The sequence below is a fragment of the Ambystoma mexicanum genome, chromosome 2q, assembly GCF_040938575.1.
Source record: "Ambystoma mexicanum isolate Mex_15411 chromosome 2q, UKY_AmexF1_1, whole genome shotgun sequence".
NCBI classification, from domain to species: Eukaryota; Metazoa; Chordata; class Amphibia; order Caudata; family Ambystomatidae; genus Ambystoma; species Ambystoma mexicanum.
The window spans coordinates 741,982,483-742,054,571 of NC_090924.1; the positions used below are offsets into that span (position 1 = coordinate 741,982,483).

Sequence of the window (72,089 nt, forward strand, 5' to 3'; positions counted from 1 at the left end):
AACAGATGTTTATTGCATCAAAATATTTATACTAGTGTGAATCCGGATATGATTTTGGAAATAAGTTTTAATATTACAGAGGTTAAATCCACTCAAGTGAAACAGTGTATTCAGATATGTAGGGAAGGAGCTCAAACGGTGGTAAAAGAGATATTGGCACAGTTGGAGAAGACTTTTATAAGTACATCAAATACTAAGAGAAAAATGGAACGTAGAATGGCAGGATTTCTGATAGCGCCAATTGTCACAAAAATCAGGGCTATTGTTGGGACAACTGTGTCTGTGGCAAACACAGTATCAGAGAACACGTTGGATGACAAGGCCCGGGAGTTAGGCCAAGATTTAAAGATCATACAACAATGACTAAACAAGGTTAGAGAGTGGAACAGAAGGAGCTGGTGTAGTATGTGAATCAAACTATTGTACCTCTGAATGATCAGTCAATACTATTAGAGTATAGTATAAATGTAATTGTCAGGCAGGATGTGCTATTGTAGGATATGATGAATTTTGTGAATCCAATGGAACTGCTTTAACCAAATTTGTACACAAGGTTCAAGACAGAGTATCTAAGTTGATACAGGGTCGCATTGCATTGTATTTTGTGTCATCTGATATCATCTGGCAAGTGATGGCATGGATAACATGAAGGGAGATAGAAACAATTCAAGAAAAATAACCTTTTAGATGGGAAGTGCGATTCCCCTGTACATAGATATAGAGTGATTGGAGATTGGGTTTCTATTGAGCATTCCATATATCACCCCAGAATTGATATATGAAACCAAAATGGTACATAATGTAGGGTTTTATCAGAATGATGAATACATAAAAATTGTGACTCCTGAAATGGTGATATTTCAAGCATGGGAGATGGGTTTGTACCTCATTCCAAAATGAGATGCTTGCATAAAGTTCAAAAAGCAACATTTCATATGCCCACGGAAACCATTCATACCTGATGCAACACATGCTTTATGCGGTTAGCAGGCAGATCAGAGGGTTACAGAAGGCTGTGATGTGTCAATAAGTCATCTTAAACCTGAGATGTTAGCGCATGCCAAATTAATTAAGCACAGGTGGTTGGTCAGTACATGTGCTGTGAATTACACAGTCACACACCTGAGTCATAGGTCATTCTGTTGTCCGGCCTTTGCTGCACAGTGTGTTTTTTTATAACAGTACCTAAGGATACTATGGCAACAGTTTTAGGTCTAACATTGTTCTATGTAGATGGTGATTTATGGAAAGGAAGAGTAAAAAACAGAGTTATTCCAAAGAAACACATTTGCTATGGATCCTAATATAGAGTATCTTCTGAAAGATAAGGTAGCTCACACCATCAAGTTGAATATACAAAAGGATAATATCACAGTGAGTGACCTGAGTTTGGCAGATCATGATATATGTGCATGGAAGACGTATAAGTGGATGGAGAAAGGCTTGAAAATTGTAGGTGTACCTAGAGTGGTTATTGTAATGTGGTTAACAGCACTTACAGTAAAGATATATGACAATGCAGCTAGACTGACGGCCATGGGAAAAAAAATACTTGTGAATGTGGCACATGATTTCTAGCTTTAGAGGTTAGTTGTTCTACAGGGTCCCCATGTTTGGACTAGTGTCCTCCGCAGAAAAGGGGGGAAATGTTAGAGAGGGTATGAGCTAAAGAACATGGGACAGTCTGTGCTTCAACATTTCAACTTAACACTTCGAATGTGGGGGTGAGTAGAGTGTGTTAGTTTCACTTAGGCTGGGCAAATAGTAGCATAACTGCAGGCGCACAAACATAGTTAGGTTCAGAAAATCACGCAAAATTAAAAGCTGATCAAAAGTGCTGCGTAAAGGAAAGATTTGGACCGCACAGAGCATTGCAACAGAAGCAAGATGGGCATTGAAAGGAACACTCATTGTTCGTGTATAAACAGGAGGGAAGGAAGGAAAAGGGCGAAAGTTAAGTGCCACATTATTAGGAGATTGTGCTAAACGGAATGCTGCTCAAAGGCCGTAAGGGGGTGAGGTAGGTGCTCGAAGGTTCTGGCATGTGATGTGGGCAGAGGTGAAATCATGAAGAAGGATGTGAAATGTTAAAGAAAACCTACAGAAGCATATCGAGTGGGCAGAGATTAATTAAAAGGTTTGAAATAGGGGTCAAAAAGGGGAAAAAGAAGAAAGGAAAGAGCAATCTCTGTCTCGAGGTGATCGTGGTGGAAGTGCTCTCGATGTCATCCTGACTGAAGGGCCTTCTGGTTTGGATGCGCTCGAGACTGGTAGCTGCATGAGAGTTGGTGTTGGCTGGAAGTTGTGCAAGGAGTTTGGTAGAGACAGTGACTGGGGTAGATTGTGTACAAATCAGGGGCGTTGAGGCAGGCCTAGCTACAGGAAAAGTTATTTGGATGGTGAGTATAAATAGATAAATTAATAGGTAGAATAACTCTAGCAGGATAATTGGAAGGGTGTCAGATTGGACACAAAGCAATACTTTCTTAACTTTTACAGTGCCAAAAAGGTTAATGAAGTAAGCTGAATAAAAATGTTCTAGTGGGAGTTTGTCCCTTTGATGCAGGTTCTTTTTTGGTATAATAATGGTATAATGATGCAAACTGGATGTGTCTGAATAGCAAAAAAACAGAGCTAATGGTATTTGGTTCACATCAAGCTAGAGCTAAACTACCACTTGCTTATGGCACGTTCCAGATAAAGGACACCCATATCCAGGTTTTGAGTAAAGCTAAAACCTTAGGAATTATGCTTGAAGCATCTCTGGGAACCGGAGCCCAAGCACAATATGTTAAAAAAAACTGTTCCTTTTACCTTAGATTGCTGAAAGCCATTAAACCCTACCTGTCGGATGACAACTGTGCCATCATAGCAAGGGCAACTATACTCTCACGCCTAGACTACGGCAATGCACTTATCCTAGGTGCTACCAAACAATGCCTCAGTAGCTACCAGCATCTCCAGATCAACGCAGACCAAGCAAAAGTCAAGATTTGATCATATCAGCGAGGCCAGAAGAGAGCTTCATTGGCTGAAAATTGAAGATAGGGTGCAGTTTAAGGCCCTGACTTTGGTGCACAGATGTATTTATGGGAAAGCCCCAGCATACCTGAAATCTAAAATCAACCTCTATGTACCAAATCGAGCTTTAAGGTCTGCAGACTTGGGTAAGATTACTGTAGCCTCACACAAACGCACATTTGGTTTGGGAAAATCATTCCCAACGGTGGTAGCGGGAAAGTGGAACAATCTTCCTGCCAACATGAGATTGGAAGCGAACTACGTGTGCTTTTGAAAACACCTCTTCAAATAAACCTTGTACACTAGTATCCCCAGTTAAATGACAGCTTGAATATGTGTGTCCTGTAAATTGTCCTCGTCCACAATATGTGTGTCCATCGTGTTCATGTCTCTGCGCCCGATGCTTGCGAGCTACCGGCACATTACAAATAAACAAATAAAAATGAGCCATCCAATGATAAATGAGGAAAGGAGGATCAAAGAAAGCTGAAATCCAAATGTTTTTATATCGCTGTGGAAACAAATGGATGCAGGTGAGGGTCGCTTAGGGTTCTAACAAATCATATGTGCTGTGAATACTGTTCCAAAATAAAGGCTGATTTGCACGTGTGCTTTATATTTGCTGCTTCCATCTGTCAATGCCTATGTACAAGAAGTGATGTAACAAGATTGCCTGATACAAGCTGATGATTACCTATAAGTGCGTAACTGAAAGGTGTATATCGTTTTTTTATTGTGTCTAGAGACTGTCCCTTTTGCATTCAGGAGTAAATGCTGTACTAAGTTTGATTGTGAGTAGCTGAAGTCCTGAGATGGAATAATAAAGTGGTATTAGGTAACATTATCCCAACCAATAATATTGCCATACGGTCGTTGTGAACGGCTATAGGTGATATTAGTGAGGATAATTTATGGGGTAAATGGGAGCGGGGGTCACGAGGGTGTCCCCCATTCCCTTTAAAAAATATGGGGGTTTGGGCGTATCCCCTGCAGGTTCCATGGGTTAATATCGCCTAAAAAAAAAAATGCGCCATTCTTGTATGGCGATATTTTTGCTGCGATATTAACACATGGAGCCAATAAAGTTAGCAAAAAGGAAGAGAAAAAAGACTTCTTCCTACAGCACTCAAGGCTCCCATCACTTCAGTGGCCGATGACCTGCGGCAAAACATGAGTAGGGCTCATTGGTGTTTTGTCTAGTCAGCAGAGTCAATGGTGGAGGATCATGAGAGTTGTAGAATGGTGCATCGGCGGGTGCTGCGGCTTGCCCACAACTGTTCTGTGCCCTCGACACAGTTCACCTAGGAACAGACCGGCACACAGAAGAAGGGTTCTTACAAACTGCACCCATCAATACAGTGGAAAAGCTAGGTTTCCTTTTCTCTTTCTCTCCACTGATATACGCCCCCCCCCCTTTCTTTTTCAGATCCGCCAGAGTACCTAGAGTTCATTCAAGTGTCATGCCTCGCAGTAACATACCATTATTGGACCAATCTTCTGGGCCGTGTCCATCACAGCTTTGCCACCGCGTCCTCCAGTCTCGAGAGGTGGGCCGACTTGCTTTACTTGTAACTGGGCCTTGCAGTATATAGGGGTCTGTCTTCATTTCTGGTGCCTAGCAAGATGGTCAGTGATTTTCGGTATACCTCAAGAAGTAAGAACAGGGAGGGGAAAGAGAAGACGTACTGGTAATGCTTTGAATCTTTACTGGTAACCCTCCATTGCACCTAGGGCTGCTCTTCCTCGTCACAGTCCTGACACCCACTTCGCCCTCTCCTGGTGTATGATCGCCGCGACTGCTTTGGCATAGGAGCAGGAGTATTGTGGGTGTGTCGATCCCTTATGTATGGGGTATAGAAGGTGGGCAGTGTTTTGGTGAGGGGGTGCTCGGTAAAAAAGGGATCTTTCTAAAGGAGAGACTGCTGATTATGGACTGTGACGAGTAAGAGATGGACCAAGTACATTGAAGATTAACAGCAAGTGTTCAGAACATTTTTTTCTCATGTATCTTTATATTCTCCGTTGTGAGCAGTGGTTTAAAGGTGAAGAAAAGAATCCAGGCCCAGGCACTAAGGGCATGATTTACAAATACACGTCAATGGGACTTTGCCATGTTAAAGCATGTTTGCAAATCAGGCCATGGGTGTTTCACGGATTCCTTTGGGCCGCAAATGATCCATGAGTCCATGAGTTCATATTCCTCGCATCCGCCGCGGCTCCCGTAATTATTTCACATTTAGTGTTGCAATGCTCGAGGCGATGCAGATATAGTATACTGGGAAGCGCCGCTGAAGGATGACCAGGAAATAAAAAGAGATCAGGCCCGTGCGGCAATTAATTAGCGAAATGAATTGTTCCGTGTGGCCTCGAGTTGCAGGGGATGAGCCAGTGATTATATTTAAATTTGCTATAATTGATTTTGGGAAGAGCCGCAGTGACAAGTATGAATTGATCATTAAATTTATTGGCAAGATAAATTCTGCTGCTACTGGTGCTGCTGCTGCTGCTGAGGTGCCCGCTTGAGGACACTGTGCGGGCCGCGCGTGCACTGGGGTCCTCAGCACAACGGGGTTCAATATGGAGCATCCTGATTCCGGCTACTGTCGCGAGAAAAACAACCATTTTGGATGCGGTTTTGGGCTGGAAATCGTGTTACAGAGCCCCGAAGCTGCCCCTTCTCGTGCGCAGAAGCCTGTACGGGAATGTTTTTTTTTTCTCTGCTAGCTGTTTCCTTTCCCGTTAGAACTGCACGACCAGAAACCCCGAATTGCAGCAAAACATTCTCAAGACGGGGTGGGGGATGGGGGACGGTGGGGGCACTCGCGCCGGACCTTGGCTACGTCGCTGGCTTTGTATTCTTCAATAAAGCAAAGTCCGGATTTAATAGCTGTTAAAAGATAGAGGTGTCAGACGGCCGAGCTGCATTATTATCTCTGCATGTGTGGGTGTCACAATGCAGTAAGTGAAGTCATGAAGCACACTGTACATGGGTGTGGGCGGGGTGCGACGCATCGAATTTGGGAGTGAGGTGTGCAAAACGTAAACAGTGCTCATTGTGGTAATACATAGACGGACATAAAACAATGTATCGATATATATGAACAGTGATCGGGGAAAGATATTGAAAAACAATATTGTATATTTTTGGGAGAACTTGGTTTGACTTGAATCGGCCTGCGTTCCTCTGCGTGCATGTTTGATGGAAACCCCTGGATGCATCACATTTCACTGCATTCCACGGGGGGTGGCGGTGGGGGGCGGCGGGTACAGGGAGAGACCCGATAACAGTTACAGTGGTGTCCAATTGACATGCCCCCCCCCCCCCCTCTCCCCATCCCGTTTTTTGTAATTATGCGCATTTCAATAATTCGTTTTCCCACATCAGAATAGCAAGCCCTTTTGGAAACCGAACAAGGCGCCCATGCAGGCATCTCTTAGGTTGTAGCTCTATGTTTAAAGGTGTTTCTTGTTAAGGAAATATATGTCCACGCATTCCGAGATTAGATAGCTGTGTAACGTATTCCGGGTTTCATTAAAATATAGAAATATGCCCTGGTGCTCATTATTCTTATGTATGGATCTAATCTTATTTCGAGGAATAGCGGTACGTTCTTTACCTACATGTGGTCAGAAACCTAATGACTCGGGAACTCCCAGTAGTTGTGGGTGCCGCTAGGTGGCAGCACTCCAATAGTTATAGAAAAGAGAGGAACGGAGAGTTTCTGAGCAGGTTTAAAGTGAAGTATCTGGGCCTGATTTACAAAAGCGTTTTCATGAGGAAAAAAAATTCCCAGTGAAAATGCTTAGCCATTTTATATAGCGCCATCTAGGCGGGCTCTTGGCCCTAAATTCTGTATGAGAGAGAATGGTCGCAGTTAGAGAGGAAAAAGAGGTGAGCAAATTGCGAAACGTGTCCTGGAAGCATCGGTTCTGTGGGCCAGGGATGCTTCTGTGTACTCCCTTGAATCAACTGCCACACACAGGTTTTACAGATGAGTCCTTAATTGTATTATTCATTATCAGATGTGGACAACGATTGAAAAAAAATACAATAGCAAAATGAAATAATGAATATAAAAGACCAGGTGCGTTATAAAACAAATCGGCAATTGCAACATCTTAAAAACTAAATAAAATCAGAAATTGCTACATAATAAAAATATATAAAGCACATGCATGCTATGTGACTGGGTAACAATATGCAGCTGCTTGGAGGGGCTGAGAATTAGAAGTGGTGTTAGAGCCATTCAAACGAAACAGACCTGCTCTACATTATTATTCAATGCATCACTGCGTCATTTATTATGTGCAAATAAGTCATGTTGGCCTCTAATGTGGCACCTTTGCAACGTCAAATACACCCAGAGTTAAAAGGACGCTATGATGACGAGAGTTTGCAAGATGTTCCGGGTACAGGACGAGCGCGCCTCGAGTCACGCGACACCTCTGGAAAGTATCATGCAGAAACACGCAGACATTGAGCGCGGATTGCAATTGAAAAGCATACAGAATGAGCCTAAAATGGCGAACAAAACTGGTAAAGGGCCCTTTTGCTCGAATTTAGACTCCTTGGGAGTAGCACTTGTGTTTTACAAATACAACACTGTTTCATATGTGCACTATATTAACTTGCTGCATATTACTTTGAGAGCTGTTTAATGCTGGCATACAACATCGAATTATAAAATAAAAATGGTTTATTGACTAAAAGCAGGTGGCCAAAAGGTGTGCATGCGTTCACGTTTTATTGTGCATTCATACACACTCATGTCACACGTTGGTTGGCTCAGGGCCAGGGCGTTGCGGTTATCAGTTTCGTTGAAACATCGAAACCGTTTAACTGGGCGCCATTTTGAAATGGAGTGGTGTCTGAAAAGGCCGAACCGGACTCTGTGAGCGTAGGCCCGCATCGCATGCTGCAAGAGCACGTTTCTGTTGTAAGGCCAAGAGAGGAGACGAAGATGGCAGCTTTATTGTAGATGTATCACTTCATAAAATGGCAACGGCTTGCATTAGCAATGCTAACTTAAATATGAATTAGAAATAAATCAGAAGCCCGATACTAATATCCGTGTGTGGCGGGGATTGCATTTTGATGTTCAATTCATAATGTAGTTACTGAGTGACAGCTGGGAAGAGGGAATTATGGCACACATATATTACACAATAGTAGCAGCTGTTGGCCAGCAGACAGTGACTCAGAAAGGACCTTTTCAATTAATAGAAATAATATGTTTGATAAATCAGCTAAGGTTTCGATGATTTATCAAACAAGACGAATATGTTCTACACATGCGATAGCAGCGTGGCCATCAGCGTAGGCCCAATGCGAAACGTTTAAAACAACCGAGTCAAACTTGACACTTTAACCCGTTATTTTCTAATTTCCAAATAAGGGCCTGATTCACAGAAGTTTTAAAATGGCGCAATCCCATAGGAACACCCTGTGTGAATCAGGCCCTACGCCTTTTCTGAAGTAACGTCTTTTAGCAGACGTTTATATAACATCGGGGTTTCAGTAATGTGCAACGCCTGTGACTATATATCTGTGAAAGTAAATTAACCTTCTGTGTTTGTGTGTAAAGTGCTTCTGTATTTGTAATATGATTTCAGTAAACTGGCAGTATGGTGATAATATCACCCCTGCCCCCCCCCCCCCGAAATGCTATTTCAACGGCACACGGAAGGTTGTGGGGGCCAGGCCAGTTATCAGTTCCCAGAGGGGCCCATGTGCAGAACACATGCCCCTTGTCTGTGGGCATCTCTGTGATTGATGAAGCAGTTCACGTGGGCTTCTGAATCCACAGTCATTCTAGCACGAACGTGAAATGTTTCTACAGTGTGACTCCATTCCCCGGCTTGTTTGGCTGCACATTTGCACGTACCCGGTGGAGCCATTACCAGTGATTCTCAGGGCCAGGCCAAGCTGACCCTGGGAGTGGGAACCAGGGGTGTTAGCTCCGCTCACTAAACGGCAGTGACGGGAAAAGAAACGGGTGAAAATGAAGCACGTCGGATATATCTGTGATGGCCTACTGTACGCCCTATGTAAACGCAGAAGAAGCCATTTAAAAATAAAATGTGGACTTTCAAAAAAGACATGTTATGGACAATCATCTTACATTAAATATAAAGCAGTGCATATCGTGTTTGCTTACTGTGCTTTAGCTATTGTGGATGCAGTGGGGCATATGGATCTCTCTTTCTATTATGGTGCTAATGTATAATGTGTAAAAACATTTTTTTATGCAATTACTTATTTGCTTAATGAATTATATCTTTGGAATCCAATGCACATGGCTGTATCCCTGAAGACGACCTGGCAGTTAAGGTCTAACACTTGTTGGCAGCAATCAATTAAAGAGAATTATCTTGAAAACATTTCGGAACATTGCGTCTGGCTTGTATATAATTGATTGATAAGTGTAGTGTATACAGTACCTGGTCACCTTTTTCATTTGACTTGCACACTTGTGATTCAGGGCTAGTGTCATGTTGGTTGACTAGTGCGGCTTGCTTTCCCACCTTTGAACTGTATGAACCTTTTTAAACTTTATGATTCGTTTTTGGAATTAGCTCGATGAGGTAGTAGCCCATATATACCTACCCAACCCCAAACATATGCAGTAATTAGAGGCTCTGACGCAGATGATAATTTTACAACCTTCATTTTAGGCCTGTGGGCCTGATTTCATGGCGGTCTGCTAAGCCTCAGTCTCCCGTCCTCTTTTACTGTTTACTCTCCTCCACATCTTACATTATCGCCCCAATGCTCTGCACACTCGACTTCATATTTGTGTCACGCACGTTTTGCAGGCACAAACATTACACAGCCATGATTGATGGCGCCGATTACATTTGTTGTGTACATAATAACTTAATTCACCAGCCAGTAACCTCTAAAAAACGTAATTTTTACTGAACACGGCAGATTGTATTTGCATACGAGTATGTCGCCTGCTTGCATGAATGACCCCTTTCCCGAAAATGTCATTAAATACAACATATTACTAACAAGGGTAATGCATTTCTGGGAGGAGATGATATGAACTGGAGGATGGGGGTTATATTGGCCTCCTGCTGGGTTTTCATCCCTAGGACTCGGCCCCCGCAACCGCATCACCCGGCCCCCACCAATTCCTTCTTCACCTCTGCCAGTAACCGGTTTCTGAGAACATGTTCCTAGGCCTTCTACAATCCCCAACACACTCGTGTTTTATGCACGCCAGTTCATTGGTCTGTGTTATGAAAGTATGCAGTGTAAAGTTTGCAGATGAACTCAACTAAACGGTGAAATTAAATAGGACCTGCACGTGTCACTAGACCCATCCTTGCCCAGACACCTATATTTGGTTGGCACACCAAATGCCCTCATCCACTAAATGAGAGAAGTAAACCAACAATCTAATATAAAATCGATTTATTTTACATACCATCATTGATGATGGGAGAAGCTAAATAATAATTTAGCATGCATAAGTAGAGGTATCTCTTTTATAAATACAATATACAAAAATAAAGATAGTATACAGTCTCATAACATTTTCAGCAGCTGTACCTTTCATGATGACTTAAAGAACATAATATGTATATATCTATATATATGTCACAAAACAATGTCTGTAATCCGCAAAGGAGCGGTTCTCTGTGGAAATCCGAGTCTATTAACACTGATTGAATGCGTGGTCGTCTGGGCTCACTCTTCGACGCTGCCTCCACAGAGTATGGGGAGGATTCTGCAAATTGCCCTAGAGAATGTCCAAGTGGTTGCATATTTCTAACACCTTTAACCTGGCGACTTCCCAGATTGGGGGCGGCGGTTTTGACAGAGATTGAAGAATTGTGCAACGTCTCTAGAGCCAGGAGGGTCTCTCACCTGCAGACAGAGAAGACGCGGCCTGCTCGCGCCCCCCTCTGCGAGCGTTGGCGAAGTCCTTGCTCTAGGCGAGTTCAATGTCTGCAGGCGGTTGGTACAGTCCGAAGAGGGGCGCGCATTTCGCAGTCCAGTCTACGGCGCCCGGGAAGGCTGGGGGCGCTGAGGAGAGCGGGCAGCGGGAGCGGCGAGGCCGTGGCCTCAGCAGTCTGTGGCCTCGCCAGGCTCAGAGCTGGACAGGGGGCGGTTTCCCGTGACCGCTCCGCCGGCGGCCGGGGCTGCCATCGTCCTCTGCTGAGGAACAGTCGGACGAGTGGTAGGAGCCGAAGCGCCGGGCCGCCAGCTCCTCGTCCTCGTCGTCGTCGTCCTCCTCCTCCTCGGCCTCCTCGTCGTCTTCGCTGTCCCTATAGTCCCTGGGTAGCCGCGAGTCGGCCTTGTGCTTGGAGTAGTCCGCCTCGTCGGCCTTGTCGTCGCCCTTGTCGCCTCCGCTGCCGCCGCCTTTGCTGCTCTTCTGTTTATCGGCCTCCTGCGCCGCCTGCTCCTTCGCCTTTTTGCTCCTTTTCCATTTCATTCGCCTGTTCTGGAACCAGATCTTTACCTGCCGGGGTGACAAATGAAAGGGGAGCATTAAGGGGGGATACACATAAACATATTGTTCAAAATGATAAGTCAATGAAACGTTAAGATTGCACCAATGGGAACGAGGCATTTTTGGTTCAGCTAATTGGCATGCCTTAAACGCACTCCACCATTTTACAGATGTGTTTACACAGGCCTGATTTACAGAAGTGTTTTACAATGGCACAATCCTATTGAAAAACGCCCTGTAGATCAGGCCCACGCAGTGTGCTTGCATAGACTTTTTGTGAATATGTTGTTCTCTTATCACCAAACGGTCCAGTCCTTTGTCACACACTTGATATGATATGATATGATATGGTATTTGTAACGCGCCTATACACAAGTGTGTATGACAAAATGCAGGTATGAAGATGCACATCGAGGAGTCATCGTGTGAAACAAATCTGCAGTTTTGCATCCCTGGAAAGGAATGTACTGCCCTCTGTGAGGAACAGAAACAACAGTGTCCCGGCGAAAAGAAGGAAATAAAATGAAAGTACTCCTTAGTTTAGTTTCAATTCCCCTGCACTGCGGTAGCAACTAAATCCACATCTTTTGAAATGTTTGGTTTTCCGTGTTGCTTCAAGTGCATATGCCAGTCAGTAGTTTTACACATGTGATAGAACCGTTCACAGACCCAATAAATTCAAAGCACAAAATAAAATGAGAACGCTGGCGCACAACAATAGAGTGCCCAGGTACCCAATGGTCCTGGGTGGAAAGGGGTCGGCTTGGGGAGGGGAGAATTAAACATACTCCTTTCATAAGGAAAAGCTGCCATTTGTTAAACAAAGAACCATTCATGAATATCCAATTGCTACTATGTACCTAATCTACATATTACATAACTAGCAGTCTGATACGTTGTCAATGGGGTATTTCTGTTTTACAGGCCCTTGTATTCGCTTTTACACTGGATATTATCCAATGAGGTAGACATGTTAGACTGCATTATCTACCAGCACATCAACACCAATGCTGATCATTGCAATGGGAAATCATTGACACGTATCCATGTCAATATCCAATCTATTCATTGCATCCACAAAGTGGATAAAACACATTTAATGCCCCCAACTTTACCACTAATTAGTGACTTCCCAGCTTTGCCACACAAAAAGAAGAGGTTTTTGTATAGAGACTACTGCTACACAAAGTTGCATGGATCTTTTGAATTCCTACTTATAACATAATTTGCTTTCCTGCTAACTTTTCGAAATCCCGATATTTTATCTTGATGTATTTTTAAATATCACTTCTGGTGCTTTTCCTTTTTAATTGTGTCCCTTTCCCTTAATTTTTCGTTCCCATGGGACTTTTGCTCCTTTTTGTTCTTCTGTATTCATCCCTCCCCTTCACTTTTGTGTGAGCTTAATGCAGGATTTGTTATACTGGCTGGGGATGTTGCATTACGCCACGATTTGTTACGTAGTTTCACATTAATGTCGGGGTATTTTGTGCAAGGCAGACATGCGCTTTGCAGCAGCGCGATGGTGGCAGGCAGCCCTCACAAAACACCTAAAAACGTAAATAAATATTGCATATAAGCAGATCCGCAGCAGTCAGGTAATGAATAGAGTCTTAGCTCCCAAAGTAGTTCTGCAAATGATAGCCGCTAAACAGATTTTACACCGCCGTTCAACGTAAAATCCACGTGCTGCCCTTTGAAGAAGATGACTGCAGGCCAGGAGCAGATCAACGGTAAGAAAAGCCCAGCCTCATACCAAGGGTAGTGCTGGCTCCCAGCCACTATAACCATTCCCACAAAGCGCGTAGAAGGCCAGAGGCGTTTCTAGGGGGAGGGGGGATGAGGGAGCTATAGCCCTGGATGTTTTGGTTGTAGCCCCGGATAGAATCTCAGGGACTACAATCAAAAGTCTAGCTAGCCCCGAGTCCCGACAGTCCCAACATTAGTGTAGCCCTGGATCTTTTCCAGACCTAGCAACACCCCTGTAGAAGGCCTTAAAAACCTTAATGCAGCATGGTCCAAGACACTGTTCCTAGAGGTGCCACAGTTCAAAACCCACTCTCAGTTAAAAGTGCATGTAGTTACCCCCAAATTTCCTGTCTGAAGAACCTGGCTGTTAGTAGCTGTGGCATTTGGGGAGGCCTCAAACCACGACCATCCCGGAACCAAATACATACTCACATCATAAAACCGTTTCACAGAAAATGAATCTTAGCTAATACCCCTTTTTTTTACCAGCAAACTCGCAGCAGTATAATTAATACAGGGACATTTGCCTTTAACTTTTCGCTGAAAGTCGAGGACACTCAAATTGGCAAAAATGTCACTATTGTCTAGTGTGGGATCTCAGATTTGTGTAAGTATACACATTACTTTGGTTTGCTGTTTACTTACTGTAGAGCATTTATTCAATTAGGGTTTTGCCTGGCCCTTATGTGACAGCGTCAGGTAGACCCTCATTCGAGGAATACTCCTGTCCCCCCATTCATAACACTACCTCTGGTCCCTCCGAGTACTATACTTAAAAAAAGTCCACATTTATACTAAGTAATGAGAGTTGGCAGATTGGATTATTTCCTGCACATTTGGGCTTCAAAAACCTGTTGTGCAGGGCAAATCTGAGGTGTTTGGTTTTACCGGGTTTTGGGCCACTTTTGGGTTATTTTTCACAATGCAATCACTGGCTGAGCAAATATCCATAATGACTCTTGCTGTGGAGGTGAGGGAAGTGAAAAGGCCTGCATTTAAGTTGTAGGACTGGGGGAGATTCATTGAAAAGACGGTGTAGCTGGAAGACTGGCGATTAAAAAAAGTGTGGGACCTAAAAGCATCAAGGGGAAATCTCCTGCATGAGATTGTTTTACCCTGTGAGAGGACATTTTAGAAAGGCTTGTGAACGGTTTCATTCTCTAGGGCAATGCTTCAGAGCAGAGTGGCACCGGCAGTGGGGTGTGTGGCAGAGAGTTTATTTATAAATTAAATGTACTGATGAAGCAGGAATGGTCTCTTTTTCAGAAAGTGGGAATAAGGCATTATAAACTTGCAAACATAGTTTTCAAAATGTTTTGTGTCAGCTGGATTAAGTCCTTGTTTATAATTTGCATTTTGGGACTTTAAGTGCTTCATTTATAATTGTCCCAAGATGCAACTAGAGAAGCAGTAGTGGATTGGCTACCCACACCTGATGACAGACACCTTGTTTAGGCATAACATTGAGCCACGTTTTGTAAAATAGTTATGCAGGATATTTACTTTGGCTCAAAAGACTTAATTCATGCAAGTTTCATTAGGATTTTGCTACTATTGTTTTTTTTGTTGCGTGAAATACTGCAAGGGGTAATTATCACCACTCTTGAAGGTACTGCAAAAATATACCCAATAATTAAATATCTCCACCCAGTGGCAAAGGTAATTGTATTTCTTGAATGACATCAGTGCATTCTGGAAATACCACTTCCTCTGTTTTTAAATTTTTATTTTTCTATTCAAGTTCAGCCTCATATTAACGGTGGTAATGGATAGTACATGTTAGTGGTTCATCCCACTACTGTGATTTTTTCAGTGCACAAAAGGGTACATTTTGACAATTTTATTCATGACATGTAAAATGTGGTGAGAGAGTGATCATCGGAGATGTCCACTTTCTCACCCCCTTCTAATGTCCACAATGCAACCGTTTTTTTCACTGAATTGAAGGGATGTGCTTGAACATACTTTCCATGCACTAGAACAACTTTCAAATATGTTTGGGATACATTTTATAATTCGGGCATATAATGTGGGTGCATCAGGAAAGCTCTACAGTGGTAGTGATGACACATACTCTGGGCATCAGTGTCATGAAAGGGTTTTGCAATGGACATGTTGGCATATATTGCAAGCACAGGCAACATTAAAGTGCTTTACAGTGGGAATACTGGCATATATTGTTGGTGCAAAACCGGGCAAAGTGTTCTACACAGGTAACGTTGGCATATATTGTGAACATGGGCATTATGAGAATGTTGTCCTAGGCTTCTGAACTTTTCTGACCTGTTGTCCATTGGATTTTTTCATGTGTTATCCTACGCAACCTATTTTAAATTGTTTGATATTTTACACAATTTTTCTCAAAGGTTGTGCTGCAAAATTTACTATTTTAATCCATTCTTTTTTTTTTATATATTGCTAGGATTCCCCAGACCTTTACTATATGACTTAGGGTTTCCTTGCAACGCTGGTTCCTATTTGCTGATACAAGGGAAATATGACTGTCCGTCCACTGAAAATGTTCACCTGCCACCACTGACCTTGAATCAGTTAGGATCCCAGTGCCTCCTCAGGACTCAGCCACCTCCGCACCCTCCGAGCACCAAAAGCTTCCTCACCCACTATGTGGATAGGACACAATGCCAAGTGTGTACATCTTAAGAGAGGGTTGCTGGTAAAATGAGAAGCTGAAGTGCTCCCCCTCACTCTTCCCATACATTCAAACTGTGCATACCTGGGCAAAAGGGTGCTGCTGAATGAGCTTGCTGCATCCTGTCGAGTTCCCTGCCTTCATTAATTTAACACATGTATTATAAATTATGTACCCTCGTACACTGTATGGCACACTCTTAAACTTCCTGGCCGCTGCATGGTAAACATATTGAACAGAGGGGTAACATGATGCAGCCTTCTCATGGGCTTTCCACACTCGCGCATTCTTCCATTCTCATTGATGTGCCCATCCTCACACATTTAGCCACACATACACACGTATTTAATCATCCTTACGCATTTCTCAGTCCTTACATCTTCACACTATCATAGGCCCTTATACTTTCATTTATTCACCCATCTTCAAAATCTTTCATTCTACCTTTAAACTTTCTTCTATCCTTGTCATTCATTCACACATCCTCCCATGCTCCCATTCATTCATTCATTCATTCATCAGTTTGCACATTCATATGTTTTCATCCATAGCTCTGCACCCTCTCGCTACTCTGTCTGCTTTCCCCTCAACATAAACCCCCACCTGCCTCAGTGTGTCTGAGTGCATGCATTCAGGAAACATTTTCACCAGACAACAGCCAAACTATTGGCTGTGTCAATACTGTTGTATACCTGTCTGTCAATACAGGAGCAGACCCTGTACAATTTGTAATAAAACTTTGGCTAACAGCCTGCAGTTTCATGATAGTGCAGCAGCTCTTTTTAGTTTTGGCGGATTGGCATTACAGCCACCAATTTCCCACAGTTGCAATGTACAAAGAGGAAAAACAACTGGCTTAAATACTGTATCCCAAACATTATGTGCTGCATGCGTTCTTCAGCATGTAAAGCAGAATGAGGAAGAAGGATGTACATAGTACTGAATGCTAATGGGTGCATGCTTCCTGAGGCAGGGAAAGAGGGTGTTATGTAGGGGTTAAATGCACTTCAGATGTCAAGGCATTTTTGAATTTCCAACTCCAGCTTCACAATACATTGGCAATGATGTAAATAGCTGAGAATGTCATGGCAATATATGTCAATGTTGTGAATACCTGGACTTTTGATGGCAACAAACAGTAACAAGATTTGAGAACTAAAGCGAATGCAGCACCTGGACAAATGATGGCCGTAGCTGGCAAATGGTGAATTCCTAACGAGATGCTGACAGGCCATAATTAGGGCATTTGCCCCCTAAAACCAATGTAGTTCATTTATTAGCTCAACAATCGGAGGGGGGCGGGGTTAATATAGGTTTTATCAACCTGCTATGAGAGGATCATTTTACAGGTATAATTGGTCTCCTTAACTCCACCACAGTTGAATCATATGGCAAAAAGTCACTAATTCTATCCAGTTCATTCTTTTTATCTTCGGGCCATGCAAGGCAGTTGTTTACAATGACACTGAATGTTTTAAGTGGGCCGGGGCCAGCCAGGGCCGGGCCCCAGCAGTCTACAAAAAAGTGGGGCTGAGCCAGGGCCCTAAAGGTTCCCACCACACCACGGCGGCACACATTATCCCGCCACAGCTGCAGCCGCGACGGGAGATGCACCTGCCATTAAGTCAGGCAAGCTGACAGCAGTTCCACCCAGTCACAGAGTGATGCTGTGCTTAGATGGCACTTCTGTCAGTCACTGTAAATTCCTCTGGTGAACCCTCGCGCGAGGGGTCACCAGAGGAAGTTACTGTCCTTTTGTTTCCCCCTCATCCCCTCCCCAGGTTACCAAGGCTTCTTTAATCCTCGGCGGACCAGGGGACTCTGTGACATATTTCTAGGTTTATAAAAGATGGCTTGAAAAGTGCACAATTCAAACAATCTTTTATAAAGCTTTGCCTACGGACAAAGACGCCTCAGGCTTTGTCCATCGGCAAAGCTTTATAAAAGATGGACTGAATTGTGCACTTTTCAAGCCAATTTTTATACACCTAGAAATATGTTACATATTTCTATGTTTAAAAAAGGCTTGAAAAGTACACAAACCACAGTAAGGTACGCACACAAATATATAAATGCTATATATTTGTGTGTGTACCTTACTAAGGTTTGTGTGCTTTTCAAGCCATCTTGGAGTACACAAACCATAGTAAGGCACGCAAACAAATATATAAATGTAAGCATTTATATATTTTTGTGTGTATCTTACTATGGTTTGTGTATTTTCAAGCTATCTTTTATAAACATAGAAATATATAACATATTTCTATATTTATAAAAATGGCTTGAAAGTACACAAACCATAGTAAGGTATGCATACAAATATATAAATGCTTACATTTAAATATTTGTTTGCATATCTCACTATGGTTTGTGTACTTTCCACTCCCATCATGCAAGCCATGCCCCCAAATGAGGTCCCCCTCAATTTCTTACCCGACTTGAAGCCCTCGGGACAATGCATTGTCTTGATTCCTAATATGCCATGTCTTCCTTAAATGTACTTCACCTTGCCTTGTATCTTGGGATTTGCACTGGTAATCTCCATTGTTGGTCATTGTTAATATGCCCACTCTAGTTTATAAACAGTGCATAGATTTAAAACCTTCTTTAAATACAGCAGAATCCCACATGCACAGTTGAATGCTTCCCTGGCTTTCTGTGAGCACCCAAGAATGTTTCCAATTCAGTATGAAGCAAACATAGATGTGCCCTAAAACAGAGTTAAAAGTGTAGGGCGGGGGATGGAGGATGTTACCAACTCTGATACTGCATTTTATTTTGGTTTCTTTGCGGCACATCAGATGCAATGTGACTGGCTACAGGCTGGCCTACAGCTGAAACACCCATGCCAAGGCTGAGTTGTGGAATGCGTGATGCCTCAGGCTGCCCAGGCTAGTCCAAGCCCCTCCTGAGAAGTACAAAGCTGATGACACTGCTGGCTCTAATCCCAAGGCCAGACATTGCCTCCCAGATATGAACGTGAAAGTCTTTCGCAACTGCAGGCTATACTCCGAAATGGACCTGGCGTGATATTTTATGGGTGGAGAATGGATTTTGCTACTCCGTTTTTATATAGGATGAGTCAGGCTTCGGGGAGGGGGCAGTAAGCAGCCCTCCCATGAACAGGTGTGTTTTGCATTACAGCCCATTTCTCTCTACTTCTGGTCTGCTGTGTATTATTTGTGTCCGAGTGCCTGGAGTGTGTCATGGGGGAGCAGGATGAGTCAGTAAGGGGGTCACTGGAAGCGTTCGGATTTTTAGATGCTCTGAAACTGCTACAATGGTGATTGGCAGAGGATACAAGCATAATAACATATGGGATCAATTCAGAAAGTCTGTGACCACATTCCAGAAAATCAGACATATGTTCCTACACAACCAGATACTGAATGAGGTGGTTGCTTCTCTTATGTTACAGTGGTTAAACCATGCCACCGTTGTGTCCTTGTTTGTTCCAACCGGCTGTGACATTAAGCAGGGAGGGGGGGAGATGCAAGTCTCTGGTTCTGTGGGTGAGGTTTTGTAACTGATTATATACATATATACATGTCTTATAATGTGTATATGTATTATATGTTTTAAAAATATATGAAAAGTTCTATAAACTAAAATGTGCATTAAATAAATAAAATTATATTATGCAAACATGGTGCTGCTGTACGAGGATCATCGCACGATAGGGAGACCGTCTGCTTTTACTGTGAGAGTAAATAAATCAATATTGGAAACAGTTTGCGCCCACCATGGCCGCGCCCCCATTCTGTACGTACCTGAGTCTCTGTCAGCATGAGGGACGTGGCCACCTCGAAGCGCTTGGGCCTGGACAGGTACTTGTTCAGCTTGAACTGGTGCTCGAGCTCCAGCAGCTGCTGGCTGGTGAAAGCGGTCCGCGGTCTCCGGCACTTCCCCAGCAGGCTCGACTGCGCTTGCGCTGCAGAGAAAACATGAACTAGAATTAGAGGAAAGGGGTTATTTCTCCACTGCTCGGAACACACACAACTCATATCACTGTACGCGCGTGCGCTTGCTCCGCGTGTTACATGAAATGCATGGTTATGTTTTACACAATGTGTTCTATTCTGCTTTAAAAACACTGGTGAAATATAAGTGATGTACATATCATCTCGGAGACAGGTACACGTCTGCAACGCAATAAAACGTGCACTGAAAAGACTGAATGCACACGACGATATATTAGGAAAAGAATACATAATATATTTACATAAATTGCGGAAACAAGGGGTACACCAGAGATTATTATGCTACATAGTCCTACCAATTAGAAGTCAATATATTACATTATTGTATTTTTTTTTAAATCACGCGTTGATTATGTACCTGAGACACGCGCATAACTGTTTTAAGGATATATATACCACGAAAAATGCAGGGGAACACACGAAGGCGTGGAAACTTCGCGAAACTGGGGCTCTATTTAGAAACATAGGAATAACGTCGCAGTCATTGCATGCTATCAGTTCGCCTTCCTTTTCGAGTTGCGCGATCTCAGTGTCACTTGGCCCAGTAAGACTGTTGTTCTTGTCCTCCCTCTGTTTCCCCTACCTTGCCGCGCCTTGAAACACTTGTGTCTAGGCGCGTTATAAATGCCATAACATACCTATCGTGAACGGTGTTCTATTGTTACATTGTGTGGGTGCATTTGAATACGAACAAACACACACCGCGTAATTTTTTTGTATCATAGTTTGCATTTTATATTGGTTTGAAGCGGGTCGGCTGTGTGCATTAACATCGATTTATCATAAGCCAAAGTGGACACCGGGAGCCAAGAAAATGTGCTATCGTGTCACATTGATGTGTGATAGGAAACCCGCGCCCTGCCGCTTTCCCCGTTTCTTGTCTTGGTCATAGAACTGCACATGGATTACTTGATTTCCCAGGAGCCTCGGCGCGGCCCATGCAATGAAGGCAAACAGACCTCCCTGGGGAAGGGCACTTTCCTCCATTCAAGGCAAACGCCCTTGATTTAGCTTATTTAAGTCATCCCAGCTCCCAGCCTGGGCTTTAATTAAAAGATATATGCTTGCGTGTCGTTCGGGGAATCACAGACTCAATTGAATTGTTCTTTAACTGAAGGGATTACACGTCCCGCTCGGATGCCCCGCCCAGACTGCAGGGGCTATTGACCACAGGCCCCTGGGGAAGGAAACGCAAGTCCTTAATTTATATTGTGATTAAGTAAAGTAGTGATAATAGGGAAGAGCAGTTCAGTCATTTGTGCTTCACCCTTTCAGCGAGACACCGACAATCACCATAAGGGGTGCCTGCCGTGCATTAAAGAGATTAAAAAGCCATGAAAAATGCTATTGCTTCGATGCAGCTCATCGTCATGTGATTTCCTCCCCGAGAACATATATTTCAAAATGGATGCTCTTTTTTTCGCCCAGCGTATTCTTTTTCTATTATACGGAGGGCACGTTCTCGCCACTGGGGGTTTTAATGATTGCAATAAAACGTGCCACCCGGGCAGGGTGAAACGTTCAGCGAGCTGCGCAGGAAATGGAAAGGCGCGCTGGCGGGGCCCTGCAAAGGGCACATAACCCGCTGTTGACATACGCGCGAAAATGGGTGTAATCTTTCCTCGCGCCGCGCTCGAATGTTTGCTCTGCCAATCGTTCGGATGAAAGCAATCGCGGCGCCTGAAACCGAAAGGGGGGCCTGCTGGGGAAATAATGTACAATGGTAGCATTCGCTCATGCGCTGCGTGTGTGCAGGAGCGCACTGGGCCATGCAGTCTCGGGCACCGATGAAAAAGTGCCCCACCGTTGCAAACGGCTAGTCATTCCTGTTTGAATAGTAACTAATGGGGAGTTTGTTGATAACGTGTGATGCACATTTTGCATTTTAAACAAAATGTATTCAGCAACACTGGTAGCAACTACTAGCCGCAGAGTGAATTAACTCATCAAACTAACCAAATTGGCCCGATGGCGGCCCACTTTGACCCAAAAACCTGGCCCATACAAGAATTTTGTATTTTTGGCACGGCCACGGGCCAATTGCCCTATAGGCCAGTCGGAGCCTGCATGTGTGTAAGCGGAACCGTGCGCGGCCAGCTGCGAATATAGCTCGCGTTTTAGGGGACGGGGAGCCGACTCTTGAATACCCTGCACACGCCAGGCCAGGGCACAGAACGGAGGAGTTCCCATTTTCACACAGACTTGTGATTTTCGTGCCCCTCGGTTTGACTTTACTCTTGTGTTTGCAGACGCAAGAATTCTGTCAGCTTTGCTAATTGTATTTTTATTCTGGTGCCACTTTGTCAACGGGACCCATTCAAATGAAAACAATGGGCCTTTCTCTGTGCCCAGCGTGTCATAAACGAGGGAGAATTTCAAGGACATGTGTCAACCGAACCCCCCAAAATAACGCAACACTTGGGTTTGTGGAATGCTTCTCCGACTGAGTAGCCGCCGTACGGACCGCAAATAGGATGATTGCAACGATTATCCTGGGCACATTTCAAGGAATGGCAATGTTTGGCATAAACACTGGCAGACAAGTGTTATCATTTGCTGGCGAAAGCCAGATACATCGGCACCTAAATCATACTTCTAAGCCAAGAGGTTTCCATAGCCAAAGCAACCGGTGCAATAATAGTGCCCAAGACTTTCACACACTGAGCCGCACCTTCCCCTTGTGAAGTTACTTCGCGGAACTGACATCACACACTTGGTTGCGTTGCCACGGGATTGATTAAAATGCATGCGGGAGAAATGTCATTTTCTTAAAATGCATGCGGGAGAAATGTCAGTTTCACTGTGCATTCAAGATGAGCGCATTTAAACGTGTTGCTTTTCTATTTATCCAGAATTTGTAACGAAGAACATACGGAAGAGGGTGAAGAAATAAGGCTGGCAAACGTCAACGCATGGCTGGCGTTTGAGAATGTCACTTTAGTTATTTTATAAAATGCCAATTATTCGGAGTACACACGGGGGGGGGGGGGGGGGGGGGGGGGGGGTGTGTGTGTGTGTGGGGGGGGTGTGTGTGTGTGTGTGTGTGTGTGTGTGTGTGTGTGTGTGTGTGTGTGTGTGTGTGTGTGTGTGTGTGTGTGTGTGTGTGTGTGTGTGTGTGTGTGTGTGTGTGTGTGTGTGTGTGTGTGTGTGTGTGTGTGTGTGTGTGTGTGTGTGTGTGTATATATATATATTTTAGTGGTTTAATCAGAGAATGTGATAGTTCACGGCCTAGGGGTGTATCCAGCTGTTGGGCATTTCTTCAAAGTACAATAGAATGCAGCTTGAAACTAGCAAAAATGGGCCTGATTCACAAAACCGTTTTATAATGACTCAAACCCATTGGAAAACGCTCCGTGAATAGTCACCCGTCCATGCTCAAAAATAAACGCGCAAACACACTCTCAATAGAAAAAAGCACAGGTAATTGCCAAAAGCATGCATTGCCTTTTGCCGCAGTTGCATTGTAAAGGCCCAGTGCCACCATTAAAGTCGCTTTCCTGCTTATAACGGGGCAGGTTCTGTCATGTGCATCCTTTATGAGCTCTAAAGGATGCCCGTGACAGAAGAGCAGCCCTATCGCATGATTCACCAGTGCGATTCTTCGCAAACGCAGCATAGGGTACAGGTGTTTCATTCGGTGTGTCCTTCACTACACATGGCGAGCATCTTGGGGAGCGGTGTCGCAATTGAACTTGTCTCATGCATCCACGTGAAATAAACACAGACGTGGTATTTGCGCCTCCTTTATTGTCTAGCCCAACCTTTAAATGCAATGCTAAGGGACGCGTTTCATATGCTTTTACTTGACCGGGAACTGTACATCATTTTAAACAGCCGCGTCCTTTTGTCACCATTGCATTATGCGCAACGGGGGTTGGGGGGAGGGGGTGTTGCATCCACCAGGACGGATGGCGACAACTCTCAAATGCAGATATTAGCAACTATGGCAATGCAAACATGGCCCTTTGGGGCGTTAGTAGACCGATCGGGTCATATGTGCGTATTTTACGGGTTTTCGTGTTCTTTATTTAGTAATATTACAATACATAGCAGTTTCCCACATGGCGAGTTACCTAAATCATATTTAAGTGTGATTTGCTGTTTTTTAGTTAGCACGTGCTATTCTTAATTAGTTAAGCCATCACCCAATTGGCCTGACAAATATTGTAAAACATTGTAGAATTGTTACATGTTGTATCGCTTAAATACGAAAAGGTGTCCTGAGTGCGATGTTGGTGCACTACGCGATAGAACGTTTCTCCAACATACGCCTATGTTCAAACCGAGGCATGCACTCAATGTTTTATGTTAGAGTGGTGTTATCCGTAGATATATGCTCTGATTTACAAAAGCGTTTCTCAATGGGGCTTTCCCGTTGAGAAACGTGTGTGTAAATCATGCCCATATTGTTCTACGCCGGTGACACAATGCATGGGGCACATGGTAGTGCGCTGACTGTCAACTTGCAGTTGTTTCTTAGCATTTCCGTGTATGCTATTCACGCCCTATTTACACGTCACCTATTTCTCATGTGCGTTCGTCTGGGCATCTCCTGTGCACGCTTGTTCTGGCCGCCGAGAGTACGTGTTCCCCGCGTTCTTGTCCTTCTTAATGTTTGTGCCTTATTCTCTGGGTATGCGCAGCACATGCGTACAGTTATTTTGTATGTGCAGTTGTTTCTAGTCACGCCAATCATTTGTCTCTGCCATGTTATGTATAAACCCCACACCCAGGCTACATACAGCACATGTACCATCTGCTCCTCAATGTCTGGATGTGCGTATAAAGTCTCAGGGCCTGATTCTCAACGCATATTTCCCAAGGGTGCATCCCACCGAAAAACGCTTTAAGAATCAAGCCTTCTGGGCACCTCTTTATTTAATGATGATAATGATGTGTTATTTATATAGCGCCTTAACCCAAAGCGCTATATATTATTTAAGGGCCCCTGCTTCTACATATTCAAAGTATCTCTCTGGCTTATCTGTCTTGTAATGGTTATGCACCGCTTCATAAATATGCGAATCATGCCCTGGCCATGCACGACACATGCCCCTAAGGCCTCCCTGTGAATGTTGACTCGCTCTCTGGCCATTCAAGGCATACATCTAACAGTGGAGTAACTGAAATGGGGGATGGGTGTATGACATCTAAAGGAAAGGGGCCCCTGTCAAATGACGGGGACAACATGGTGTGCGACAAAACCTGGGGGGGGGGGCAAACATTAAAATTAGGCCCATGCTTTCAAAGTATGCCTCTCTCGGTCTCTTCAGTTCTACCCTGTGCTGGTGCGGTGCTCCTAGGCCAGTGCATGCCCATGTGTCCCTCGCACCCCCTCCTCACGCGCGCAGCACTCACAGTTGAAGTCTGGCATCTTGGGCAGCATCATGCCGGCGGTGGAGGCCCGCAGCCACTGGTCCAGTTGGAAGGTGCCGGCGCTGATCTTGAGGGGCTCCGCGGGCGCGGAGTGGTGCGCGGGCCCGGGGGGCAGGTGCTGCGAGTAGTAGGAGAGCGCCGGGTGCAGCGCGGCCGCGGAGTAGCCGTACATGGGGTGCCCGTACAGGCCGCCGCCCGCCTGCGGGTGCTGCAGGCCGAGCAGCGCCGGGTGCTGCTGGTGCGCGTGCTGCTGCTGCTGGCCGCCCAGGTACCCGTGCTTGGAGAGCATGCCCAGGCGGTGCGAGGGTGGCGCGGGCGGCGGGGACGGGCTCTCGCGCATGCCGCACTCCGAGGTGACCAGCGCCAGGGGCGAGCTCTGGGGCCGCGGCGGGTCGGCGGCCAGCAGCGCGTCGATGCAGAAGTTCTTGGACTTTTCCATTGCGCTTCCGGGCGGGGGTCCACTTCGGGGGTGATGCGCGGCCTCTCGAATCTCGCGGCCGCTGCTGCTCGTGTCTCCCCCCACGGTGACAGTTCTAAGCCGGTGCCAGCGCCAACCTTACCACTTCAAGGCCCGCGGCCGCGAGCTCATTGGCCGCCACCCCTTTGGTGATAGACGATTGGCCGAGCTGTTCGGAACGTCCCACCAATCATCTACGCAGTGGAGGTTGACAGCTCCGAGGAGCCCACCGTTCGCTCGGTGATTGGTGGGTTTCCCAGACCTGTCAGTGCCCAGAAAACCCACCCGAAGTGTCAGCTGACGAACTTCTCAAAGCTGTCAAAGTTCAGTGGTGTCACCTGAAAATGGCTCCGCCCAACTGTGGACACATCCTTCCTGGGTTCCCACTGGAGGATGGCCACACTGACAATGGGTAAACGAGGCTTTTGTGTGTGTGTGGCCTGGGAACGGGTTAACCCTGAACAAACGAACAGTATCTGCTTCATTAAGGCACGTTGCAGGTGGCTTTATCAGTGATTGCACCGGGTACAAGCAAATGTAAACACCTGAAGCAATACTGCAAGCAATACTACTGCCATAAATCCTACACAAACTCGCACCCCTTTGTTCCGAGGCGCGAATTTAGGGTTTTCAATTGGCAGATGATCTTTGAAAGGAAAATGTGTCGGATTTCCTGTTACACGATTCAATTAAAATCCACGTAGATTGGAAATTACTGGAATTGCATTGAAGCACAAGGAACAGGCAACAGTGAGACTTTAGGTGCCTGATTTCTCCCCCTTTAATTAAATAAAATGTTAACCCTTCGTACAGTTAGTTATGTGCAGAATATAAGCACGCAATTTAGTTACCCAGGTTGTGTGTTTAAGATTATATTACATATATTTTAAATGCACATTTCTTAACAGCAAATCAAGTGCATTATTACTAAGAATTGTTGGGGCTGATTTACAAAGCGCTTTTCAATGGGCCATTCCCATTGAAAAACGCTTGGGTGAATCGGCCCGGTTGAATGATAATATATTTGTTGTTAGCGCTGCTTATATGCTTCAAGGTGTTTGCTGAACTGCAAAGCCCTTTTAGGCGAAACTTCCGAACTTTGCAAAAAATAGCCGCACTGTACACCAAATCGTCCATGTGTTTTTGGCCATGCTTTTTTTTCATTCCCGAAAGAACAAAATATTCCTGGTTCGTACCCCGCATTATCCGTTCCAAGCATGCACTAGTTCACAGATCTGCAAATGCATGTGTGCTTGCTTGCCTGTACACTGTATATATGTTTTTTTTACATCAAAATGCAAACAGTGCACCCATACTAAAAGAGGAGACCATGGAGTATTCCAGAAATTCCGGAGGACCCCATTATATAGGAATGTTTGCAGGTCTGTTGATACAGGTGGAGATGTTTGCTGTCCACCTTTGCTGCTGCGAACCCGCTAGGAAATCTTGTTTGATTGGAAAACAACAAAGACACGTCCCCCCCAGCACCCACATCACCCACCGCTCCGATCCCCTATTCTATTCTGCATATGATACATTCCCCCTAGATGCGCAAATATTTTAAAAGTAATTTAAACATTTTAGTGTGGAAAACTAGATGTCAGGAAGGATGCGTGAATATCAAAAGGTGCTCGATTGAGTTTTTAGATAAAACCCATGTATGTTGGATGTCTTTTAGAGTGGGCCCATCGCCGCCATGGTGGCCTTACAGCTCCTAGCCATGTCCCCGTGTAAGCACATTGTGGCAATGCAAGATAGCTCACTAGATAGATGGATAGGTGGAAGGGTAGATGGATGGATACACAGACGGATACAGCAAGCAATTAGGCGGAATGATAGACAGGAGATTAGACAGACAAACAGCCAGATCCATAAAGATAGGCAGATCAATAAAGATAGACAGATCAATAGAAGATAGATAAGTCTAGATAAACAAATATATATACCCACGGCCACATAGATGGATAGATGGATAAACAGATTGACAAAAAGAACAACAGACAGTCAATGGACAGACAGATATGCCACCTTCAGCTTTTACGGTATAGCAGCCCCAAACATAATTTCTCATCACTTTAGGAATGAGAGGCAAACGCCCACCGGAAGTTCATATTTCACGCTCACCAAAAGATTTGGCAAGAATCTCTGCTTTAAAAACATTAATTTAATACGCCTTCATTGTGTAATATCGATTCACGAAAACCTATACAGTTGACTAGTCCCTTTGTTGGCAAACTGTCTTATCTTCAGAAGACACGGGAAGAATGACATCACAATTGCTATTTGTCTGAACATCTTAGCCTGTCTTTTTCCGACCGGTATCAATGTATTTTGAGTGGAAAGGTAATGGGGCCAAACGCTGCACGCATTCGGGGTTGAGTGAAGGACAGTGAAGGCGGATTGTTACTGGGGTTCCTGTTTAATGATGTGTGCAAGAAATATGGAGTGTGTGCTTGCATGTGTACAGTACAGAGCCTTATTCGTTCTTACACTGCACTATGGAGACGCGACCATTACCTGGTATCAGATAGGTGGGGGGGAACTATTTTGATAGCAGCGGCAGAATACTGATTGAGGACCGGTCTCAACCCTGCTGGAAACACGGAGGAAACAGAGATTAACCCGAAACGAGGAGCGCCAGCGCATGAGAAACAAATTCATTGCATGAGAAAAAAAGGAGCAAACAAAAAAAATAGTTGCTAGCGAAAAATAGGTGCGAATGAGACAAAAGTAGCGAATAAGGAAAACATGGCGTTGAAAGATAGCGAAATGCGGGAATATTTGAAAGTGAAAAGTAATGAGGGTTTAATAAGAAAAACAACGCAGAATTGGGGACACAACTAAAAAAAAAAATTGAGTGACCACGCATTGGAGAACCAAGAAAACGAACCGAAGGCGGAACTTGCTGTGAAAGAGGGAGGCGGGTACAGAAAGATTGGAATGCAAAGGCAAGTGGAAAATGAAAACAGGTAGGGAATGCGAAGCAAGTATTTATGAATGGGGGACGGGAGCACACGAGGAAACAAGTAGAAAGTGAGGAACATGCAATACATCAGAAACAGGAGCATGAGAAAAGAGTGGCCAGTGAACGTCAGAAGGTTGAAAACAGGAAACGATGGCATGGACAATAACACAACGTGAAGGCAAGTTTCTGGCACATTGCACGCCCCCACCAGATGTAGGCTAACATTATGGCAATGATGGCAGCTACCAGTCCTGCCCTTCCAATGTCTGCCCAGTAGCCGCGTAGCAGCCCCCTTCAGGAGGGGTCCTCTAGCAGGCATGCAAAAGGTGAAACCTTGCCATTACAGGGACGCCGGGATGGGCTGTCGCGGGGCGGCCAGGGAAGATGGAGCATGCGGATGCCTGTTAGAACACGCCCCCAGCGGTAGGCCAGGGGGGTTGTTTCGAGAGCTTGGATGCAGCAGGGGGTGGGCGCGGCAGCGCATAATCGGGGGGCTTAAATGGGGCCTCTAGGGGATGAGGAGAGCACTTGTCTCTGTCTCGTCCCGCCTGGATTGTCGTTGCCACGCCTGCACCGCAGCCTGTAACCCTCGCACTGGACTTAGAGTTCTTTTCCTATCCCACCTGTAACAGTTTATTGATAAGCCACCCTCAACACAGGGAGTTCCTTCTCTCCCAACTTAAGTGATTATGCAACAAACTATTTAACAGATTCCTTTTTTTTTTAGCCCTATCTCAGACATATATCATGTCCCTTGGATCCCTCTCCCCTGAGCTAACAATGAGCCGAGAACCAGACTGGTGTACAGGAAATATATTGGTATTTATTTAAATTAAAAGTAATAGAAATTAGCACGAAAATGTCACAACACCACTTTATCTGTGACATAACACAATCAACTTCTCTCAGCCTAAATAAATCACAAAAGTGAGTTAAAAAGAACACAGTCACAATTCTTTCTGCAAATTTCACTTCACAAAATAATTACACTGAACAATAACAAAGGCACTAATGTAATGTGCGATTTTGATTATCCTGCAGGCTTAATAGGGTAGCAGTAGGATTTCAAGATTGGTAAAAATACATATGGCAATTATAATTGCTCCCACACTTTCGGTTTAAAATAAACACAGGGTGATTTATCGCTTTGTTTTTGAGACCCCACCTTCCTTTATTCTATGTTGGGAAGTCAGACAGAAAAATTGGAATGCTTTGGGGAATTTGGAATTTCAGACCCCCCCTTACTGAAAGGTTTGTGTTGGGGAAGCTGGATAAAAAGGTTGGACTGATTTAAGAACAAAGACACCCCTCTTCCTTAAAGAAGTTGGGGTCAGCTGGACATCAAGGATTACCCAATAAAATTATAGGCTATAGTTTTCATACTGGGAAATGAGCTTTGTTAATTTTGAATTTTAACAAAATTCACCACGCAATGTTCTGCCAAATGAGGAATTAATTAAATTAATCTTTTTGTTTACATAGGCTAAGGATCTACACAGTTTGCCCCCTCCACCCACTATAAAGGGAAATGATTCAAGGCAAGCAGACTCCCCTACCTTTTGGTTTCCCATGGCTCAGTTCTACTTACAAAGTAAGCCTTTGTTTAAGGTTCAGGAAAGCCAGCTGCATCTCAGGACATGCTGGAAAGACAGGGCAGGGGTCTGGTCACTCCACTCTCAAAGATGGCCTCCCCCTCTCCACCATAGGACCCAGTCAGCCTTGAAGCCTTCCTAGAGACAGACAGCTCCACCCAGATGCACTCTCAGCAATCTCCTCCAGTGTTTCCTTACAGCTGTCAGATGGTAAGTTTCAGTAGCCTTCCTTATGGTCTGTCTCTTCTCCCCGTCCTCCTGTCTTTCTCCGTTTTCTCTTCTGCATCCTAGTGCAGTCCCTCTTGTATAGCAGCAATGACACCACCAATTTTACAATCTTGGGGAGGTACCCTGCAATAATTCCTGCCACTACGATTGGACAGTTACCATTCTCTCTCCTCCCAAACCCAGCCTCCAAGTCAGGATTGGTTTAGGGGTCTGGAGCAACAATGGCAATTCCCTTTTGTCATCATCCTTTGTTCTCCTTTCAACTTTTTGGAAAAAACTAGTTATGTATCACAACTTAAACATTTTATGAGCAACTGCCAGACTAAACATATTTTCTGTTTCAGCTAATCATGGGGAATTAGATAAGTCGACCACCAAATCTGTATCATGTAGCGCGGCCATGTGGCACCTTTCTGTCGTTTCCATAAAAAGCACAACAGTTATGAATATGCAAGTTATTAAGCATATCCCTAATTTCATTTTCTACCCGCTCACCAACTCTCACATCTGGAACATGTTCAGATCAGCCAGACACACATCTTAGATAGCCATTACAGTTCCATGAGTCGCATGTGGGTGAATTTTATATCCCCAAAATCATTTGGAAATTACATAGAAAATGGTACATAGATGAAATCCCTCCACCTTATGATGGCTGAGAAAAAGGCCTAAATGATGACAGTCCTTTTAAATTAATTGTGAATCTTCATGTGGAACATATGGCCATGAATCCTGCCTTCCGGCCATTTGTTTTCTCCTGGTCAGCCTGTGCCCACAGTTTTTTTTATCAGTCTCCTTTGTGCTGGAAACTTGCTCTTTGAAGTGGGTGCCCCCATTTTCAAGCTCCGGCCAAGCAGCAACTTTTCTTCAAGTCAATGTTTTCAGAACCAGCAGGTCTGGAGAACACTGAATTTTGACACCTTAAGCAGGAAATATTATTGCAGTTGGTCATTAGATGGGAGATGTGACATCCAGGCTGAAAGTGGGAGTTTTCCTTGTGAAGTTTTACCCACAGCCAGCAAAAGGGTCTGCCTTGGGCTGACATTTTTTTCATGAAGACAATTCATGAAGACAAAGTGGTTCTTTAAATGTCACTGGAGTTTTGTGGGTGAAACATAATATACATTGCTTTTGGTCAACCCGTGCATCATGTTTTGTTTTCCTGACTTTTTCCTGTGAGCAGTGATGATATTTATTTTTAACCTTTACTTTTTAAAACCGTTTGTTTTTGCACACACCTGTTCAGGCCGTTTTTGTTTTCAATGTGTAAAAATCCTGTTTTCCATGTGACAGGGATCTTTGATTCCTCCTTCTTTTGTAAATTAAAATGCTGCTTCTCCATTGGTAATGACAGTTAGGCACCTTTCCACATGGCTCTTTCATTTTGCTTGAAAAACCAAAACAAAGGCCAGGCCGTTTTTGTTTCAGTGTTTACAATCTTGCTAATCATGTGAAAGGGACTTCTGTTTGGGGGCCTTCAAATGCACCCCACACAGCCACCCTGCTTGTTGGGAGGGGGAGAGGGAAATACGTAGGCGAGGACCATGGGGAAATTGAGATTCCTTTCCAGGGAACTCCAGAGCCGGAATGGGGCACAGTGACCGGAGGTTCCCAGCGGGTGAAAAGGCCGGCGTAACTGAGGGGCAGATGGGTCCGGTAAGAAAGGGGCCTACCCCCTGACCCCCGGTAACACCTCCCAAAAACAGCATGGTGGGGAGGGGACAGGGCCTCACCACCATGAGGCGCCCCGGCAGGGCGGAAAGCCATGGTCCGCCTGGATCACTTGCCAGCAGGAAGTGTTGTGAGTTATGTGTGGATTTTTGATGAATTGTGTTTTCTATGAAAAGTCACATTATTGGAGTGTATGGATGTTTGCTGTGATATTAAAATGTGGCTGGAGATTGGCATCCAAAAAGATACGTGTTACCTGTGTTCACTCTTCACCTAGGCATGCCCCCTTGCTCAGCCCACATAGAGGCTCACAATGCCAGAGACTTGCTACAACTCTCCCAGGCCATTCTTACACGGTGTGGGCAGCCAGTCCATAGAGCATTCACTGTTCAGAAGGTGCAGTAATAATCCATGCAGCCTCGGGCAGAGAGAATGCCACATTTCACACGCATTTTGTGCAGTTAATGTCCAGTGGAAACATATTCAGGAACACGTGTACTGTATACCACATCTCTGTGAATGTGGTGGCGTGAGAGGAGCAGTGACGCACTTCCTGCGTAGTTGCGAGATGTGTATTTGAAAGACGTCTGCGCATTGCTTTACTTAAAGAAGTTCTACTACATACAGATGTCTGCTCTCTGCTCTAAAGGCGTTAACTGAAATAAAACTGCCCGTATCATCAAGTCCTCTTGTCTCCGAGAAAGATAATGGCTTTAGGTGCCATCTAATTGGTGTTTGTGGGCGCTTTGCACATGCGAGCATTTTCATTTAAACGCTTGAGAAAGTCCACATTTAAAATCAAGAAGTTGACAAAAAGGAGGCGAAAAAGAATACATCAGTGAATGAATGACATTTCTTAAGCACAATCATACCAAGAAACCTAGCTTCAGGGTGCACATAAAACCAACATTTACACACAATATTCAAAACAACTTATCCCGCTACGTTAATGTGTAGGTAGGCTGTATTAGCAATGTATTTATTGTCTGACACGAGGATGAAATAACGCTTCCAAATTTCATTACAGAAAAAACGCAAATGCACGAAGCCAAACAATTCACACGTTTTCTACGTGGACACAGTCGTGCAGATTATTGCAAATACACTTACTTGAATTCAGTGTGTTTCAAGTAAAGTCACCTATGGCAACACATTCCGGAGAGTATCATCTTTTCATCATAACTCGTCACCTCAACGTCCCTCTTCCCCATCCCAGACATTTACTTTTGCTTCACCTGCCTCCATGCCAGGATCCTTTCCTTCCAATTAAAAGTGTTGGGCCCTTCCTTCATGGAGGAATACCACCTCCCTGCACTCCCAATCCGTAGTTAAAACGCTCCTGTCTTGTAAGCACGTTTTGATCGACAAAGAATATATGAAACATGACATGGAAGCTATACATAGAGCTGAGGAAGAACTTGGAAATATGAAACTACATCGTCGAGAAAGAAGCAATGTAGGAGAACGTGTCAAAACTCTATAGAAAGGACTTACATGAGAAATCAACAAAGGTTTGTAGAGGTTGCGTGATACACATAACGAATGCACTAAACCGTACGTTCAGAAGATGATTGCAAAGCATTCGGTCATTTTGCATAATAATATAGGGCCTTTTAAATTGTTTCTAAACATTTCTATTAGGACAAATGGCAACAGAATTACAGGGAGGGTTAACCCGAACACACGTAACAGAGTACAAGGATGATTGAACACGCCTTTCACCAGAAAGGAAAGCCTCACATCCGTGCCTTGGATGCACGCATTGAACTCGTTTAATTTCCAGTGGGGCTGGTGACTTTTGTAATTGGAGGGGGTGTACATATTTTGCACAAATATGCCACAGTGACTTCATAGCGAGAGAGCCAAACCAACAAAGAGATTTCGAGGGGGTGGAGGGTTCTCCCCCAAGAAGATTTTTTTAAATAATTGGTTAAAGTGGTGCATTTTACAGCATACTCTACTGTATAAATACTGTAGCGTAATCCATGAAAAAATCCAATCGATGCCAGTCACCAACAGTGCACCAGAGCATTTCCCAATGCATTTTCGTGATGCCTTTCCCCACAATACATGGCAGCATAAAAAACATTTTCATGCTGGCTGTGCGCATACATTTCCATTCTGTCTTCACCAATATAGCCCAGTATTCTATTTATCATTTATATATATATTATAGTGCGGCAATCACCGTACTATATATTAAGTTGAGTATCAAGTTCCATAGGAAACCCACAAAATGAATTGCTAATAACTTTTGACTGGTAGGACAGATTTGGCTGAAATTCTGCAAACAAAATTGTACTTACCGACCCCTATCCCCGGAGTGCACGCTGAATTAAGCTGGTCATGACTTCTCGCATCCGCTGAATTTCAAGGGTTTTGTTGAGTTCAATCTGCGCAACTTAGGTGCACCTTAACTAAGGATTTTTCAGTGAATATATATATCACTAACAAAAAACATTGTTAAAGGGACGTTATGGTTAAGTTGGGCTACTAGAAACCTATCCCATTTTACTCAAAAAACTATGCTAAAGGAAGGTTCTGGTTACAGTGCCTTTCTAAAAACCTATCAAATGCAGTGAAAAAACTTTAGTAAACAGACGTTATGCTTTAGTTGCCCTAAGAACAACCTAGCAAATTGAGTGCAAAAACTTTTGTTACAGGGACGTTACAGTTACTTTGCACTAACAACACTCTATCCACACTATAGTTACAAGTAAAACCGAAAACCCCCAGAAATTCGCCAGTTATGGTAAACTAAGCAACCATAAGTCGCACCACCACTGTGCACTGCTAAGACTAACACAAATTACATCAAAGATGACATCACAAATGTCATTGATGAAATCACTGATGACATCACATGTCTGGCTCCCTCTTTTTCTGTTCACTGACATATGTAGGGCAGGTGGTTTTCTTCACTGACAGTCAGGAACTAAACTTTCAAAAGGTACTATATCTGTAGACTTTACCCTTCTCATATGTTCTTACACTACTTTCCTAAGGGTTCAGTCACATAATATGATACATATACATTGCGGAAGAAGCAGGCCTGAAACACAGCAATCATTTATGTGCATGAAGATAATCAGTTAGGTTATGAACACTTTCTGGTAATACTGCTGCTTTTTTGCTTACTTTACTTTCCCTCTATGTGGGCATATTTGTGTGGGTTGTGGTCTCTTTATGTTTTGTGTGTAGTAGTACAAATATGTGTAAGTGAGGCGGTATTAGCTACTTATTACATGTTTCACAGTACGCAAAACTCTGAAACTATGCATTCATCATTTTACTATCCAACATGGCAAAAACTTTAATATTGCACCTCTTTGGTGCATGCTGCAGACAATGCTTACGTTTCTTCATGAGTTGGTTCCTCTACTGGAAAGAACTCTATACTGCAATGGTGTTTATAGCAATGGATTGTGTAATTAATTATGTATCTCATGATAGTTCTCCCAATGACCTCTGATAGTTTTCTGCCAACATTATATTGACAATCCCTTGTGGAGACTTTTCATAAACATTAAATGCACATGTGATGTCATCAGTGATGTCATCAATGACATTTGTGATGTCATCTATGATGTCATGGTGTGAGTCTTAGCAGTGCACAGTGGTGGTGCGAGTTATGGTTGTTTAGCTAACCATAACTGGCAAATTTCTGGGGTTTTTCAGTTTTACTTGTAACCATAGTGTGGATAGGGTATTGTTAGTGCAAAGTAACTTTAACGTCCCTGTAACAAAAGTTTTTGCACTGAGTTTACTAGGTTGTTCTTAGGGCAACTGAAGCATAACGTCCGTTTACTAAAGTTTTTTCACTGCATTTGATAGGTTTTTAGTAGGGCACTTTAACCAGAACCTTCCTTTAGCATTGGCTTTTTGAGTAAAGGGGATAGGTTTTTAGTAGCGCAACTTAACCATAACGTCCCTTTAACAATGTTTTTTGTTAGTGAATTGCATAGGTTTTTAGTAGGGCACTGTAACCGGAACGTTGCTTTAGTATAGTGTTTTGCGGAAAGGTGATAGGTTTTTAATAGCGCAACTTAACCATAAAGTCCCGTTAACAACATTTTGTCATGGATTCCTTGGCTGCCCTTATGATGAAATTGGTAAAAGCCCAAAATCCCCTGTGTATGTATTCATTTGTGCTACCCCTCCCCTCTCCTAATAGTATCAGTGTATCTTAGAAATTGAAGGTCTACATGTAAAGTGTTTGTGAGTGTGTGAGTGGTTTCTCTTTTTGTGGTAACGATGCATGGTGAGTCTGTGCCGCACATAACTGTCCGAGATGAGTGCAGGTAAGCAATATGGAGGTGTCCTAGGGAGACTGCACCTGGCCGGCATATGTGCAATCACAATTCAAGTATGCGTAGGACTCCAGTACTGGCCCCATGGCTGCATCTTCTAATGCACTTTTAATTCGTCGTGGGAGCGCACGTCTGTCTGTTGCACAGCTATGCACATGCGTAGGGAATCCTCTGTGTGCTGGTAACACCACCCCTGTCGCCAGCCCTACGGATTCATATGGTAGGCTACCGCATTTGAAGTAGTCCTAGCGACTATGTGAGTTGCTGTGCAAACCTACCAATACACGGCTGCACCACGCCAGGCTGTATGAGGGCCACTGGAAAACAAGGAACATCAACCTCCAGTGTACAGTGGGCGTGTTAAATATCACATTCATTTGATTGATCTGCTGCTAGCCTTTCCATGACACGCGAAACAGACACACCATCTCTGCACTGAGTACTGTGACGGAAAGTGGCAAAGGTTTGCTTGCAGGTCGTAGAGTTGGAGAAAACATTTAACTGCAGGCATGACAGTTTGTAGTGAGTCTGCAAAATGGCAAACCTGGTGCGGCTTGGTCACTCACATACTAGTGCATGTACGGAGAAGTAAGCAAATAGCAGAATCTCCGGAGCACAAAGAATATCAGTGGTGGTTAGAAAATTACTGTAGCTGCATGGGTGCCGCTGACTAATCATCTGCCTACTCCACGTAATGAAGCTGCGTTCCTCGTTGTTGGAAGCATTCTCGTATTTTAGATTGTATTCATCTCCGTGATTGCTGGTCCTAGGCCTAATGCTATACCATGAAGTGTCCGTACTGCATGTGACGAGAAATGAAATCGAAGCACAGGTGACCAGCGGGCAGGGTAGTGCCCTCACAACAATGCAGTACAGTAATTTCATGTACAGCAATCTCCACATCTATTGCAGCCAACAACAGGGACACTCCTGTAGGGCAGGGAATCTTTAAAACATCCTTGCAGACCATATGCTGCGCTACAGACCCTTACCTGGCAAAGGGCATTGTATTGTGCATGTACTACGATGCGCTACTCTACAGAGGTAAGCTAAATGGAAGTGCTTGGGAGGGGTGGGACCGGGAGCATGACAATGACTGCCGCCTATTTAAGTGAGGGACACCCAACATTTCCCTCTCTCTGCACGTTCCCTATGTTATCCCTGTAGGGGTGCCCTTTCCGTACCAGCCCTTGCCTTCCGTTCCTTCTGTGTCATGTGTTTCAAGATCAAAATAAATAGAAATGAACTGGAAAAGGAAAAAAAGGTAAAAAAAGAAAGCTCCTTTCCGAGTTGAACAATGGAATTGGCAATGAACGGATGCAGGGCGCCACGCACCGTATACACTCCACAGAATGCGCGCTAAAGAAAGGGAGGCTTGGCTCAGTGGAAAACATGTTAGGGGAATTGGGTAGAAAGGGCTGGCTGTAAAAAGAGTTTTATTTCCATGTTCCAGTGCATTTTGAAGTGTGTAAGTGTACAACACCTACTACAGAAATTCTTCATGTACTTCTGAGAAGGGCAGCAAGGCTTTTTGGGTAGATCATGAAAAATCGGAACGGCAGGAAAAGTAAGATGAAGGCTATTTGTGGGAAAAACTCTTGGTGCTGTGAAACGTCATATTCCCATTTTGGAAGTACAACATTGTGACATGTCGTACAAAGGCACAAATAGACTTTTTCACAATGTACCGTGCTTTCTGCATTTGCGTACCAAATGAAAAATAACACAGCCACATCTGTGTCTGCGTAATGCGCAACAAAAATGAACTTTTCCATCCACAATGAAGAACAGTAATGTCGGCATGATCGCGCGTCACCAAAGTCACACAAAGCCAAATGAAAATCAGTTACTTCATTGCAGGTACTGCATACCAGTACAAATCCACATAATGGAATCCAAATGGCGCAGCCACTGCACAATGTTTTCCATTCCCTTTCAATCAATGTATTCAGAATGTCCTCAAAATACGTACGCTGTGGCTCGTGAAATACACAGCCATAACTGCACCTTCTGCATTTCTGTCGACAAATACACTGTGTACCACCGTCTGTGCGTACAAAGCACACCCAGAAACTTTATTCAGCAATCCCATAGCCTCCACAGGCCTATTTGTATGGCGGTCACCTGCAAAAGGGCCGGATGTGACACGTGCAACCCTGCAACTATCGCGATGTCCGCAGACGTTTCTTGCTATGCACGTGCGGGAGTGGGGGAATACATTTCAACCAGGGTAGGGGATTTCGTTTGTATGGGTGGCTCTGAAAAGAGCAGTTTTTTTTAAGGTGCTTCCATAGAAATACCCTTTTTCCGTTTTTTATAAATATATGTATTTTTTTTTAGTTCACCTCACATTCTTACAATAGGGCCTTCAGTGCAGCCTGTAGATTGTAAAACAAAATATCATTGACACTGGGCAACAAAGCAAAGTAATTTCCTTTGAAAAGGTGTACATATCGAGAACCAATGTTGTCATTCTCACAGGAGAACATCCCGGCAGCACTCAAGAAGTCACATATGCATCTGTTGATAAGACCACTTCTGACCTCTGGCTGGCGACAACATTCATTGGAATAGTCCCATACTATTCTTGGTGGTATACATGAGAAAAGCACCTTGGCAGTGGGAAAAATGCACTTCACTGCTTTCATCAACTTCTTCAGTTGACGGTACACACGTGAACAAGGAATGAAATCCAAAAACAAGGCTCCATAGTGCACAACCACAACATGTACAGTTGCGGAAGTTGCCACGCATCGACATTCTGCAAGCACACCGACGAAACAGCACGCATCGACACTGCACCACAAAGCCTCCACTCCCTTCAAATCAAAATTACCACAAAAGCCTTTTTGGAGGGCATACAGGAACAGATCTTCCACAAAGGCATCACCCACAATGAAAACTGTGCATCTTTCCATGTCTGCCAACCGCACTACACAAAGTAATGAAAAAAACAATTGCTGCCCTTTCCTGTAATGCACACCTTGAGCCACTGATTGGACAATCCCCACATTCCCATTTCCAATGGCCAGCATGGTGAGAAGGGCAGAATGTGGCACGTGCGTTTCCCCAAGTAATGCGAGGGCCATGCACCCTTAAAGCAGGAGCATTCCTTCTTCCCTTTCCACACATTTTTGTCCATCACTACCTCATTGGGCACTGTTAAATAGTCACACACGCATCCACCGATGGCATCCATTACGTTAGCATCTAACACTGTCACTTCTGTACAACACTTCATAAGTTCAGTTACAAATTTAGCCTCCAATTGGCATGTCATTGGAAAGCATGTCCAGTAGAAAGTTGAGTGAAAGCATGCAAGATTTGTGCATCAACAGTCATCCACATGTGCACCCATCACCACAAACCCTCCCCTCCACTTGCAATTAATGGCTCAACCGGCAGTCCCTGCCTGCTTCTTCTGTATGTTCACCGTCTGTAACTTCACATATGTAACTGTACACTGACCACACTGTAACTGCAACATGACTATACTACCTATGTATGTAACTGTATTTTGAATATACTGTCTGTAACAAACTACCTGTAACCACATGCGCCCAGATACCTCTTGGTCAGGTGTGCTATAGAAATAAAATAAACAAACAAACAAACAAACAAATAATTGCCTGTGCGCACGGTATGTGCCACTGAGCGTCCATTACGTTCTTAAAAACTTTACAGTTTTTTTCTCCCATCCACTGCCATGAAGTGACACTTCAATTGTGTATGCTTGCAATGTTTCCCTTTACCCATATCACCCATTGTAATATCGAACAGGAACTCTCTTCTTTCCTTCTGACAATAGTATGAATTTTTTTCCCCACTAACCCACGTCCTACAGAAATCGTAAAATGTGGCTCCAAAACCAAGACTGAATGTATATTAGCAACTTAAAGCAAAGTCCGAAAGCTCACTGTCTACACAGATGTGGTTCTCTCTAGGCTGTACTATTGCAACAGCCTTGGTCTAAATGTGCCTGCTTCTACTTTCTGCCCTCTGCAACTCATCCAGGAGAGGACTGTGCACCTCGTCCTTGGACTCAAGCTCAGGGATGGTATCTCTCCGGGACTGAAATGTCTGCACTGGCTCCCAGTGCCTGCAAGGAATAAGGTAAAAACCCTCTTAATTATGCACAAGGCCTTCTGGGTCCTGGGGCTTCAATACCTGCAACGGGCACTTCCTAAATATGTCTGTTGCCGAGCTCTTCCCTCATCCAACTCCCTCAGGGTCACTCCCTTCTGCAAGCAACCACTTGGTGGTAGATCTCTTTCTTTGGCTGGGGCCTTCCTCTGCAATAGCCTCCCTGCCCCCCTGAAACTTGAGGAGAACCATCGCCGGTTCCGGAAGCACCTCAAAATCTTTCTCTTTGCCTCTGCTTTTGCTCCTCCTCTCCCCTGCTGACTTGCTGCCTGAAACTGATTCTGCACTGGTTACCTGGCCACCCTCTGATCTCAACCCACTGCCTCCTCCTCCACCAGTTGCACCCCTGCACTGCCATTCTGGCAAACCTCTAATTTGGGGAATGTTTGCTGCATCCCTAACAGTTCCACCACTTCCTGATGTCTGCACTTATCCTTGCACTTGCCACCATCGGGCAGTATTTTGACTTCTTGTCATTTTTTCTTCTTCCCATGTATTGCACTTTCTCCTCCCCCTCCCCATGCACTTAGGCGATCTGAGTGCCACCTGGCCTAGTAGATTTGTTGTCTCTGTCTCCCCTCTGTTCCCCCTCCCTTGCCTCGTTGCGCCTTGCAAAAGTAGGGTATAGGCGCATTATAAATGCCACATCATACAATTTCACATCATATCATATCATACACACATTGCATTCATGACAACACGTTGCCTGCCACTTACCTTGTACACTTCTTAGGTTTTTCTTTCCGCAGTACCCCATTTACGACAAAACGTTCAGAAATTATCGCACAAAAGCACCACTGAATGCATGTTACCACCTTCAAACAAGTACATGCAGTGCATGCATGCAAACAGGATGCCTGCCCCTTAACTTGCACACTTTCACCATATGCCTCTGCACTTCTTTGTACAAAGAGACCTTCTGCGACAGTTTTTGCTTACACACCACAACCACAAACCTTATTGAGCAATGACACAGCCCCATTTCCATGGCTCCCATCCTGAAAATGGCCGAATGTGGCATGTGTAATCCTGAAACTAACGCAGAATCTGCAGAGTTGTTGTGCTAGGAAGGGGGGTGGGGGAGACAAGTGTGAAACATGGTAGGGGTTTGGGTCTTTACTACTGTGTCTGAAGAGATATATATATTTTTTTTTTCTTTTCTTTGTCCTGAAGGTGAATGCTTCTCTTACATTTCTACAGGATTCTCTGCAACGCTTCGTGCACAGTGGCAAACAAAACAGCATTGTCAATGGAGGTAAAAAAAAATACCATTTCCTTGGAACCATTGCAAATCTTGCTTGTTAATGACATCATAGTCGGTACAGAACATCCCAGCATTGCACATAAAGTCACACATGCTTCTATTTATGAAACACCTCCTGACCTCTGGCTGTGGACAAATTACACCAGCAGGGTCCCATGCTCCTCTTGGTGGTATGGGTGAGCAAATCACCTTGGCAGTGGGAAAAATCTACATCACTGCTGTCATCAACTTCTTGAGGTTACGGAGCAAACGTGAGCACGACATGTACCCAAAATGTAGTGCTCCATAATGTACGACGACTACATCAACAGTACCGACAGAGGCCACACATGGCCACACAAAGGAGAACCATGGCACCGAAACCCCACTCATAGACTGTGCCCCAAAAAGCCTCCACTCCGTCCAACTGGGGCAGGATGTGACACGTACACGTTCCAGCTACAGTGAGGGCCGCGTCCCAGTGAAGCAGGGACAGTCCTTTCTCTCTTTCCACTCCAGCCATGCATGCAAGGTGCTAGGCCCTCACCACAGAGAACACACCATAGTACACACTGTTTAAATGCTCATGTCATGTGCACTGCACTCCCCATCTGCAATTGAGCGTGACAGCTGTCACCCTGTCCACATAATTGCATGCATGGCTGCATAAGGTTGCATTGGGTGTGCTGAATGGTATGTAAGAGGCTGTGTTCATTGGCCATATTTTAAATGTGTGCTGCTGAGCACGTCCTTTCATGCTGCAATATCATAAAGCACTTCCTAAAGCAAGGGTCTTATAAGGGCCTAACCACAGCAAACGTAAATGGTGACATGTGGCTCCCTATTGTGCAACAGAGGCAATGATGTACACCATATGCTAATGTACGCATAGCAGCTCACTTCTGCTGTTCTACCAAGTCTATAATGTCCTCCACAACCATTGTGTAAAAGTCACCAACTTCAAATGCATGCAGAGTGACAACTGCATGGCTGCATTATGTTGTGGTGGCTGTGATGAAGGCCTAGGCTGTTGGGTGTACGGCCTACGGCCTGCGGCCTTCGGCCATTCACCCAATAGTCTAGGCCTTGCCCAAACCCGCCACAACATAACAGAGCCATGCAGGCGAACATGTAGGCATGTGCCTGAATTCAGAAAGGCAACATAGGCACCAGCATTTCTACCCAACCGCCGCACCATAAAGCAGGGATGCAAGCACACATTTTCCACTTACCATAATGCACAAACATACCACAGTGTTTGGCACGGCTACCCACTTCCATTCACAAAGCATTGTAATAATGCCAACCAAACAACACAATCTTCACCACATTGGTCCTGCTCCCAACATTTTAGAACGTGCATAGAAGAAATACTGCATAGTGCACTGCAACACTTACTAATCTGCGCAATGCAGACTACCCAAGCACATATAAGAACCAGTTCAACGGTAACCTCTTCTATATGTACACTAGTCCAACAGTGCACCGAGTGGGCACACTGCATGACTGCTCACTGCAGCATCTCCACCCATACACTGACAGCTGTAGGATGTTCTAACAATCACCACAGCCATGCAACCAACAATGTGTGCAATGCAGCCAAATCACACACACAAAGCAACAATGTGGCACCTACTTACAACCAGTGGACATACCTCTTGAACCAGTGAATATATTTGTCTGTGCAAGGGCTCCAGCCATGCATCGAAGGGGCTACAGATTTACCACACACAACACACCATAGTACACTCTATGTTGAAATGTTCTTGTCATGTGGAATGTACTCCCCTTCTGCAATTCAGCCTACCACCACTCATCACAGAAAGAAATCGCAGCTGGAGCTGTCATGCCATAACGAAGGCTGCCTGCATTCTCCACAAGGGTGTTGCCTGATGAGGTGACCGAGAATTGGCATGGTATGCACGGATACTGCTGGCACACCACAGTCTTCTTCTAATGAAATATATCACATGAAGCACTTCTCACTCGCCCACCCTTTCCATCCTTTCTTCCCACCATCAGATGCCGTTAACTATGTGTTCCAGGCCCTTTTGCCACCGCATTGTCCTCGGATACAACATGCCGGCGTTATCAGAATTATTTGACGCACATCACATCACTGCACACTGCAGTTCAATCAAAAGTTTGACCGCGCAGCGATCAGGGAAATGGGATGCCGGAGCGGAGCCAGATATGACTAATTTTAGTGGCCACACTGTTATATACAAGAGACCCAGCCATGCACACAATGCCCTAGGGGCTTGGCACACACACCACAACACTATCCTCCGATACACCATGGCGGCGTTTCCCAAAAACTTTGATGCACAGTACGCTCCCCTCCAGCCAACCACCGGCCGTGTCCAAAGTTCGCCGACAGCACGGCATACCGCAAGCCAATGATCCTTCTGTCTGCGGAGCGAACAGGGAAATGGGTCGGTGCAGCGGACCCAGATAGCACACATTTTTAGAGACGTACATTTCAGTTCTTTGCAACAAAAGTACTGGTCCGATTTCCACCAAACACACAAAAGCATGCTTTCTGACCCAAGCCCCCGCTACTGCTGCGTATTTGGTGCAAGTCGTTGGGCCTGTAGCCGTGCGCAAAGTCTTTCCGATTGAGTTTATGGAAAAAAAAAACATTTCCGACCCTCCCTATAACTTTGTCGCCTTTGAACAAAACCTTTCCAAACTTGCCAAAACTATTCAGAGCGGGCCATATACTATTTTTGCATAGTATGGTGAGGATTCCTCCAGGGGGAGCGCAGTTATAAGCCACCAAAAAGGGCTCTTCCTATGAGTTTAGCAACAACCATAACTACACGCCTGCTACCGCGTGCCGTATAATATATATATATATATCAAAGAAAAAAGGAAGATGATTCCACTCAGCTCACAGCGGCACTCCTCTTGTAATACCAATCATCACTCGAACACATAAAGGATCTCTGTCAACGTCCTTCATTCCTCATATGGTGATTGGTATTACAAGAGGAGTGCCTCCATGAACTGAGTGGAATCAGCTTTCTTTTTTCTTTGAAAATAACGCGCTCAACCACGTACAACGGGAGGCAACCATGCAATGGTAATGAATAGCAGTTAGATTTCTGGGCAGAGCGCCTCATTTTCACGGCAGCAATTGTGTTTTCTCACATATATATATATATGTATAAATATATATATATATATATATAAATATATATATATAAATATGTTTATATATTTCTTCTACTTGTTTACTCCCATTGTTCACTCTGTCTACAAAGTCAAGAATAAATAAGTTTTAGACATCAGTAATATAGAGATCCCAACTAGATAGATATGGCAAAAGTACTGGAAGCAAACAGCACATGTGTTATTTAAAGTTGAAGCCACACTGTTGGATAGAGCAAAAACAGCCATCTGTTCAGCTGGACCTACTGTGCAACAGACAATGGACACACTAAAGAGATTGAAGAAGAGATACATCAGTAAATGGTGGGAACCCATGACCTTGAAAATGTATTTAGAGTAAACAAGGATTTCTAGAAGTCTGAGGATTCTGACAATACCCACCAATGAAAGTATAGACCCAGAATTGAATGAGGAATTGTCACAGGTTTCCTTTTTCCTCACCTGTTTTTGCTGCCTCGCGGGATCCTTCGCCGGGGTTTTCTTCTGTGCTGTTCGGGTCTTGTATAAGCCCGCTCGGCCGTCGTCGGATCCCAGGATTCGTTCAGCTTCTTCGTCAGGGACCATGGAACTCCATGAAGACCAGGAAGGAAGGCCGCACACGAGAGCGGTCTGCGCGGAAAGTGGATGGAATACAGGTACAAGGGGGAGGAAGGAGAAGGAGAAGGAATGGGTCCGGGAATTCGAGTAGCAACTCAGTTCCAGGAGCAAGAACTGCGGCGCACGTCTAGCCTCAGCTAACGATAGCGTTGAGACGCGTGGAGCGGCAGGGGCGTGGTTCCTTTATGGAACGTGCTGCATGGACGTAAAGGTCGATAGACCGCGTTCTGTGGATTCGGCCATGTTGGGTGTACTACAGCAAGTAACCCCCGATGTGCCAGGGACCAAGAGGACCAAAAGGGGCGTGATCGATGGATCATGATAGCATGCCCCCTTCTAAAACTCGTTCCACCGGGTTTGCCTGGATGTATTAGATGGAACCTTCTGAGTAATCTGGGGGAGTTCAGGTTTGAGACGGGTTCCCAGGTACGTTCACTGGGTGGATAGCCCTTCCATTCCACCAGGTATTGAAGATGTCCTCGCCTATATCTGGAGTCACATATTCGAGAAACTTCATATTCTAACTGGTCATTGACAATCACAGGACTGGGTCTAAGGTTAGTCCGGGTGGTTTGGATGTAAGGCTTCAATAGAGATTTGTGAAAAACTGGATGGATTTTCTTCCAGGAGTGTAACACTTACCTCATAAACTCTGCGGGAGCACTTCTCTGGAAAATCAGGTTGTGCTATTCTTAGTGTGCATTGTAAATCTATGCAGTCAGGTTATCTAAGAAAAAAACATTCAGCAATCCTCAATATGCTTGTCAAATGCACCAGTTCAGAAATTACTTCTCTAACTCTCTAGGCTCTTTACCTTTTATTATGTGTTGGTGAGCTCTCCATCCTGCTTCTACGCAGGGGCGCTTGTTCTGAAGAATGGAGATGAAATGTATTTTCTGAATGGAGTAAGGACCACTAGTGTGCGTGATATGAGAGAGAGAGCTATTGGGGAAGGTAAGGAGATAGAAACTATCCCTGACAAGAATAGCACAATTGGAGCCGTTCCATTAACAATTGAACGTGCAAGACAAGGAACTCCTAACCTTCCTGAACCAAAAATGAGGAACGCCTATATGTGTGTGTGAACACGTGACCAGACAATGTCAACTGCTGAGAAAATGTGTCCCCACTAAAATAGGAGTACCTAACACAGCGACTTTGTAAATCTTAAAACTCACCCAACTCAATAGATATATATACTCAAACCTTGTCACAGGGCTGCAGTTCCCTACAGTGTGTGTAAAAAGGCTGACTGACCGGGGAACAACTTCTTACAGCTGACATGAAAACAAGGTAATTCAGATGACTGGAAAATGCACGCTGCACCATCTAGTGATAGCCAAAACAAGTGCGCACCATAAACATTAGCAGCCAATACTTGCGATAAATGTAGGTTGACAAGGCAACGAACTTCAAACAGCTGACAGAGATTCAACGAGAATATTCCGCTGACAGGAATGAGCGCAGCAACGGTGCCGCGGCAGACGTGAAGGTAACTGCCGATAATGCTGGCTGAAAACGAACACTATGGAATACAGTGGTAATGACTGGGGAGTTACGAGGCTAACCTCAGAGGGAACAATGGAAAGTCGAAAGGCCACAGGGCTAATGACTTCTTTTATAGGAAAAGGGCCATAATATCGAGGAGCCAACTTATTCGATCTGAGATGTCGGGGCAGTAGCTTCAAGGTTAACCATACTTTATCCCCAATGGAGTAAGAAGGCCCTGGTCTTCTCCTCGAATCTGCATAGTGCTTAGTTTGGATCTGTGCCCTTTTTAGATGTTCCTTGGCTTCTCTCTGTATATTGATGAGTGTTTCAATCCAGGAGTCGACTATTGGAACTGGAGTAGGATGCGGAAGGACTGAAGGTAATACCGCAGGGTGGAATCCATGGCTGCAAAAAAAAGGGCTGGTTTTAACAGCCCAATGGTCCGAATTGTTGTAGGCGAATTCTGCCATTGGTATTAGAAGTGACCAATCCTCCTGGACCTTAGTAGAGAAACAACGAAGGTAGTGTTCAAGGGTTTGATTTACTCGTTCTGTGGCTCCATTGGTTTGGGGATGATAGCCTGAGGAGAGGGCTCATTGGATTCCTAGTATCCTGCAGAGGTGCTTCCAAAATTGAGAGATATACTGTGGTCCTCTGTCCGATATGATCTTGGAAGGAAGTCAATGCAGTCGGAAGATGTGTTCCAGGAAGATTCCAGCAAGTTCTGACGAGGATGGTAACATATACAGAGGTGTAAAATGAGCCATATGAGTGAACAAGTCAATAGTGACCATGATAGTGGTGTACCCTCTAGATGGCGGTAATTCTACAATAAAGTCTGTAGCGATGACTTCCCAAGGTCTCGTTGGTGGAGTAGGCTGTAATAAGAGTCCTGCTGGTTTCTGGTTGTCACGTTTGTTTTGATTACAGACGGAACAAGATTGAACGTAGAGTTGAACGTCAGCCTTCATACTGGGCCACCAGAATTGTCTTTGTATTAGACGGAGGGTGTTGGAAATGCCACAATGACCGGAGTGAAGGGTATCATGGCAGAGGTTTATAATCTTTTGTTGTAGTTTCTGCATGGGAACGACCAGGTTGTTCTTCTTAAACAATTATCCATCCTTGGTTCTCATATCCCATTGATTCCTTTTTGAAAGACCCTTCCAGAGATCCGAAGTCTGAGTTTGTATGTGAATGTCTTCCAGGAGATTGTTTGCTTGAGCTATAAATATTGTGTGAGGAAACATCTTGAGATATGCCCTATCTCCCAGAGGTTTGTAGTCTGAACATCGAGATAGGGCGTCAGCTATTAGATTTTGTGTTCCGGGAACGTGGTGAATCTGGAACTGATATTGGGCAAAGAAGAAGGCCCACCGAGCTTGACGGCCATTCCTACATTCCAAGGCATGCAGTACTTGTAGGTTTCGATGGTCCGTGCGGACCTGGACAGGATGTTTTGCTCTGAGGAGTAGATGACGCCACTCGGTGAAGGCTTGACGGATGGCTAGCAGCTCCTTTTCCAAGACTGAGTAATGGGTTTCACCTGGAGTTAATGTCCGTGAAAGGTAAGCGATGGGGTGCTCCATCCTGTCCCCGAATAGTTGTTTGAGAACGGCTCCAATAGCGTAGCTGGAGGCATCTGTCTCCGCTATGAATGGTTGGTTGACATCAGGTTGAGCTAGGACGGGGGCTTGTGTAAACTCAGTCTTCAACCGTTGGAAGGCTTCCTCTTGAGCTGTGGTCCAAAGGAAGGGAGTGTCTTTCTTTAACAGGGCAATGTTTGGTTGGACTATCTCAGAAAAGGAAGGTATGAATTTCCTGTAGAAATTAGCCAAGCCCAGGAAATACTGGATTTGTTTCACAGAGGTGGGGCTTGGCCAGGATAATATAGCCTTAACCTTGGATTGATCCATTCCGATGCCTTCTGGACTAAGGACAAATCCTAGGTAGTTTATAGTAGAAGCATGGATGATGCATTTCTCGGGCTTTGCCAGGAGTTTGTTTTCGCATAGTCGTTGTAACACTGCCTTTAAATGTTCTTTGTGCTTGGAAATGTCTTTCGAAAATATTAGGATGTCGTCCAAATAGACAATCACAAAAAGAAACAGCATGTCTGAGAACACCCTATCCATGAAGCGTTGGAATACCGCCGGGGCATTAGCAAGTCCAAAGGGCATGACCAAGTATTCATAATGACCAAAGGGTGTTCTAAAGGCTGTTTTCCACTCGTCTCCTGCCCTAATACGAATCAGATGGCAGGCACCCCTGAGATCCAACTTGGTGAAAACAACTGCACCCTTACTGCCTCCAGAATGTCCGATATCAAGGGTAACGGATAGCGATCCTTAAGGGTGCATTGATTTAGACCTCGATAATCCAGACACGGTCTGAGTTCCTTGGTATCTTTCTTGGGGACAAAAAACAGTGAGGCCCCTGCTGGGGATTTAGAGGATCGTATGGTGCCATTTGCAAGATTAGTATCCAGGTATTCTCGAAGGGCTTTCTTTTCAGTTTCGGACAAGATGAACATCCTTCCAAAGGGAATCACAGCGGAAGGGTACGTTTCTATAGCACAGTCTTCTGGTCTATGGGGAGGTAACGCCTGGACAATGGCAGAAGAGAAAACATCAGAATATTCCTTGGTGATTCGTAGGAGGTCCTTCTGATGGTGTCGGAGCGAGGTCTGACATTATGCAGTGGGACATACAAAATTATGAGCCCAGGAAAAAGGAACCCGCTGTCCAATTGATGTACGGATTGTAATTTTGAAGCCAGGGCATTCCCAATACCATTGGGTAATGGGCCGACTTGATGATGTCAAATTTTATCCTTTCTCGATGGTGGTTTATGGCAAGTTCGACGTCCTTGGTCTGAAGGGTTATGGGTCCTGAAGAAAGGGGCCTTCCATCAATTGCTTCTACAGGTTGCATAATAGTCCGGGATTCGTTATGAATACGGTGTTTAAGAACCCATTCTTGGTCTATGAAAATCCCCATAGCTCCACAGTCCACCAGTGCCAGGATGGGATACGCTTCCTTCTTGGATGGCGATAAAAGGCCTGTAAGATCATCAAAGAATTTTGTCCAGGAGAGTTCAAGGATGGAATTGATGTGGAGCAGGCATCTCTCTCCCGAACCTGTGCTCCATCTAGGATCGGGAGCTGGCATTTCCCGAGCGCCGTGGGTGGGCTATTGGGCACTCTCTTACTAAGTGTTTGTCCGATGCACAATACATACACAACCCGGTATGGATCCTACGCATTCTTTCTTGGGAGGATATGGGCCCACGGAATGCCTCTAGCAGCATAGGTTCAGGCTCGTTACTCGAAGTGGAAATATCTTCAGGGCTCGAGGTTATTCCAAAGGGGTTCTTCTGGAGTGGTAGCTTGCTTTTCTTTTTCTCTGCCTTTCTCTCCTGAATGCGAAAGTCAATCTGCAGAGCAAGATCCATCAGGGCCTGATAAGAACTTGGGCGCGCCACTCTGGCTAGTTCATCCTTGATGTCTTCGTTTAGCCCCCTTCGAAATAGGGTAAAACAGGCTTCAGAGGACCAATCCGCTTCTTTAGCCAACTGTTTGAAGCGTGTGACATACGTGAGCATATCCTGGGAACCTTGTTGAAAGTCGAGTAGACGTTCCCGGGCACTGTAGACCTGATCTGGGCGGTCAAACATGGTCTTAAGGGCCTGTATGAAGCCATCGTAATCATCCAGGAGAGAATCCCCAGAGTTAACCAGTGGGTTGGCCCAGGTCAAGGCATTGCCGGAAAGATGCGAAATAATAAAGCCCACCTTAGCCCTGGGCGTAGAAAAATAATAAGGCTTGAAAGTAAAGTGGACCAAACATGAGTCAAGGAATCCACGAAGGCTCTTTGCGGAACCATCATATTTATCAACAACGCCGCCCAGGATTACACTCTCTTTCGTAGCAGATTCACGGGACAATACCAATTGCTTTAAGGCGGCGTTCTCTGCCTTTAAATTTTGCACTTCGGTCGTCAGCTCTTGCATGCCACACATAAGGTCCAGGATGGCCGCTTCCATGTCTGTGTCGAATTCAATCAGGTGGCGTCTCAATCTGTCACAGGTTTCCTTTTTTCTCACCTGTTTTTGCTGCCTCGCGGGATCCTTCACCGGGGTTTTCTTCCGTGCTGTTCGGGTCTTGTATAAGCCCGCTCGGCCGTCGTCGGATTCCAGGATTCGTTCAGCTTCTTCGTCCGGGACCACGGAACTCCAGGAAGACCAGGAAGGAAGGCTGCACACGTGAGCGGTCTGCGCGGAACGCGGATGGAATACAGGTACAAGGGGGAGGAAGGAGAAGGAGAAGGAACGGGTTCAGGAATTCAAGTAGCAACTCAGTTCCAGGAGCACGAACTGCGACGCACGTCTAGCCTCAGCTAACGATAGCGTTGAGATGCGCGGAGCCACAGGGGCGTGGTTCCTTTATGGAACGTGCTGCATGGACGTAAAGGTCGATAGACCGCGTTCTGTGGATTCGGCCATGTTGGGTGTACTACAGCGAGTAACCCCCGACGTGCCAGGGACCAGGAGGACCAAAAGGGGCATGATCGATAGATCATGACAGGAATGGACAGAGCACACAACACATGTTAATTCAATATGATCCAAACATTGGTAAAAGTAGATTGATCGAAACTCATTCAAGAATTTGAACAACCAGAAGAACAACTGTTCAACTCTAGTGAAGGAGATGAGAATCAAAAACGAGTCACAAGAATGGAGGAAAATCTGGAAAGATTTGAGGGAGAGATAGGATAAAGAAAGCAAAAAAAAAGTCATAGAGAAAAACAAGACTTTTGAGCAAGGGAGAATGTATAAATTTGCCAAACGTTTTGACCAACTAATAAAGAGCAACAGACTAAAACAGGTTCAGTAAAGACGGAATCGGTGCAACTACAAATGATCCATCAAGTTCTGAGATCAAATAATCAGATTCAGAATTGAGATCAACATGCCTTAATATTTTAGAAGTGTTCAAACTGTTGAATGTGTACAGAAAAGCAGATCAAAAACCTAGAGTCCATCCTCCAGAAATAGGAAGAGGAAGAGGAGAAGCAAAAGACAGACGAGAAGAAGCAAGAGATGCAGGAGAAGGGACATCTCAAAATTGAATGACTCACTCTGCAAGAGGATAGAGAAAGGGAGAGACAGAACAAGAGTTACAAGTTAAAATATTTAATGTCTCCATTAGAGACATCAATCCATTAGAAAGATCAGTATTAGAGTTAAGTTTATCGTTCTCGCCTGCTGCAGCATTTGATTGTGTACACACTCCCATTGATTTGTTTAAATTCTTGTGCAAGCTCAAATTAAAGAACCATTCTTTGTCAAAGCAATCTTCTCCAGAAAACAGAGAAGACTCAATTCTTCAAAAATGTAATCCTTTGTCAGTAGGATATTTATCTGTTGTAATATGTTCAGACAATTTAGAGGAACATAGTACCTCGACTCAAGATATGGAATTAGAAAATTAGATTTATGAAAATTTGTAATAAGCACAGACATAATTAAGTGCAGAAAGGATGCTCAAACTAAAATCAAAGTTTTGTCCCACTATAACCTTGAACAAGTTAGATGTTTTCGAGGAATTAGTAATAACAGATTTGAGAAAAGTATCTCTGGGTAAGAGCCATGAATATGGAAATCTCACCAACAAACAGCAAAAATCCTATAAAGACTTTCCAAATGATCAGAATATCATCAAAAAAAGACAAGCAGATAAGGGAGGAGGAATTGTGATATGGGGTAGGAATGTGTATGTAACAGAAGCCGATTCACAGCTAGCAAATTCAACCTGTTATGGATTGGTTGATCAAGAAGAAATGTTGTCAATGAAGAATGATTTAGACAATTGAATTGGAGAGTAAAAAAACTATAATCCTTTGGAATGGGGAGAAGTTCTATTTCTGAAATGTGTTTCTCCAGTTTTCCTCATCTTGTATTTCATCCCTAAAGTGTATAACCTCATTTCTAATCCACCAGGGAGACCAATAGTATCCTTCAAAGCCTATTTGCTAGCAAATGTATCAAAATACTTGTATAGATTTCTTCAACCATTTGTACGAGATATAAACTTCTATAAATTAGACACAGCATATCTATTAGACAAACGTAGTCATCTAAACTGGGAGGAAGATTATCTATTAGTATCATTAAATGTGACCTCTCTATATACAAGTAGAAAACACCATAATGATTTGAAAGCATGCCAATACTTTTTGGATAAAATCAATTAGCTATAAACAGCACAATGAGTTGATCCTACCATTAGTTAAGTTTTGCTTAGAGCATAATATTTATATGTTCAAGGAAGAATATTACAAGCAAAAATGTGGTAGAACAATGGGCTCCTGTATAGCGCTGTAACGCTCACCTGATTCCCGTAGAGGCGCCGGTCTTGACTGGGCGTATACCGTATCTTCAAAGGTGATGTGTAACACACGGCTGGCTCTTTGGGCTGGACCTCTGTGCACTGTATGTCTGGCTCGAAGGGTAAGATGTCTGCAGATAGAAAATGTGGGATTAATGAACTGGGTTATTGAATGTCTCTCTCTTCTTCCCTTTCTCTTCTCCTGTAGAACCCCAAAGGTTAACGCTCTCACCTTAGGTAAGTGAACGCCGTGCTCTCCATCTGCCTCGAGGCAGGGTGCTGTAACCAGTTTCTTCACTGGATAAGGGGAGCAGGCCTCTTGACTTCAGAGGACTGCTGTCCGTCGTTTACTGCACGAATGGTAAGTTCCGAGTAATTCTAATGTCTTTAAAGTCTTTAGTAATGATGTCTCTTGTTTTGCAGGGTTCCGGCGATGGCGGATGGTGGGCTGAAGTGAGTTGAAGATGGAGCCCGTGTGATGAATAGAAGCGCCTGGAAGCACGTAAGTAAGCGCTTGTTGCCTGCTTCACGATGCGCTCTAACTGTCTTTTTATTTTGCAGGTACAAGTTCGGGGCGGCTGCAGGGTGCCGGAATACCCACTGGGTTAGTGGAAAGGAGTAATGGCACGTGAGTATTAAAGTTCCCCAATGTCTTTAAACGCACCTTGTTTTGTCTTTCAGATGCGGGATGCAGCGCCGAAGCGTTGGTGACAGCCGATGGACCAGGTAAGTGAAGAGCTGTCACTGAAGACTGTAATGCTAACCTGTTCTTTCTTGTCTTTATAGGTGTTGCTGAAGACTGGATTCAGAATGGTAAGCCTTTTTCCTTAGGCCCAGGATCAGATGCAGAAGACACGATGAGCGTTCTGCTGCTGAGGATGCAGAATAACGCAAAGCAAGATTCATCCATCGGGTGTGGTTTAAATAGCCTCCTGTAGTGCTTAGCGTCTCCTTCCACAGCCACGCCTAGGTAAGAAAAGAGTTCCTGCTTTCAAGAAGAGTTCCAATGTTCTGAATCTAGGGAGTGGCTCCTGCCCCACCCAACAGGAAAAGTAGTTCCAAACAGAAGAGGATCAGAGACTCAACTGGCAGGCAAGTAAGCAGCATGGTCTGCTGCAGGTAAGTCCACCCAAGCATTATGAGCCCGGCGCTTCCAGCGCTGGGACTGGGCATATTTATGAGCCTGGTGCCATTGGCGCCAGGACTGGGTCCAAAAGGTCCCAATTGGGACTGGTTGGCACTCGGAACCTGGGTTATGGATCTGCTTCCAAGGGAGTTGGGAAAACCCTGACCTTTTGGAAGCAGAGATCATGACAGTACCCCCCCTCAAGGCCCCTCCCAAACCGGGCTTCTCCGGGGGTTTTGGCTTGTCAGGAAATGTTCGGTGAAATCTTTTGATTAGGCGAGGAGCGTGGACATATTCAGCAGGTTCCCAGGATCTCTCTTGGGGGCCGTAGCCTTTCCAGTCAATTAGGTAGAATAGTTTAGATTTGGAGATCTTGGAGTCCAGAATGCTTTTGACTTCAAACTCGAGTTCTCCATCAACTAGGATAGGTTTTGGAGATTTGGTTAGTCGGGTTTGAGGTTGCACGGGTTTTAATAGAGAGACGTGGAAGACCGGATGTATCTTCATGTGCGGGGGCAAGTCCAACTTGACCGCTACTGGGTTTACTATGGTAGTGATGGAATAGGGACCAAGGTATCTTGGGTTGAATGTGCGTGGCCCTTTTAGAGGTAGATATTTGGTGGATAACCAGACTTGATCCCCTACTTGATATTGAGGGGCTTCCTTCCGATGTTGATCTGCTCCTTTCTTGTATTGTTCTTTAGCCCTTTGAAGGTGAGAAACAGCTTCCTTAAAGGCTTGGGTGATTGTAGAATGCAGGTAGTCTACTGCTGGTGTTTCAAGATCTTGGAGGGGACCCAACTCCGAGGTTCGAGGGTGACTGCCGTACAAAAGAAAAAACGGGGTTTTCCCAGTTCCCGAATGGACAGAGTTATTGTAGGCATATTCGGCTATCCAAAGGATGTCTTTCCAAGTTTTTTCAGTTTGTTGCAGCATGCAGCGTAAATACTGTTCCAGAGTTTGATTGGTCCTCTCGGTTTGTCCGTCGGTCTGAGGGTGGTGACTGGTCGATAGTCTCACATCAATTTGAGCCGACCGACAGCAACTTCGCCAAAAATGAGAAATAAATTGACTACCTCGATCCGAAATTAGAACCGAAGGAAAACCGTGCAGTCGGACGATGTTTTCGAGAAATTCTCGGGCCAGAGTTGCTGCTGTTGGCAAGCCTTTGAGCGGAATGAAATGCGCCATCTTGGAGAATAAGTCCACGATTACTAGAATCGTATTGTATCCGGAGCATGGAGGTAGATCGGTGATGAAGTCCATAGAAAGCGTATGCCAAGGGCGAGGTGGGATGTCAATAGGGCGTAAGAGGCCTGCTGGTCTTTCCTTTTGACTCTTGTTTTGGGCGCATACTCCACAGGACATTATAAAGTCTCTGATATCTTTTTTCCAAGACGGCCACCAGAAGTAGCGTTTGATCTTTTCTGAGGTCTTGGCCATACCGGGATGTCCTTCCATTAAAGAATCGTGATAACAAGAGATTACTTTTTTCTGTAAATCTGTGCTGGGTAGGTATAATCGTTCTTGGAAATACAATAAGTTGTCCTTTACTGCAAAGTCCTTTCCCTGCAGATGCCAATTCTGTATGTCTGCTGGAGTTACAAGTTGCCTGGCTTTATCCTTAACTTCCTCTATGGATTCTGTGGCGATTACACCCAGAATTCTTTGTTCGGGAATGATTGGTACAGGTTTAGGGTTGATCAAGTGTTCTTCCACTCCCATCCGAGAAAGGGCATCAGCTTTACCGTTTTTTGTACCAGGTCGATAGGTAATTATGAAGTCAAACTCGGCAAAGAATAATGCCCAACGGAGTTGTCTAGAGGATTGGGCTTTTGCGGTTTTCAAATATTGCAGGTTTCGGTGATCCGTAATCACAGTAACGGTGTGTCGGGCCCCCAGCAGATAATGCCGCCAAGCCTTAAAGGCAGACTTGATAGCCAGAAGTTCCTTGTCAGTAATCGTGTAATTGATTTCAGGAGGCGAGAATTTGCGGGACCAAAATGCCACGGGATGCAACTGATTGGTTAGCGGGTCCTTTTGTGATAGAACTGCCCCCATGGCAAGGCTTGAAGCATCAGTTTCCACGATGTAGGGGAGTTCGGGGCGAGGGTGTTTTAAGATTGGTGCAGAGATAAATTTAGTCTTCAAATCCTGGAAAGCTTGTTCCGCCTCGGTAGACCATTCAAAACGTTTGTTTTTCTTTAACAAGGCAGTGATGGGCTGGACTATTCGAGAGAATTCGGGGATAAACCTGCGGTAAAAGTTAGCGAAGCCTAACATGCTTTGCACACCTTTTACGGAGGATGGTGATGGCCATTTGAGAACTGCATCGACCTTCTTTGAATCTATGCGCACTCCGCCAGGTGATAATATGAATCCCAAGAATTCAACTTCAGTCACGTTGAAAACACATTTTTCCAACTTAGCGAAAAGTTTGTGTTGACGCAATCTTTCGAGGACCATTTTCACGTGTTTCCGATGTTCAGATTCCGATGAAGAATAAACGAGGATGTCGTCAATGTAAACAACAACACACACATCTATGAGCTCTCTGAGGACATCGTTCATAAAATATTGAAAGGCGGCCGGGGCATTACAAAGTCCGAAGGGCATGACCTGATATTCAAATAGCCCATACTTGGTGCGGAAGGCCGTCTTCCATTCATCGCCCTCTTTTACTCGTACCAAGTGGTAAGCTCCTCTAAGATCCAGCTTTGTATATATGCATGCTTTTCTGACTTGGTCCAGGAGTTCAGGGATCAAAGGTAACGGATATCTATTCTTAACGGTGATCTGGTTCAGGGAGCGATAATCTATACAAGTTCTAAGGTCTCCTTCCTTTTTTGGAACAAAGAACAAAGCTGAAGAAGCAGGGGACTTGGAAGGACGAATAAACCCATTTGCCAGGTATTGATCCAGGTATTGTCGAAGGTGAAGGTTCTCAGGCTCGGTGAGGGCATAAATTCTACTACAAGGAGGAGTAGATCCAGGTATCAGGTCGATCTGGCAGTCATAAGACCTATGAGGAGGTAGAGAGTTAGCCTGATCCTTCCGGAAAACATCTTGGTATTCTAGGTATTCGGGAGGTAACTGGGGAGTCTCTGAAGAAATTGCTGCCAGTGCAACACCAGGTGGAGGGTGACAAGTAGAGACACATTCTGGAAACTGGAACGTTCTTGCTCGCCAATCGATCAGAGGATTGTGTTTCTCTAACCAAGGTATTCCTAGAATAATCTGAAACTGAGGGGCCTTGATCACATCGAACATGATCTTCTCATGGTGTCCATCTTGACTTACTAGCGTCACTTCTTGAGTGGTATGCGTTACTGGCCCGGAGGCTATCTCCGTACCATCCACCGTAGTAATGACGTCCTTTACAGCCTTGGGACAAAGAGTTAGATTCATCCTCAAAACCATTTCATGATCCACATAATTGCCGATGGCACCGCTGTCGACGTAAGCTTCAATTGCATGTAATCGATCCGGATTATCAGGGCTAATGAGGACCATAGGTATCACGAAATGCGAGGTCACGGAACTGGTTTTCACGCTCGGCAAGAGGACCTCTATTGTTGTCGGGCGAGGTCGTTTCCCTGCTCAGAGTTTGTAACTTTGGTAACTGCAGCTCCTACTGCCTTCTTGGCAGGTTTCACCGGACAGTCTCGAAGAAAGTGCCCTGAGTTTACGCAATAGAGGCATAATTGCAACTGTTTTCTCCTTTCCCGCTCCTTTTGTGTTAGAGGACCTTTCAGACCCCCTATTTGCATGGGTTCCCCGGAGTCTACTCCTTTGGAAGGAGTTGGCGGTTTGGAAAATACTCGAGCATCAAACTTGGAACGATCGGCCTTCCTGTTCTGCAGTCTGTGATCTATTTGAACGACTAAGTCTATATAGTCCGAACAATCTTGTGGGGGATTCACTACTTTGGCTAACACATCTTTGAGCTCTCCGCGTAGACCTCTATAAAACAGCGTAATCCTTTTGTCCTCAGGCCAGTGAGTTTCCACTATCAGTCTGTTGAAAGACGCAATATAAGCCAAAAGGTCTTGATTACCTTGTCGCAACGAAAGAAGCTCATTGTCCAAGGCCTGCCCCTGTGAATGTCTTGCGAACAGTTTTTCCATACTGAGCTGAAAAGCTTGAAAATCATGGAGGACCGGATCATCTTGATTTACTAGAGGGATCGACCAGTCTGCCGCATTGCCACTAAGGTACGAAAGCACGAAAGCTACTTTAGCTTGATCAGTTGGAAAGGCTGCTGGCCGGCATAAGAAATGCAACTGGCACTGATTGATAAATACTGCAAACCTCTTTGGGTCACCATAAAATCGTTCGGGCGGAGCCAGAGGTACATTCCCAGGTAGGTTGATCTGCACTGGATTCATAGAGGATGTAGAAGGAAGATTTCCCCCAGATGCGGGTAACGGGGTCTGTCCGGCTTGTGACTGTAGCAATTGTCTAGCGAGATCATCTGTTCGCTCCTTGGAAATAATCAGTTCCCTTCTTAGAGCGTTCGTTTCCTGATGGACTGCATGCACTTCTGCCCTTAGTTCCCCAAGTAACTGGGCTAGCTGGTCGGTATCCGAGGTTTCCATAGCGTCTGGACGGGAGTTTTGTGGTAGGCTTTGCGTTCTGTAACGCTCACCTGATTCCCGTAGAGGCGCCGGTCTTGACTGGGCGTATACCGTATCTTCAAAGGTGATGTGTAACACACGGCTGGCTCTTTGGGCTGGACCTCTGTGCACTGTATGTCTGGCTCGAAGGGTAAGATGTCTGCAGATAGAAAATGTGGGATTAATGAACTGGGTTATTGAATGTCTCTCTCTTCTTCCCTTTCTCTTCTCCTGTAGAACCCCAAAGGTTAACGCTCTCACCTTAGGTAAGTGAACGCCGTGCTCTCCATCTGCCTCGAGGCAGGGTGCTGTAACCAGTTTCTTCACTGGATAAGGGGAGCAGGCCTCTTGACTTCAGAGGACTGCTGTCCGTCGTTTACTGCACGAACTGTAAGTTTCGAGTAATTCTAATGTCTTTAAAGTCTTTAGTAATGATGTCTCTTGTTTTGCAGGGTTCCGGCGATGGCGGATGGCGGGCTGAAGTGAGTTGAAGATGGAGCCCGTGTGATGAATAGAAGCGCCTGGAAGCACGTAAGTAAGCGCTTGTTGCCTGCTTCACGATGCGCTCTAACTGTCTTTTTATTTTGCAGGTACAAGTTCGGGGCAGCTGCAGGGTGCCGGAATACCCACTGGGTTAGTGGAAAGGAGTAATGGCACGTGAGTATTAAAGTTCCCCAATGTCTTTAAACGCACCTTGTTTTGTCTTTCAGATGCGGGATGCAGCGCCGAAGCGTTGGTGACAGCCGATGGACCAGGTAAGTGAAGAGCTGTCACTGAAGACCGTAATGCTAACCTGTTCTTTCTTGTCTTTATAGGTGTTGCTGAAGACTGGATTCAGAATGGTAAGCCTTTTTCCTTAGGCCCAGGATCAGATGCAGAAGACACGATGAGCGTTCTGCTGCTGAGGATGCAGAATAACGCAAAGCAAGATTCATCCATCGGGTGTGGTTTAAATAGCCTCCTGTAGTGCTTAGGTGTCTCCTTCCACAGCCACGCCTAGGTAAGAAAAGAGTTCCTGCTTTCCAGAAGAGTTCCAGTGTTCTGAATCTAGGGAGTGGCTCCTGCCCCACCCAACAGGAAAAGTAGTTCCAAACAGAAGAGGATCAGAGACTCAACTGGCAGGCAAGTAAGCAGCATGGTCTGCTGCAGGTAAGTCCACCCAAGCATTATGAGCCCGGCGCTTCCAGCGCTGGGACTGGGCATATTTATGAGCCTGGTGCCACTGGCGCCAGGACTGGGTCCAAAAGGTCCCAATTGGGACTGGTTGGCACTCGGAACCTGGGTTATGGATCTGCTTCCAAGGGAGTTGGGAAAACCCTGACCTTTTGGAAGCAGAGATCATGACAAGCGCCTCCTATGCAAACCTGTATACGGGCTGGTGGGAAATAATTGAAGCATGGTCAGAAACGTATGATATGTTTATGGAACAGATTATCTATTGGTACAGGTTTATTGATGCTCTGTTCCTAATTTGGAAGGAATCTGAACAGTCATTGAAAAACTAATTGAATTGTTAAACAACAATGACATCAATCTCAAACTAACATTTAGATGTAGTTGGCATGAGCCTACTTTTCTTGGATGTCCAATATATAATAAGAGATGAACAACTGGTTAGTAAGTTGTTTAGGAAAGCCACTTCCTCTACTTCGATCCTACATGCATGGAGACATCATCCAAGAGCATTTATCAACAGCATCCCTTACAGTGAATTTATTAGAGCAAAAAACGTATCTGCTCCACTCAGCACGATGTTCTAGATGAGGCAAAGATCATGGGGAAATGTTTTAAAGCTAGAGGATATACTTCAAAAACTATGGATAGCATTTCAGAAAACTGGTTTGAAAACAGGAAAACCTTATTTTACAGACAGGTCCAGATTTAAAATAAATCATTGTAGATTGCCCTAAAATCACATTTCCAAGAGCAAAATAGATTAGGAATATACTTGCTCCCAGTTTACCCAACAAATAGCAGCCAAAAGAAACTGGTTAACATCTTTGAGCAAAAAGAAAGTATTTGTTTGGTGTAAAGAATGCAAAATATGTGAGGTAGCGGACCCCAAAGTTGAATTCTCATATGGTGCACATGGAAAGAGATGGTTCATCAACCATTTTATACATTGTCAAACAAGGTTTGTTGTTTATGGAATAATGTGCCCATGTGACAAGATGTAAAAAGGATCGACTATTTGTCCCTTGAAAGTTAGACTGTTGCAACATTATAAAGCTATTTAGAACAACGACTCTAGCTACCCATTAGCAGTACACTTTGACGAACAACATGATAGCAATTCTGCTATATTAAGTTTGTTTTGCTATCGCTCACATGCCGGAAAACATAGGAAAAGGCAATAGCGAATGCAAACTGAGATAAGTGGAATCTAATTTGATTATTGAAATGAATACCATGAAACCAGTAGGACATAATTTAGGCAAATAACGATGTATACACCTCGAAGAGGAATGTGTTTTTTTTTTACTGAACCAGCATCTGCATTTTACAACTCCAGCCTCTTTCTTTATTAGATGTGAATACCTTGTATATAGTAGAAAGGAGTGGTTTAATTCTCCAAATGTGTGGTAATTCTGATTATGCCTTCCACTAATCTACTTTAGATACTGTTGAAAGAAAATATTTAGAGACTTTTTGCCATAATTTTGCCCACATGGGCTGCACCTCTGCCCCTTCCATTTAAGAAGATTTTTTTAAAAATGTTGTTGATTTTCTTTATAAACTAATAAATAAATAGGAAAAGTAACTGTAATCTGTCACTGAAGCATAGGCTGTACAGCCTGTATTTACAGTGCGATTTTTCAATCCAAATGACGTTTCCGTTTTGGCTTGTCACACACTATTTAAGTAATGATCAAATGAATATATGACCAAAAGAAAACAACACTTGCAAAGTGGCTCTCTATTTGATAATAAGATGAAGCTTTTAGAACAAAGGTTCAATTTTTTAATTTTGACTAGAAATAACTAATCATCGACACTAGTCTGGTATTAGTTTGGTACTATAATAATGCTAACAATAGGGATATTACCCATGATAAAATGTCTGCCATGGTTGTACACAATAATGAAGTCAACATCGCCCTGATCACATGACATGTATTCATGACAATGTTGATTTTTATTTAACAGAGCCCTTACAGAGGAAATGTAAACAGCCTGATGAAGGCCCTGCAGAGGGATGGAATGCATGGTGAATAGTGTTCCGCAAAAGGAACAATAGCTCTTTTGAGACCATGTCCAATTTATTTATTTTTCACAAGATGTAAATAAAATGTGCAGTTTTTGCACCCAATAGAACAAGTGCCTGGGTCTAATTTGTTTTCGGCCTGCCACTCTTGACAAGGAGAATAAGAGTGAGTGACAGACCAAGTTTGTATAAAATTTAAAAACTTGCAAATTACCATATAGCAAGCAGTAAAATAAACAGTTAATTGTACTACATATTGATAAAATACATACAAGTGACAATTCATACAGTTGAACAAATCAACCACAAAATACTCATCAAAAGACTTGAAGAAATAGGAATCAGCAACCCAACATTACTATGGTTAAAATCCCTCCTAGCAGAAGACCAGACACTGCATGGCTAAACCCCTTCAACTCAGCACCCGGCACAACAACCTGCAGAGTTCCACAAGGCTCATCGCTCTCATCACTGTTCTTCAACATCTACATGACCCCTGTCATCAACCTCATTAAAAGACTTTGTCTCACTTGCTAAAACTATGCAGATGACACACAAATCATCTACAAAATCAACATTAGTGAAGAGCAAGACCCAAACCTTATCTCCTGCCTCACAAATATAAATCATTGGATGAGTGCCAACAGCATTAAAATCAACCTGGATAAAACAGAAATCATGATCAAGCCCAATGGCTCATCGAACCAACACCACATTCCTTGGCCTACCAACATGGGAAATCGACCGTAACCTTCCAAAGTGGTTACAAACCTCAGACTATTAATGGACAAAGACTTAAAACTCAAACCGCAAGTCAACATAGTAGTAAATAAGTGCTTCTTCCAACTACACATAATCATGCTGTTACGACCTTTCTTCATCTTCCCAAATAGAACACTCGCCATCATCTCCCTCGTCATGACAAGAATAGACTACGCCAACAGCATCGATCTCAGAATGCCAGACTACCTTACCAAAAAATTGCAGTGAATACAGAATGCAGCAGCAAGACTACTCCTCAGACTGACAAATAGAGAAGACATCACACCAGCACTGAGAATGCTACTTTGGCTAAAAGAAAAAAAAATATTTTCTTTAAAACACTCTGCATAACCCACAGAATACTCAACGGTCAATGAGCGGAATTCATACAGGGAAAAATCTCCATCTGCAGACCAAACAGAACACTAAGGTCCAGCAACAAAATCTGCCTCAAACCAAAAAAATGCTCAAAGCAGATATTTTGTGGATCAACATTCTCCTGTGTCCCGGCAAAACTTAGTCCTGAAGGAAATACGATGAACAGAAGACCACCTAAAATTCAGAAAATTGCTAAAGACATGGCTCTTTAATTCACTGAGCTAAACAGCAAACACTGTTGAATGGAACCAGCTAACACAACACAAGTGAACCATCCAAAACATCCAAAACCTAATTAACTGAAACCTGGATGCCCCAACAAAATAAAGCATTTGAACACACACCACCATAGAAGAATATGAACCCTGCCAGACCAACATAACCACTGCATAGAAGGGCACAGGCCACTAACATCCCTAACTGACCCTACTAAAACATTTCAATATCCTGCATACTCACCGTTAAACACCAAACGAAACACACCCATACATCTACCACAGCAGAAACCTACAACCACCACAAAATATACAAACTCAGCAACACCTACCTAAACACAACAAACTACAGAAAACTGTGAAAGAGAAAAAAACAACTAAAACAAACATACAAAAACTGGCTGATCAGCCACAAACATGTTATGTTACAACGAGATGCGAAAGCAATGATGGATACTTTAGCAAAAAGCAACATAAGCGCCTTCTGGGAATATCTCAATAATGTCTCGACACCGCAAGAGGCTGTTATAAAAAACATGGTGTCTGAGAAGGAATGGGTTGAACACTATTCGGAAACATTCTACAACAAAAACACAAATCCAAGTAAACAACCGGATCAGGGAAGTGAATGGTCAATTAAAAACGAAAAGGAGGACATATACCGAAACATCGTAAGACTTAGCACATCGAGAGCCCCTGGGCCCGATGGGCTAACAAACCAACTCTTAAACAACAACCGGAATTATGGACTAACTTCTGCTATTCCTTATTTGCAGTGATCTTGCAGATGCCAAAAATCCCTAGCTCGTGGGGAAGTGATACTGTTGCACCCATCTTTAAAAAAGGCAAACGCACTGATCCAAGGAATTACCGCCCTATAGCCCTCCTTGATGTAGTGGGGAAAATCTTCGCAACTCAGCTCCAAAGCAAGCTACTAAAATGGATTCATGAATCAGAACAATATGATCCTCGGCAAGCAGGATTTGTCAAAGGAGTCGGTTGTAGGTTAAAATTGACAATCATACATTTCTTAAAAATGGAAGCCATCCGACAAAGCAAAGAAATGTACATTGCGTTTGTCGACCTGTCTAGCGCATTCAATTCCATTGATCGTGAAATGCTCTGGGACAAAATGCGTAAATGGAATTGTCCTGATAATCTTCTACATCCGATTAAAGATCTGCATACTGACACCGAAATTAAGATCAGAGTGGATGCCGGTGGAACCCTCAGTGAACCAATCAAGACAAATCAGGGTGTAAAGCAGGGTTGCCCGTTGGCAGTCACCCTGTTCGGCCTGTTCTTGTAAGACATTGGAGAGTCCATAGGAGCAGTAAATTCTCATCCACCGAGAATCAATGGCAAGAGTGTAAATTGGCTGTTATACGCGGACGATATCGTGCTACTCGATCTAACGCCAATTGGGCTAACAAGGAAGCTAAAAGCCCTTGAAGGATATGTCCTAAAGAACAAACTGAGAATTAATCCCACAAAGTCCGAAGTAATAATTCTCCAAGACCTTACACGAACGAACAAACGGGCAAAAAAAATATGCCGAAATGGAGATTGAATAATGAAAATCTGAGTTGTGTAAAAAAGGCTAAATAACTTGGAATGTGGATTAAAAGTAATATAAATGATGCTCCGTGGGCTGAGAATGCCAAAAAAAAATGCAAACAACTGGCATCCCAGGGAATGATCATAAACAAAAGACATGGAAAGTGTTCCTTGTTGCCTGTTCTGGCCCACTATAATCAAAAAACAGTGTCAACACTAATTTATGGAGCAGAAAGCGCACTAGGAGTAACTTTGAACTTGAGGGCCCAATTGGAAAACCAGTATTAGAGGCGTCTTTTGCAGCTACAAAAGGACATATCTAGTGCGTGTCTCCGATATGAACTCAATCTAATATCCATGAATACCCGTGTGCTGTGGAACATGCTGTCTGTATGCAGGAAAATAACGAGATGCAATGGAAGGAAATCAAGAATCTCTACTGATAAAATGGGCAAATGCATGTAAAAACTATCTCGCCGAGGAAACACTAAAAACCAATTCGAACCATGTGAAAAAAAAGCTTTGGGCACGAGATTGGTGTGCAACAGTAGACGACAGAAATCGTCATAAACGGATGAAAGACGCAGCAATTTAAGGGAAGAATCAGAAAAAGCAGCTGCAATACTTGGTGAAAACAGTCAATGCCAGACATCGAAAGATGCTCTTGAAAATCAGACTTAATTTATTCGATACAAGAGTAAGTCTGTTTTTGAGATTTCGAAAACCTGCAGCTATAGTGAGTTGCCGCTTCTGCAACAATGACCACGAGACTTTAAAACATCTCACGTTATATTGTGCTGGACTAGAAGACGTGAGAACTTTGCATTTGGGTCAAGTAGTTAACCAATACTCCACTTTATGTGGAGATGAGTTGTGGCTGAAATTTGCCAACCCAAGAGAAAAAGACGTCTTTGGCCTAACAAACTTTCTACAGAAATTAGAAACTATGTTAATATCTTGAGGTCGGGAGGGATACAAAAATGAGAAACTATGTTAATGTCATGAAGTTGGGAGGGAGCAAGTCTAGAAGTGGGATGTAACGGAGAGGCAGAGATGTTGAACAAGCAATTTGTGAAACATACCCTATTGAAACCAACTGTGAAGAAACCAGCACGTTGAGAGCCAATGTGGAACCACCAGAATGATCCTGTGGGTCTTTGTGTGCAGCAGCTATTTGTCATGGGCGGAACGCTCTCATCAAGAAGAGTTTTGCTTGTTAGCTTTTCACTTCTCTGCCCTTGTAAGATATATATGGTGGGATCACAAATCTTTTTTAAAAAGTTTGTATAAACTAAATGAAATAAATAAAAATAAAAAAAACTACACAAAACTAAACCAATTACACACAATCATCCTGCACTACAATTAGCTATTCACTAAAAAGCCATAAAGTGGCTCTGACCATTCGTTCCTAACTTTATCCTCAATGGTGAATCATTCTGGTGGGGGTAATGATTGCGAAGGAGGGCAACATTTCAGGATGGCACTTTCTCTTGCTGGACCTTCCACTGCTGGTCCAGAGTTGTGTTTTTCTCAAGTGGAAAGCATGGGAACTGCAATAGTCCATGGTGCGCAGGAGACTCGGAGTGCCTCATCAATATTAATGGAGATGCAGGAGATGCAGGATAACTCTTTGGTCTCAGATTCAAGTTTTGTTACTGCAGCCGTAGCACTAGTCACGCCTGCTCCATTCAAGGACATGGATGTGACCAATGGGCTGTCTAATAGGTCATTCAAGACATCTTGTGGGACCCACGAACACTCGGATTGTTCAATTTTGGAGGCTCTTGAGAGGTAGATTGATCGACTTTACTTGAAAAGTGTTAACATCAGGCGTCAGATTTATCTGCAATGGACTGTCAATTGGATAGATCATTGGTGGATCATGGGGGGTCTCTGAGGTGATAGACTGTGTCACCTGTGAAGGGCCACTCGTGTATGTAGCTACTGCTTGTGATTCTGTGGTCTGTACTGGTGTTCTGAGTGTTCTGCACTTGCGCTAGCTCAATGTCACTTGGCCTAGTAAGATCATTGCCTCTGTCCTCCCTCTGTTCCCCCTTCCTTGCCTCATTGAGCCTTGAAACACTTGTGTATAGGCACGTTACAAACGCCATATCATATCATATCCCTGCAATGTACGAAATTATTATTGAATGTGATGGGGCTCAAAAGGATGCAGGAGGCATATTACGCGGTTGCTCTGATAATTCTGGTGTAGGTATTCCTGGAGGTCACTTTGTAGATCTGATAATTGTACTCGATCGGTCCTCCTTGGATTACGTGCTGCATCACATTAGCCTTTCCACCAGAGCCACTAGGGCCCCCAGAGCCAACTAGGAACATTGGGGCGTGGGGGGAGCTGACTCTGCTATGAACCTGTTGCAGGAGAGTCCCAGTCCTGTGTTTTTACCCCTTTCTCCCCCCATCTATGGTAAATATTTTACAACGTCTACAAGAGCTGGAAATTGCAGTGTGGGAACAAAGTGAAGTAAGGAGGTGTGGTAATGACTGTGCCGAGAAGTGTTTAACTATTATTTCAAGTCTCCTACACTGTCCCCATGCTCCCAGTAACATGTGCCCCCCCAATGTCTACTGTTGGGGGCTTAGCTACTGTAGGACATCATGTGGTGTATCAAGCTTTGCAGACAATAGGGACTTGGAATTCTAATACTGTATGTCCAATACCCCAACTCAAGACCCAGCAGGGAGCTGGTTTACTCTCGACAGCGCAAGCCCAGCCCAATTATCAGTGTATTGATTTCCCTTAGTGTGATGCCAGAACGTCTGTTCCAGCCCATGCTGCTGGCAAACCCTCATCTCTCAATTTTGGTATGAGTGAGGTTGGGATGTGCAAGTGCAGTGGGTGTGACCAGAGGCGTTCATCTATGAAAAGCAAAGGAATGCAGCCTGTAGCGTGCCCTACGGTGAGACCTGATTTTGGACAGAACCTGTCCTTGCCTACACACCAGGGAGGGTGGGGTGGGGGCATCAAATCAGCCAGTACCTGATCTATTACAGGGCTGGCACTCTACAAACCTAGTATTTACCTTTAAAGGTAGAACACATGGGAACACAGTGCGTTCAAGCGTGCCTTGGTTAAGGCACTATCTGAGGTCTTGGGGATTGATGACATTTCATGCTCGATATTCTCAACCTGTAGGATTCTTTCAGACTGTATGTTCTGCGCGGGGTGTAATGTCAGATTTACTTTGATTAACCCCCACGCCAGATCCTGCTTTCTGAATTGTAAGGGGGCTTTGGCAAGAAAATGTATTATGTTATGTCTAGATGCTGTCTTCAAGACCTGTCATCTCCATGATTCCTTGCATATTCCTATTCCTGGTCTGCCCTCACCAATAGTGGTCCATAATGAGATAGACCTTGAGGATTGCGACTATTATCACAGGGACAAGAACATATTACTGTAATGCCCCAATGTATCTTTAACCTCGGTGCTAAAACTCCTCCCTTGAATGCTTCCTGTTTTATTTCAAGGGGTGCCCAAGGCAGTGTTTATAGTTGCATGAATGTGATCCCCCCGTTAAGTGCCTGAGAGGACCCAAAGGGATACTTTAATGGACCAGGGGTCAGGTGTAGGGGCTCGGCTTTGGGCACTGGTCTGAGGGTGAGGGTGGCCCCGGTTTCTCACGTCATCCATTGGAAAAGGGATGGTTCAGAGAGCATTAGGCCCAAGTCACATCCCCCATGTTCATTAATGTCCTGTTCAAAATTGTTTGCCTCCAGGAAACATGGCTTACTGCCCTGACTCATAAATTAAACTACCGGAAATTCTATAGACCAGCAGCTCCATCCAAAGGGGGCCGTTCTAAGGGTAGACTTCTAATTTGGGTTAATGAAAGCCTTATGTTGTGTGTATTCAAGGAGAATTTAACTCGCCGGATATGCTTGGCGTGATCGCACAGAGTGAGGGCGATTTCAATTTAGCAATCACAAATGTATACCTAAGGCAAAATCAGCAAGCATTAGCGTTCCTGGAGGGCGCACTCAGCAGCTTAGGTGCTCCGTTTCCAGGGCCTGGTGATCTATGCTACTTGCTGGCTGGTGACCTTAACTGTCAGTTGGAGACCCCTAATCAAATCTTGTCTGATTTAATTGAGGAGCACGATCTGTGGGGCTTCCCGGCACCTGTGATGGTGACTCCTTTGTCTTTTTATCTATATGCCAATAAAGTCTGTGCTATATTGTATTCTCATGGGCTGCATACATGTAATGGGAGGTTTCCTGAGGATGCCCCTGCTCGTGCAACATTTTGTACCCGAGCTAGGAATAGCCACATTGATTACATTTGGATATCGATGTTGTATTGGGAGGCTCTGGCCTCCTTCAGCGTCGTACACGTGCCGAGAGTGATCATGATCCCCCCCTTACACTTATAGCCTGATGTGTTTAGCTCAGGCGAGAGTTCTAGGGGTGGCCTGACCAATTCTCCTGCAAATTCAACTATCTTTAGGAAACAGAGCTGGTCATCTGTGATCTCGAGGAATTTGCTTCACTTGATTTATTAGACTCTGCTTCCTGTGTTTGTTGCTTTCTCTAAACCTAACTCCATGCCCTCTCATACCGGCTTTTACAAGTCAGTGGTGGTTAGATTGGCTCCTTTGATGATGAGAAGGTCTAAAGTGACCTCCGCCACTTGCATTAACCAGTATCGATGGTTTGATGGGGAGTGTAAGTTGGCTAAGTCGGTTGTATTAAAAGTACTAAAAAATTGTGATGCAAAAGCTCAGGAAAGGTAGCTAGTTGTAGATCTACCTATAAGGCTCTTCTGCTTTGAAAAAAGAGAGAACATGGTGAAAGTATCTGGTGGGCTCTGGAATCTGCAGCATGGGAAAAAAACAGTAAAACTGCTTGGCGATTAGTAAAATCTAATATGAAGCCTAAGCAGGAGTCAAAGTCATGTAAGTCATGAAACATTGATCCAGGCGAATGGTTCAGGCACTTTTCTTCAGTGTACTCGTCTAGACTTTTGTCATCATTAAATGGGGGTAGTGCAAGCACAGATGTCGGCAATCAATGGCTGGATCTCCATGCCATATGCTTTCACATTCAAGGAAGTGGAAAGATCAGTGCTCAAGCAGAAGAGTGGCAGAGCTGCGGGCCCTGTTTCCCTTCCAGCAAATCTGTTCAACGGTGAACCTGGCATCTGGATCCTTTTCTAACCACATTTTATAATGGCGTTTTCTGTACAAATATTCCTCCTGATAGCTGGAGAGATGCAGCCATTATTCCTATTTTTAAGAAGGGGGATCCAAAGTTGACATCAAACTTTAGGCGCATTTCTCTGATTGATTCTTTAGCAAAAATGTATCCAAAGGTTATCTTGCATTGATTAGAGGACTGGGTGGATAATTTGGGTATCCTCTCGCTTGACCAAGCAGTTGGATTTCTTGCTTCGCAAACATGTAGCCTTGAAATCCTCCCAAATTATTAAGCGTTTGTTGATCTGCAAATGGCTTTTGACACTGTTCCCAGAGATTGTTTGTGGGCGTCCCAAGAGAGAATGCAAATTCCACCACGGCTAGAACGCGCCATTAAGTCATTGTACTCTGGTAACAGTACTCGTATTCATCGGGGCCACAACAGGGAAAAAGTCAGTCACCATTGAGCTTGGCTTATGACAGAGATGTGTATTAGCTACTCTCTTATCTTTGTTATTTATCAATGTCATCACCTTAGATCTGCACAAAGTGGCCAAGGATGCTCCTGCTTTGGGTTCCCACAAATGGAGCCTACTTCTCTTTGCCGAAGATGCTGTTAATTTTGTTAAAACACTGGTGGGTTTTCAACATCAGCTTGATGGTCTGTGCCCCCATGGGCGCCAAGCTCGTCTAGTATCCAAGTTCTATTTGAATGATCAATCATTGGAGATGGTGGATTCTTTCAATTATTTGGGCCTGGCTTCTTCAAATAAATTAAAATGGGTGCCCCAGTCAGCAAGGAGTGCTTTATCGGGTGCGCGCCAATGTGGCCTTTTCAGTAGTATGGTTTCGCGCCTGAGGGTGGGAGCTAATTTTGCTACCCCTAAAACTATACTGATTCAAGCAGTATCAGCAATTTCTTATGGAGGGAGTTATAGGGCTGGGCTGATTCTGCACCTATGCAAGTGGTGTAGAATACATTCCTCAAAAGACTACTTGGCTTGCCTATTCATGCTCCCTCTGTGCAAGTAGCATGTGAAGTAGGGCGAGTCCAGAGTAAATATCTAATACTGCTCTTGCCCGTGTTATATTGGTTGAGGATCTGGAACTCCAAGTCTCTTTTACCATACAGGGAAGGGTTGACTCGCTCCCTTGGTTCTCACATGTACGAACTATGCTTCCTAATGTTGGCCTTACAGACCTTTGGTCAAATCCTACTAAAATGGGTTTGTGATGTAAAGGCCGTGTTGGGGCTTCGTTCAATCATTTGGCCTGGGGGAGGATGATCGACTCCTGCCTTGGGAGTAAGCGGGCGGTCACTTACCTCTCGATTAAAAAGTCTTGGGGTTTTGAACATCCACTTGAACTTGGAAGCAAAAACTATATTTGCAAAATTTAGATTGGGTATTTCGCCACTTGCACGTTACACCTGCAAATGGAGGGAGAATCTGCTTGCCAGGTGCCCCTGTTGTTTGGTCCCAGTTGAGGACAAAAAACACTATTTTTGTTTCTGCCCTGCTCATGCTAGGGAGAGATCCCGCTGGTTGAAACCAATTTGGTCCCATCTTGGT

General features: G+C 44.3%; 1 protein-coding gene across 2 annotated transcripts; it reads right to left on the minus strand.

The window, feature by feature from the left end:
• Positions 1-10,424: 10,424 nt before the first annotated feature.
• MNX1 (motor neuron and pancreas homeobox 1) lies at positions 10,425-25,753 on the minus strand. Of its 2 annotated transcripts, none has more exons than XM_069647971.1 (3): positions 25,221-25,753; positions 19,653-19,813; positions 10,425-11,492 (listed from the first exon to the last, which is right to left on the minus strand). In XM_069647971.1, the coding sequence occupies exons 1-3, from the start codon at positions 25,675-25,677 to the stop codon at positions 11,121-11,123; spliced, it is 990 nt and encodes a 329-aa protein (XP_069504072.1). In that variant the 5' UTR covers positions 25,678-25,753; the 3' UTR covers positions 10,425-11,120. The 2 variants fall into 2 exon arrangements, with proteins under 2 accessions (XP_069504072.1, XP_069504071.1); XM_069647970.1 differs by having other exon boundaries at positions 19,653-19,831.
• Positions 25,754-72,089: the final 46,336 nt, after the last annotated feature.

Bases quoted from the DNA above. Each gene is read 5' to 3' on its own strand.
- MNX1 (XM_069647970.1), bottom strand. From the start codon at position 25,677: ATGGAAAAGTCCAAGAACTTCTGCATCGACGCGCTGCTGGCCGCCGAC. The intron at 19,832-25,220 runs GTGAGTGCTGCG...CTCTAATTCTAG, and splicing joins CAAGATGCCAGACTTCAACT to TTCATGTTTTCTCTGCAGCG. The intron at 11,493-19,652 runs GTACGTACAGAA...TCACCCCGGCAG, and splicing joins TCATGCTGACAGAGACTCAG to GTAAAGATCTGGTTCCAGAA.